The following is a 72089-nucleotide window of genomic DNA, read 5'->3' on the forward strand; positions in this document are numbered from 1 at the left end:
TTAGATATAGTGGGAATTAGTGAAGTTCGGTGGCAGGAGGAACAAGACTTTTGGTCAGGTGAATACAGGGTTATAAACACAGAATCAAATAGGAGTAATGCAGGAGTAGGTTTAATAATGAATAAAAAATAGGAGTGCCGGAAAGCTACTACAAACAGCATAGTGAAAGCATTATTGTAGCCAAGATAGACACAAAGCCCACGCCTACTACGGTAGTACAAGTTTATATGCCAACTAGCTCTGCAGATGACGAAGAAATTGATGAAATGTATGATGAGATAAAAGAAATTATTCAGGTAGTCAAGGGAGACGAAAATGTAATAGTCATGGGTGATTGGATTTCATCAGTAGGAAAAGGGAGAGAAGGAAACATAGTAGGTGAATATGGATTGTGGCTAAGAAATGAAAGAGGAAGCCGCCTGGTAGAGTTTTGCACAGAGCATAACTTAATCATAGCCAACACTTGGTTCAAGAATCATGAAAGAAGGTTGTATACATTAAAGAATCCTGGAGATACTAGAAGGTATCAGATATATAATGGTAAGACAGAGATTTAGGAACCAGGATTTAAATTGTCAGACATCTTCAGGGGCAGATGTGGACTCTGACCACAATCTGTTGGTTATGAACTGTAGATTTAAACCGAAGAAACTGCAAAAAGGTGGGAATTTAAGATGGAACCTGGATAAACTGAAAAAACCAGAGGTTGTACAGAGTTTCAGGGAGAGCATAAGAGAACAACTGACAGGAATGGGAGAAAGCAGTACAGTAGAAGAAGAATGGGTAGCTCTGCGGGATGAAGTAGTGAAGGCAGCAGAGTATCAAGTAGGTAAAAAGACGAGGGCTAGTAGAAATCCTTGGGTAACAGAAGACATATTGAATTTAATTGATGAAAGGAGGAAATATAAAAACGCAGTAAATGAAACAGGCAAAAAGGAATACAAACGTCTCAAAAATGAGATCGACAGGAAGTGCAAAATGACTAAGCAGGGTAGCTAGAGGGCAAATGTAAGGATGTAGAGGCTTAGCTCACTAGGGGTAAGATAGATACTGCCTACAGAAAAATTAAAGATACCTTTTGACAAAAGAGAACCACTTGTATGAATATCAAGAGCTCAAATGGAAACCCAGTTCTAAGCAAAGAAGGGAAAGCAGAAAGGTGGAAGGAGTAAATAGAGGGTCTATACAAGGATGATGTACCTGAGGACAATATTATGGAAATGGAAGAGGATGTAGATGAAGATGAAATGGGAGATACGATACTGCGTGGAGAGTTTTACAGAGCACTGAAAGACCTGAGTCGAAACAAGGCCCCGGGTGTAGACAACATTCTATTAGAACTACTGACGGCCTTGGGAGAGCCAGTCCTGACAAAAGTCTACCATCTAGTGATCAAGGTGCATGAGACAGGCGAAATACCCTCAGACTTCAAGAAGAATATAATAATTCCAATCCCAAAGAAAGCAGGTGTTGACAGATGTGAAAATTACCGAACTGTCTGTTTAATAAGTCACAGCTGCAAAATGCTAACGCGAATTCCTTACAGACGAATGGAAATACTGGTAGAAGCCGACCTCGGGGAAGATCTGTTTGGATTCCATAGAAATGTTGGAATACGTGAGGCAATACTAACCCTACGACTTATCTAATAAAATAGACTAATGAAAGGCAAACCTATGTTTCTAGAATTTGTAGGCTTAGAGGAGGCAATTGACAATGTTGACTGGAATATTCTCTTTCAAATTCTGAAGGTGGAAGGGGTAAAATACAGGGAGCGAAAGCATATTTACAATTTTTACAGAAACCAGATAGCAGTTTATAAGATTCTAGGGGCATGAAAGGGAAGCAGTGGTAGGGAAGGGAGTGAGAAAGGGTTGTAGCCTACCCCCGATGATATTCAATCTGTATATTGAGCAAGCAGCAAAGGAAACAAAAGAAAAGTTCGGAGTAGGTATTAAAATCCATGGAGAAGGAATTAAAACATTGAGGCTTGCCGATGACATTGTAATTCTATCAGAGACAGCAAAGGACTTGGAAGAGCAGTTGAACGGAATTGGCAGTGTCTTGGAAAGAGGATATCAGATGAACATCAACAAAAGCAAAACGAGGATAATGGAATGTGGTCGAATTACGTTTGGTGGGCTGAGGGAATTAGATTAGGAAATGAGACACTTAAATTAGCAAAGGAGTTCTGCAATTTGGGGAGCAAAATAGTTGATGATGGTCGAAGTAGAGAAGACATAAAATGTAGACTCGCAATGGCAAGGTAATGTTTCTGAAGAAGAGAAATTTGTTAACATCGAGTATAGATTTAAGTGTCAGGAAGTCGTTTCTGAAAGTATTTGTATGGAGTGTAGCCATGTATGGAAGTGAAATATGGACGATAAATAGTTGGACAAGAAGAGAATAGAAGCTTTCGAAATGTGGTGCTACAATATACGGCACAAAATTCAAACTTTCATTTAGGACAACATGGATTCCTAAGGATTTACGTGTTACGAGTACTGGAGGAACAAGTAGGAATGACCGTCTCTCCTATTTCCGAACATTAAATGTTATTTTTTTTTTTTTTTTACTTCCGAAGAGCAGAGTACATTGAGAGAACTATTTCTGGATCGAAAGGTAAGCCAGTTCGGTTCGAACCGACTTGTGAGAAGCAAGAGAAAAGACAGTTGGAGATGCAGTAGTGAGAAATGTCGTTAGAGTGTATTGTGGGATCGGAGAAGTACCAGGATGGAAAACTATTGTGTCCATTTCATAACTTTAAGCCTCTTATCTTTAGATATTATTTTTAAACAACGAATTGTGCCCAGAGGAAAGCTGGTACCTCACAGTATCTCTGGACAAATAGCTTTACACCTAAATATAATTTGAGGCTTTTATGTAACTTCAGAAACTCCTCCGTCATGGGGCGCCAGACTCAAATGCTTTAACATTGTCATTGTCCATGTCAACAGAAGGTGCAGTGCAGATGATTTCTCCAGTTCTAATTCCTTGGACGCCGCTTTCAAGAACTACAGAAGTCCTTATGTTTTAACAGCTATAAAATAAACGATTGCGTACAAGAATTACAGTAATAGAATGGCAAACATACCGTGAAATGTTCTTTCATCAGCGTGATATCAGTTCATTCATTTTGGGATATTTCTCCCTTCTCAGAGAGCTTCTCTCACAAAGACATCTAACAATGTCATCTGCTTACTCCAGTGACTATCGTTAGATTGGCTCAGTGATGTATCAAGAGCATTAAGATCACTTTTCTTTACGTAAGTGACCTGTTCTTTCACCGCAATCAAAAAACCATGAAAAGAAATGGCTCTGAGCACTGTGGGACTTAACATCTGAGGTCTTCATCCCCTAGAACTTAGAACTACTCAAACCTAACTAATCTAAGGACATCACACACATCCATGGCCGAGGCAGGATTCGAACCTGCGACCGCAGCGGTCGAGTAGTTCCAGACTGTAGCTCCTAGAACCACTTGGCCTCCCCGGCCGGCAAAGACCATGAACTTATGGATAATTGACGCATATATACTCCGCATTAAAATTATTTTGTAGCCCCGTGTTTAGCACGTGGCAGGAACGATTCAGTCGTGCAACGACATTGTTTGTGCTGCATGTCTTTCAATGTAGAGTGGTCGATGCCAAGAGACATAAATCGTCTCAACAATCCTCTTAGAAAGTTACCGCCCTATTTTGGTTCATCCTGAATCTGAGTTGTTAACAAAATGAGAGATCTGAGAGTCCAGTCAATGAAACATGTCAGATAATTGTTTCTTCTGGCGCCGGATGTCCACATGTCTGTAGTTGCTGAGTATTCTCCTTCTGTTATTTGAGCAGTTACCTCTGGCATAACTATATGTCGTAGGCTTTTTGCACTTTCTGGCATGCATCACGACACAGTTGTGGGGTGGGGTACAATGGCATTTGTAATGTCCACTAACGTCTGAACAAGATCCGTAAGACCTTCATCTGTCATAGTTCCATACAACCTTACGTCTTGTTCCCACAGAGCCATGCATTTATCGACACTTATCTCCTGAGCAGGTTTAGGAAGTCGTTTCTCGTTCACACAAGACCCTTGTTTATTAGACACGCATGGATGGCGAGAAATGTGCGAAGAGCCACTTCACCCTTCAGCATGAGACTAAATTTCACTGCACAGCGAACAGCAACCAAATGGAACGTTTTTCCTAATGCCATCCACTGCTGCATTCCAGTATGGCCGCAGCTCGTGGGCCGGGCCTCTGTGCACACAGTGCGGCCCGTTGGACCTCGATGCGGCAGCCCCGGTTGAAACGGCAGTGCGAGGCAAGGCATCCACGACTTCCATGTCAGCGCTCCTTGACGGGCCACTCCTCGATGCCCACCTCTGCTTCAAACTGCACATCCAGAGCTCGCTCTCAGACAGTTGTCACCAACCGATTGACATCATACAAGCCAGCAGCGATGTCACTCCAGCAGTGGCTGCATCAATTCCCAAGGGCAGACACGTCACTCAACTGACTTACCCTCTTATCCTCAGAACACTGATACCTCTCAAATATTAAGTTAGTGTATCTTGTACAAATATCGCCCGTTCCAATGAAAATGATTTGTCAAACTGTTTATTTAAAACGTGTCAAATTGTGTATTGTTTTTTCTTGTATGCACCAATCTTGTAGTTTTGTTGTACTTACGACTTGAATGACTACTTTTGCAGTGTCCAGTGTCGAAATCAAATGTATCGTAGGCAAATGTAAGACATATAGAAAATTTTTCTTCTCTTATGTTTATGAAATGTGTGTATAGCAGAGAGTCCACGAATGTTCACAAGTAGATGTAATGCTTTCTGTGATATTAAAGAACCTTTTCTGCGATTAGCTAGGAGATGTCTTCCTGTTTTGTATCGTCCTTGGTTCTTCACCTTTCGCTATGTAAGCATGTATCTTGTTAGCTCTTAAGAACCATGAATATATTTAAGCCTATTTAAATTAATACCTTTCAGATATATTAATTTTACAAGTATTAATGTTCTTATCAGCTTTGTGTACAGCTATTCGTGAAAGAAATGCAAAACTGCTGACGTGGAGCCATTCTGCCATTGGTGTGATCCAAATACAGATCTGTCATGGTTCCCCAATGAACCTGCAGTCTTTCAGAAACGAAGTCTGATCCTCAAGTAACTACAAAATATAATGCCATTGACCGACCACGATATGCACTTGCCTTATGAAAATTGCATTGGAGACACATCTGTAACTTTACATTCTCTCGAACACCAACCTGGAATAATAAGAAATCACAACAGGAATCAACAAGCACTGCTCTGTTAATTTCAGTTGACATTACTGAGATGACTACCTGCTGGTAAGTGGTATGTGATCACGACTATTTTCATTACGTTCTCTATATTCCTTACACCTTCGCAAGCAGGCAAGGTAACAGTTACAGCTCATGACTTCCACTCGCTCATCCTCCTTCCAGAGAGGCTGCTGCTATTGTTGCTTAAACAGTGGTAACTCCACGGTGGTTACAGTTTAACGTCATACCAGAGACATTTCTGTTTACAACAACAAAAGAGTACAAGAATCGCTAAATCAATCGGTAGCATCTGCCAATAGTGTGATATACAGAAACGTATTTTGCCATGGCAACAGACGAGGGTGCTGAATCACACGAGACCTACATTTCTCACGAGGTTTCGCAGTAAAGACCTTGCAAAATTGTGGACCAGAGACCTACTTCTCCTTCCCGCCCCCTTCCCCAGTGTTATTGTTGTGGTGTAGAGTCTGAAGACTGGTTTGATGCAGCTGCCCAAGCTAGCCTATTCTGTACAAGCCTCTTCAGCGCTTCACAGCTTATGCAACGTACATCAGTTTGAGCCTGCTACGTGTATTAAAGACTTTGTCTCCCTCTACAATTTTAACAGCCCCCCCCCTCCCCAACACCCACATATACACACTTCTCTCCATTACCAAATTGACAATTCTTTGGTGCCTCAGGATATGCCCTATTAAAGGACGTCGTGCCATAAGTTTCTTGTACTCCCAGTTCGACTCAGTATATTCATATCAGTTATTCGATCTGCAGCGCCCCCACTAATTTTTGGCGCTACTGAGTAAAATGGTGATTGTGGTATCGATAGCTACGATGCACGGTGTAGGTGAAATTCTTAAGTTGGCACTACGACAAACACACCCTCTAGCCGGTGCTGTGGAGGTCCACTAGCTCCGCGACAGATTCTTCCCCTTTTGATCAAGAGCAGACGGCCAGGACACTTCGCTTGCTATTGAGACTATGTACTACATGCGACGGGTCTAAGGCTTCCCACCTCAGTGCAAAGCTATGTATTCAGTTAATAATGTGATAGAGTAAAATCATTTCTAAGATAGGTACCGAGAAGTTTTCACTTTTTCCTGCTCCTACTCACTCGGCCAACCTTTCAGTTTGCAAGAGCATAACCACGCGCCGCCTTCCAGGCGAGATACAAAACTTGGCATTTCTTTTTTTGCTCGGCACAACTTTAGCTTTTTTGTGATATGCCTGTGGGGCTTAGTGACTGTCTTTATGTGTTCCCAGCATTCGCTATTAAGACTTTCATTGGTGTAAACCATGGATTCGTCACAGTATCACTCTTCACTGTCCGCTCTTGTAGGTTTTCAGGCTGAGCAAATGACGCAGCTGCTTGCTGCCATAAGTTGACTGGTCACACTACAAACTGCAGCTACTTCGTTGCCTCCGACGCCACCGCCTGTACCGACGCCGTCACCGACGGCGCCGCCATTTCTTGCCTTCAATCCTGACGTTGAAAGCTGGCCAGAATACATCCCACAACTCGAAGCACATTTCGCAGCTTACAACATACCAGGTACAGAGCGGCTTGCCTTTTTCAGCCAACCATAGTGGCCGAGCGGTTCTAGGTGCTATAGGCTGGAACCGTGCGACCGCTACGGTCGCAGGTTCGAATCCTGCCTCGAGCATGGATGTGTGTGATGTCCTTACTTTAGTTAGGTTTGAGTAGTTCTAAGTTCTAGAGAACTGATGACCTCAGAAGTTACGTCCCATAGTGCTCAGAGCCATTTGATCCAGGTTTTCCTTTTTTCATTGCCAATTCGGGTGTTGTGTTGTACCGTGTGCTCGTGAAATTGTTTCCCACCACCTGCCCAGAAACTAAAACTTACAATGAAGTGGTTGATGTTTTGAACTCCAACTTTCGTGATAGTGTAAATGTGGTAGCTGCACGCAACAAATTCTTTCGTCTCAGTTGTCGCTCTACTCAGTCTAATATAGCTTGGTTAGCAGGCCTTAGGCACTAATTTCTGATTGTGACGTTAATTACTCGTGTGGACATTCATATGCGGATGTAATGATTACACACGCTATTGCGCAGAATGTGGCGGATCACCCCATCCGCGAACAAATCCTCAGATTTAAAAAGCCGTCTTTGCAGGAAGTGGTGGACTTGCTAGACAGACAAAATACATTAGAGATGGCTACTTCCGCCTTCGACGTGACCCCGGGTGTGTGACTGTTAGCGCGGCACGGGCATCCACGCCGAGCCCCTCGATCGCAAGTAAACTAATTTCACATCAGGCACCCACTAAGAAACTGAAATTACATCCGAACTCCTTTCGTGCCCACCCACGGGACATTTTCCCATCCCGTCAAGCACTGATATTTTTGTAATAAGGAAGGACATGCGCAAGCTGTATGTAGTAAGATAACCTCTAATTCACAACTTGTATCCCGTCCTCGTGACTCATGTGGGCGTCGCAGCAACCGCCATGATCATGATTCACATCAGCCTATGGATGTTAATGCCATTTATTCAAAGCCTTCTGCTTTAAGTGCTTCGACAGCTCGTCGTGGGAATCAAGTTTTGCCAGACACTTCCTCTAGCATTCAGTGCGATGCGAGTTAACTTTTTGTGACTTCGCTCATTTGTGGATGTGCTGTTCACATGCACTGGTGTGCCAAAAATATATTCAAATGTGTGTGAAATCTTATGGGACTTACCTGATAAGGTCATCAAAATGGTTCAAATGGCTCTGAGCACTATGGGACTTAACATCTATGGTCATCAGTCCCCTAGAACTTAGAACTACTTAAAACTAACTAACCTAAGGACAACACACAACACCCAGCCATCACGAGGCAGAGAAAATCCCTGACCACGCCGGGAATCGAATCTGGGAACCCGGGCACGGGATGCGAGCACGCTACCGCACTACCACAAGATGCGGGTGATAAGGTCATCAGTCCCTAAGCTTACACACTACTTAACCTAAATTAACGTAAGGACAAACACACACACACACACACACACACACACACACACACACACACACACACCCATGCCTGAGGGAGGACACGAACCTCCGCCTTGACCAGGCGCACAGTCCATCAATGCAGTGCCTGAGACCGCTCGGCTAATCCCGCGCGGCTTAGTGTGTCAATTTCTTTACTGAACAAATCGAGGTACGACTTGCTTATTCACTCCCGCTTCATCGTTCACATAACACCCTGACTACACTTGCTGGACAGGGAATCTCAGTGCTTGGCGTGTGTAGTTTGCTAGCCACATATGGTGCCACGACGCGTACAGTATCTTTCCATGTCCTCTGTTCTAGTCATGCTACGAATATTTTTGGCATGGACGCATTTGAAGTTTTGGCCTCGCTATTCAGGTCAATGTACTTTGCATCAACGCTATTGACCATGCAGACAGTGTTGCCACACTAAGCGACGATTTTGGTGATCTCTTTTCTGATGGCTTTGGTTGTGCCACACACTTTGCAACGCATGTTGTAGTTAAAGGCATGCCTATTTTTCGGGGTGCACGCACGGTACTCCATGTACTGCGCAACGCCGTAGCATCTGAACAAACATTTGCGAGACATTGGTGTCATTGAACCTGTTTCTGCTTCGTCATGGGCTTCCCTATAGTGTGTGTGAAGAAACCAAACCGTCGTCTCCGTATTTGTGTTGACTTTAAGTCTACAGTAAAACCCCGACAGTGGTAGCTACATTTCCCTCACGGCACCCAGAAGACATTTTTGATAATCTTGGTGCGGGAAAATTCTTTTCAAAGATTGACTTGCGGGAGGCATACTTTCAGATTCCACTCGACGAACAGTCGCAGTGCTATTTTGTGATCAACACCCACCTTGGATTGTTCAAGTTTCGCCGCCTTCCGTTCGGTTGTGCTTCGGCTCGTGCTATTTTTAAGTCTTATTTGCAGCAGTTGTGTGCATCTGTCTCTGGTTGCTCAAATTATCTGGACGATATAGTGGTATAAGGTCGCACCCCGGACGAACATTTGCAGAATTTGCGTGTCTTGTTGTAGTTTTGCAAGCAGGACCAAAGTGTAACAGAGGCAAGTGCAATTTTTTTCAAACTGCGATTCAGTATTTGGGACATACGTTTAACGAACAGTGTATCCAACCCTCGCCCTCATATCTTAGTGCAATTAGAGTTTTGGAGGCACCGTGGAACCTGAAAGAACTTCAGTCTGTGTTGGGCAAAATTTCATAATGTATTCGGTTTATAACAAATGCAGCGCAGATTGCAGCGCTTTTGCATTGCCTTCGGCGTAAGAACGTCCCTTTTGTTTGGTGTTCAGAATGTGAGGCTGCTTTTCACAAGCTCAAATCTACTTTGTTGAGTGATCTATGGGCTACATGGTTGCAAGCAGTGATTTTCAAAGCAAGAACGCTCTGTCCCAACATAAATTACAATTATTTAGTCAAAGGTGTCTGTCTGGTAGCTACTATTTGATAAGAGAGGTGTTGCCACTCCATGAGTCGCCATGAGGCTACAAGCAGCCACCAAGGGATTTGGCCTCCACTAACTGTGGGCCCCTGCTTTTGGTTTTAAGATCAGTGCTGTGGCTTAGCATCTTGCAGCCGGCAGGCCACCATCAGGCCAACTACCAGGTGCAAACAGCCCTCCGTCATAGAAGGCAGTCGCTTGAGGCCATGGCCACCTGTTGCATTGGTTCCTTAACACTCGCTGTCTTCAGCACACGTTATGGAGGACGTTGCACCACAGAATGTTCTAGTTTGATTTTCAGTAAAATGTATGACTAATAGTGAAGTATTTATGAGCAGCCATATATAATCCCGACAACAGTCCACCACCTCAACTCAGACCACCACATGTACATCTGCATCTACATAGATACACTGCAAATCGCATTTAAGTTCCTGGCAGAGGGTTCATCGAACCACCTTCACAATTCTCTATTATTCCAATGTCGTATAGCGCGCGGAAAGAATAAACACCTACATCTTTCCGTACGAGGTCGGTGTGAACAAAACATTTTCGCATTCACAGGAGAAAGTTGGTGATTGGAATTTCGTGAGAAGATTCCGTCGCAACGAAAAACTACTTTCATTTAATGATTACCAGCCCAAATCCTGTATCATTTCTGTGACACTCTTTCCCATATTTCATGATAATACAAAACGTGCTGCCTTTCTTTCAACTTTTTCGATGTACTCTGTCATTCCTATGTGGTAAGGATCCCACACTGTGCAGCAGAATTCTATAATAGTCCGGACAAGGGAGTATCCTCTTGTGGCATAGTGTCCTCCTTAGTTGGTTTATTACATTTTCTAACTGTCCTGCCAATAAAATGCAGCTTTTCTTTAGCCTTCTCCACAACATTTTCTATGAGCCTTTCCAATTTAGGTTGTTAGTAATTGTAATACCTAGGTATTTAGTTGAATATACTGCTTTTAGATTGGACTGATTTATCGTCTAACCGAAGTTTAAAGAATTTTTCGCACCATTCAGATATTTTTTCTACATCGTTTTGCAATTTGTTTTGATCGTCTGATGACTTTTTTAGTCAATAAACGACAGTGTGATCTGCAAACAACCGAAGACGGCTGCTCAGTTTGTCTCCCAAATCGTTTATATAGATAAGGAACAGCATAGGGCCTATAACACTAACTTGGAGATCGCCTGATATCATGTTCATATTACTCGATGACTTTCCGACCGTTACTACGAACTGTAACCTCTCTGACAGGAAATCACAAATCCAGTCACATAACTGAGACGATATTCCATAAGTATGCAAATTCACTACGAGCAGCTCGTGTGGTACAGTGTCAAAAGCCTTCCGTAAATCCAGGAATACGGAATCGATCTGAAATCCCTTGTCAATAGCACTCAGCACTTCGTGTGAATAAAGAGCTAGTTGTGTTTCACAGGAACGATGTTTTCACAACCCTTGTTGACTGTGTGTCAATAGAAAGTTTGCTTCGAGGTAGTTCATAATTTTCGAACGCAATATATGTTCTGCATGTCGACGTTAACGATATGGGTCTGTAATTTAGTGGATTACTCCTACCTTTCTTGAATATTAGTGTGACCTGTGCAACTTACAAATTTTGGGTACAGACTTTTCGTGGAGCGAACGGTTGTATATGATTGTTAAGTATGGAGCTAACACATCAGCATACTCGGAAAGGAATCTAATTGGTATACAGTCTGGACCAGAACACTTGCTTTTATTAAGTGATTTGAGTTGCTTCGCTACTTCGAGTATATTTACTTGTACGTTACTCACGTTGGCACCTGTTCTCAATTATAATTCTGGGATATTTACTTCGTCTTCATTTGTGAAAGCATTTCGGAACGCTGTGTTTAGTAACTCTGCTTTGGTAGCAGTGTCTAAGATAGTAACGCCATTCTTTTCGCGCAGAGAAGGCACTGATTGTTTCTTGCCCCTAACGAACTTCACATACGACCAGAATCTTTTTGGATTTTCTGCAAGGTTTCGAGACAAAGTTTCGTTGTGGAAACTGTTATAGGCCTCTCGCATTCAACTCCGCGTTAAATTTCGAGCTCCTGTAAAGGATCGCCAATGTTGGAGATTTTGCGACTGTTTAAATTTGGCATGTTTGTTTCGTTGTTTCTGCAACAGTGTTCTAACCCGTTTTGTGTACCAAGGATAATCAGCTCCGTAGTTTGTTTATGTGGTATAAATCTCTCAATTGCTGCCGATACTATTTCTTTGAATTTAAGCCACATCTGCACTACAATTATGTTATTAATTTGGAGTGCGTGGAGATTCTCTCTCAGGAAGGTGTCAACAGAAATTTTATCTGCTTTCTTGAATAGGTATTTTTTCGCTCACTTTTCGAGGATTTGGGGATTACATTATTCAATCCCACTACGACAACCCAGTATTCACTAATCCCTATATCGGTTCTGATGCTCGTTATTAACCTAGGATTATTTGTTGCTAAGAGGTAAAGTGTGTTTTCACAACCGTTTACTATTCGCGTGGGCTCATGAACTAACTACTCGAAATAATTTTCAGAGAAGAGGTTTAGAAAAATTTCGGATCATATTTTATGCCTACTTCCGGAATTAAACATGTATTTTTGCCAACATATCGAGGGTAAATTAAAGTCACCACCAACAATTATCGTATGAGTCTAGTACGTGTTTGAAATCAAACTCAAGTTTTCTTTGAACCTTTCAGCAAGTGTATTATCTGAACTGGGAGTTCAGTAAAAGGATCCATTTATTATTTTGTTCCGGTTGCCAACAATGATCTCTGCCCATACTAACCCACAGGAAGTATCTACCTCAATTTCGCGACCAGTTAAACTACTTCTGACAGCAACACCGTTAAGTTCAAAAATGGCTCTGAGCACCATGCGACTTAACATCAGAGGTCATCAGTCACCTAGAACTTACAACTACTTAAACCTAACCAACCTAAAGATATCACACACACCCTTGGCCGAGACAGGATTCGAACCTGCGACCGTAGCAGTCTCACAGTTCCGGATTGAGACGAATAGAACGGCTCGGCCACCGTGGTCGGCACACCGTTACGTTCATCGCAAAAAGTTCGGCTGAGCTTATATCCGAATTTAGCGAGCTTTCAGTGCCTCTAACGATTTGAGAATCAGTGCTTTCTATTAGCGCGTGGAGCTCTGGTACTTTCTCAACACAGCTTCGACAATTTACAACTGTTATACCAATGATTCCTGTATCTACGTTCTTCCTGTGTTCAGCTTGTACCCTTTGTGACTGAAGAACTTCTTGTGTTTTCCCGAGACCCTGTAACCTAAAAAACCGCCCAATCCACGCCACACAGCCCCTGCTATACGTGGGCACCTGTCGTATTCAGGGGAACCAGAAACCCAACAACCCGTTGGCGGAAGTCGAGGAATCTGCAGCCTACACGCTCGCATAACCGTCTGAGCCTCAGATTCAGCCCCAGCATTCGGTTCTTTACCAGAGGTCCACAATCGGTCGTGTCGACTATGCTGCAAATGGTCAGCTCTGCTTTCTTCTTGCAAGCAAGACTGGCAGTCTTTACCATTTCTGTTAGCCGCTCGAAACCAGAGGGAATCTCATCTGATCCAAAGTGAAACAAATCATTGGTACCGACGTGAGCAATCACTTGCAGTTGGCTGCACCCTGTGCTCTTGAGGGTACCGGCCGCGGTGGTCTAGCGGATCTAGGCGCTCAGTCCGGAACCGCGCGACTGCTACGGTCGCAGGTTCGAATCCTGCCTCGGGCATGGATGTGTCTGATTCCCTTAGGTTAGTTAGGTTTCAGTAGTTTTAAGTTCTAGGTGACTCTGATGTTAAGTCGCATAGTGCTCAGAGCCATTTTTGAACCTAACGTTGTAACACATCTGGAATGACTCCACCCGGTATGCACATGGAGGGCATTTTGAATTTCTTACCCTTCTCGTCAGCCAAGTCCCTGAGGGGTCCCATAACGCGCCTAACGTTGGAGCTCCCAACTACCAATAATCCCACCCTCTGCGATTTCCCAGAACTTGCAGGCTTAGTGGTTTCCCCCGAAACAGGACAGGTGACAGCATCTGGCTCAGCGACAGCGTCAGCCTTAGACAGTGCCTGGAACCTGTTTGTCAAACAAACTAGGGAGAGAGACGCCTTCCGTGCCGGCGCTTGGGATGTCCTTAGCCGCTTGCTTCGCCGTGGGGCGACCTCTACATTTTGATGTCAGAAGTGTGTGACACCACTAAATTTCAGTGACAGAGGAACCTTACCAGCCACCCTCCCTGGAGACGATGACTCTCGACTACCTCAGAGTTGCAGTTTCGACGACAGACAGCATCAGTATGGAATGGGTGATTGCATTGACTATTTTTTTTCCCTGCGAGTATCACGTAGAGGCAGTCCACCTTTTACTAGCTTTTCAGTTCAATTTTCATGTGTTACATGTGGAAAGTAAACTCAGACTGTGTTCTGAGGATGTGTAAATACGAACGTTATTTTTCTCTATCAGCAAAGGGTGTCGCTCGTTGTCTGGGAGGGTATAAAGTGTCAACCATGTGTATCTTCTTACGAGGGGAAGATGAGTTTTATTTATAAGTCAGAGTTTTGTAGTAGTTTACGGCGTTTTGAATGGGGAATGTATTTCATTTCGAGTTATAAATGTAGCTCACTACATTTAAGCACGTAATGTAGTAGTCATGAGTAGAGGCTCAAGAGGAGAAGTTACAGTAAGTGTTAAGATAGAATTACCTTAAGTGTCCTTGTCGTTGTGCTGTTTTGTTCTCCTCGTCTGTTGTTTGCATAATTAGTGAGGTACACCCTGTCGGAGAGGTTGCAAATTTCAGTAGCCTGGACCAGATGTGGAGGGATTGCATGTGCCGATGATTTTTGTGTCTTGCAGAGTGCAACTGCCGACAGTAATTTTGCTGTAGATACTTTGGAGGTTGCACAGAAAGCTACCAATAAGGCTGATTGTATTGCAGATGTTGCGGGTACGGAAATGGTATAGACGCATTTAGTATTTCCGAAGGCCGCAGATTCGGCCCCATCTGTGACGGCACTGCGTACTCAGAACGTGGGAGGAGAAGAAAGAGAAATGTGTTTGCAACGTTTATGATCGGACCGACAAGGCTTGTGCCAGTGGATCAGCAGATTGACCAACTTGCTGTGTAATGCGTGATGCAATTTTAGGGTTAGGCTTTCTGATCAAGCATCATGCCAAAACTGATTTTCGATGAAGTTCCTTGGAACTCAGGCGGATAGTGTCAAACTGGGGAAGCTGTCACCAGTGAAATACTGTCGCAAGGTTCGCTTGTCATGAAGGACAAATGCAGGCAAAATCACTGATGCTTAATTTTCATGATAAAGTGCCACAAGGCACTGGGAAGTTCCTTTAGGTGACCGAAGGTATTGCTGACTTATACGATTCTGGTTTTCGCCTCCGGTTAGGGAGTCGTCGTTGAGTACGCAGCTTTCAGTGAATGAGAGCACTTCTACTGTCTATACCCACGTTGAGACGTTTCTGAATTCCGTCCTTGTGTCTGGGGGTACGCATTTCTTGTCTGTAGAATACAGAGAAAAGAAGATAGTATTGGATTATACTAGTCAGACGCCCTCTGCCGTCCTAGTGTTTAATGAGTTTTTTATTTTGTAGCTGGAGTTCTTCCATCGACGCAGACGTGTACGAGAACAATCACTCCGACTCACGAGTCGCAGTACATTTGGTGATATTGCTAATTGCTTCGGCTTATTAGGGCTATAAAGCTGAACAGCTGTGATCACTTAAGTTTCATTTCCTTTGAGGTCGCACACCACTATAGATCACCTTTGAAAGTAGTGTCTTCTAGTGTTTGGGACGTAGACTATATCAGTCATCTCGTGTTATTTATATTAGATCGCGTAGGCACACAAAGGGGCGCATTTGGGCAGTTGTTCAATAATATTAGGCAGGAAATTCATTTGTATCTCTTTATGTCCATTGCACATCGACGTATAAAAATTTGTAATGCATAAAGAATTTTTAATCTACGCTAAACGTATAAGCAGAAACAACATTAATATTTAGTAGTTACTAGTTCCCTTAATCATTCATTTATTTTTATGTTGTAATTTATATGGAAACGAAGAAATAATATCACCGTTAAGAGATCCTAAGGTCTGCTTCAGGGGTTAGTCAGACAGGGTCATATCTTCATTTTCGCGTTCAGTATTTTCTATTGTACACATGCATTTTTGCACCAGTCTGGAGTAGCATCTTGGAAACAATTCAAATACCTTCAAGAAATACTTCCTAAACTTAAATTTCTATACTATGCTAGCAAATCCCTCTTTTTCATTAATACTTTTCTTGCTATAGTCAGTCTCCATTTTAAATCCTCTCTACTTCGGCCATCATCAGATATTTTGTTGGCCAATAGTCCTTTTAGTGTCTCATTTCGTAATCAAATTCCCTTAACACTACCTGATTTAACCCTTCACAATACCAAGGGGGAGGGAAGGGGAGCTGTATGTCTACCTTTTCAGAATACTGTAATCTAGTCATGTACATTATATTTTAAAATTCTGAGAAAACTATATTTCTGATTGCTTCTACCACATTCCGTAACTGTCTGAAATTTTTCAGTAAACCTTAACGCAAAATGTTTGGTCTTTTCAGTGGATGTGAATATTCAGAACATGTGTCATATTCATATTTTCAGGCTTAGGACTCTTCTTACACATAAATATATCTTTAAACAGTATGTTGCGGGTGAAAGACAACGAAAATTAACGAAATCCGTATATCTTTGTGTAGGTCATATATTACGCCCATCTTTTGTAGTACACGTTTAGGAAAATCCGTTGGTACTGCTAGGTTTAATTCGAATACGTTCCATTCCCTTTCATTTAGTTCCACTCAGGGTTATCTTATAATCCCTTTTCATGGCACTATCTATTCCATTCACCTGTTATTCCAAGTTCTTTGCTGTCTCTGAAAGAATTGCAGTGTCACAGGTAAACTTTAAAATGTTTATTGCTTCTCCCTCATAATTAATTCTGTTTACAAATTTATCCTTGTATGCTTATCTGTTTGTATAGTGTAGATGTCGAATAACATCGAATATAGGCTACCCAAATGTCTCTCTCCCATCTTCAAATTGCACAACTAAGAATCCAGCAGATGGAGTAGCAGAATTTATGTGCTTCAACAAGATTTGTTCTTTCATGGGGTGTGGCTCTGAAATACATGTCCAGTCTCATTACTCCTCTCTTCTTTTTACCGGTGGACAGCTAAATTTATATTTCAGTACATATACGGCTAAAATTCAAACTTTAATTTAGGACAACATGGATTCCCAAGGATTCACATAATACAACTTGGGGAGGAACATGTAGTAATGAGCGTCTCTCCTATTTCAGAACATTAAATGTTATTTTTGTAACTTCCAGAAGGGCAGAGTACATTGAGATAACTATTTCTAGATCGAAAGGTAAGTCAGTTCCGTTCGAACCCACTAGCGACAACAAAGAGAAAAGACGATTGGAGATGCAGTAAAGGGAAATGTCGTTAGAGTGTCTTGTGGGATTGGAGAAGTATGAGGAAGGCAACTATTGCATCATTTTCATGACTTTAAACCTCTTATCTTCATATATCATTATTAAATGACGAATGGTCGCCAGAGGAACGTTGCTACCTCGCAGCATCTCTAGACAAATAGCATTTTGATCTAAGTATAAATTGAGGCCTTTATGTGTAAATCCGATTTCAATAGCTTCTCTGTCCTGCGACGCCTGACTCAAATGCTTTAATATTGTCATTGTGCGTGTCTACAGAAGGTGCCGTGTTGGTAATTTCGCCAGTTCTAATTCTTTAGACGCCGCTTTGAAGAGCTACAAAAACACTTATGTGTTAAAAGCTATAAAAGAAAAGACTCCGTATAAGAATTACAGTAATCGAATATCATACATAAGGTAAAAAGTTCTTTCATCAGCGTATTATCAGTTCCTTCATTTCGGGCTATTTCTGCCTTCTCAGAGAGCTTGTAGCACAAAGACATTCTATCACTGTCAGCTGCTTATTCCAGCGAGTATCGTTAGACTGGCTCAGTGATCTATCACGAGAATTAAAAAGACCATTTTTCTTTACGTAGGTGACGCTTTCTTTCGCCACAGTCAAAAGACCATGATATTATAGACAATTGCCGCATATATACTCCGCATTCAATTTATTTCGTAGCCTTGTACGTAGCATATTGCTGGAACAAGTCAATCATGAGTAACCATACAGTGCAACGACAATGTTGGCACCTTGATCCGTAGTGTGCTGCATGTCTTTGAAAGTAGAGTCGTGGATACCAAGAGACATTAATCGTCTAAACACGTCTCTTAGAATATTACCGCCGGTTTATGGCTCATCTGGAAACTGAGTTGTAAATAAAATGCGAGATCTGAGAGTTCGGTCAATCAAAAAGGAGACAGTACATCTCAGATAATTGTTTCTTCTGGTGCAGGATGCCCACATGTCGGTAGTTGCTCAGTATTCACCTACTGTTATATGAGCAATTACCTCAGGCATAAGTATATGTCGTAGGCTTTTAGCACCTTCTGCCATGTACCGTGACACAGTTGTGGGGTGAGACATAATTGCTTTTGCAGTGTCGATAAACATCTGTACAAGATCCATGAGACCTTCACCTCATATAGATCCATAAGACTTCTGTATGATCTTACGTCTCGTGCACACATAGCCACGCATTTATCTACAGTTATCTCCTTGGCGGTTTTAGGAAGTCGTTTCTCGTCCACATAAGACCCACGTTTATTAGACATGCATGGATGGCAAGAAATGTGTGAACTGCCACTTGACCCTTCAGCATGAGAGTAAATTTCACAGCACAGCGAACAGCAAAGAAAATGAACGCTTTTCCTAATGCCGTCCACAACAGGCTTTAACACAGTACAAACTGAACTTTTAAGATTGGCTTCAGGCTGTGTAGTTCTCCACTCACCACTGATTAGTTTTTCTTTTACTTCCCTTTTTATTGAAATGGGCATCTTCTTCTGCAAACCACATTTAGTTTCTGCGCTCATTTTGAGCGTTATGAAAAAAATGAAGAAATCCCACCACTCCACTAAACTCTGTCGGTCTAAGACGCTGCAGTCATGGACTCTGCGGCTGGTCCCGGTGGAGGTTCGAGTCCTCCCTCTGGCATGGGTGTGTGTTTGTCCTTAGGATAATTTAGGTTAACTAGTGTGTAAGCTTAGGATCTGATGACCTTAGTAGTTCAGTATCATAAGATTACACAGATGTGAACTAAACTCTGCTCTACTCTGCTCTATTCACCGTAGCTCTCAACTGCGGTCAGTGCTACCAACAGCCCGTAGGCCGCAGCACACCAGCGCTTGCACACGGCACCAGTGCAGTGACGTCACAGGTTCTCCCAGTGAGGAGCAGTGACGCTGCAGCCCCAGGGCTGCGTCTCCATGCGCGACTCCGTGGCATACAAGTTGTTACGCAACAGCACTTCTCGGCCCTTGGGGTGACGTCAGAGACCCGCTCGGCCCGAGACTGCTGTAGCCCAGTGCGGCCTCCATGCGGCTGCCCCGCCTGAACCGATAGCGCGAGGCAAGCCCCGTACGGCTGTCATGAGTACGCTCCTGGACGGGCCGCGCCTCGATGCCTACCTCTGCTCAAACTCCACAACCAGTGCTCGTCCTCAGCCGGTTGTCACCGTCCGATTGACATCATACAAGCCAACTGCGACGTCACTCCAGCAGTGGGTGCATCAATTCCCTCGGGTGGACACATACCTGAACTGACTTAACCTTGTTGTAAAAGACTTGAATACCTGCTCATGTAACAGCCAGTATCTTAGTCAAATATATCGTAGGAAAATGTAAGACACCAATAAAAGTTTTTTCATGTTTATGCAATATGTCTGTACCAGAAAATCCACAAATGTTAATAAGTACATGTAATACCGACCTATAATAAAGGAACAGAGAAGCCTTCACATTTTTTCTGCTGTCAGCTAGGAGATGCCTTCCTGTTTCGTATCGTCCTTTGTTCTTCAGCTATGTATGCGTCTATCTTGTTAGCTCTTAAGAACCATGAGTACACGAGGGGCGGTTTAAAATATGATGCAAAAATAAAACCTGCTTGCATGTTTGTGGAAAACTTTTTTTTAATTTTTCAACATAGCCTCCTTTTAGACTTATACACTTCGTCCGGCGCTGTTATAATTTGTTGACAACTTCTGAATAATAGAAATTGTCCAAGTCTGCAAAACAGCTATTGGTTGCTGCAATCACCTTCTCGTTTTAATAAAATCTTTGTCCCATCAGCCATTTCCTCAAATTGGGGAATAAATAGTAGTCCGAGGGAGCCAGAACTCGAGAAAATGGGGGTGGGGGATGAGAAACGTGTTGGAATCCTATTTCCATTAGTTTTGCGGCCACAAATGCTGAGGTGTCCGCTGGTGCAGTATCGTGATCGAAAAGGACGGTCCAATAACGATGAATAATATTCACCTGTAATAGTTTTGCCCTTTTACAGATAGTTGATGAGGATTATCCCTTGCGAATCCCAATAGACAGTCTCCATAACCTTTCCAGCCAATGGAATGGGGTTTGCCTTTTTTGGTGCAGACTCTCCCTTGGTAAGCCATTGTTTGGATTGTTGTTTGGTCTCAGGAGTATAGTAATGTATCCTATGTTTAGTGCATAGTAACGAAACGACGCTCGAAGTCCTATGGATTCTTCTGAAAAGCTGCAAACCATCCTTGCAACACTTCGCACAATCCCTTTTTTGGTCAAACGTGAGCAATCACAGAACACATCTAGCGGATACCATTCTCATGTCCAAATGTTCATGTAAAATATTATGTACCCATTCATTCGTGATGTCCACATCACTACCTATCTCACGGACCTGAATTCTTTCTGTCATCATCGTTTTGCCTTTCATAAAGTAAAGTATAATCACCACACAACATTTTTTTGTCCATTTTTTGACAAACACTCGACTTCCTTGATTCATACGAAGGCCTAGCACAAATAAATAGAACAATATGACTGAAACTTGGTGTGCATCCTTTCCAAAGGTGCTACTAAGTAAACATGAACTCGATAGGCGACGGTGTGAGCACCTCTTGGACTTTGCACCGACTTTTCAAACGCACCTCGTATTTAAGTATATTTAAATTAATACCTTTCAGATGTATTAATTTAACAAATTAACCATATCTCTTTGTGATAATGTCTTTATCAGCATTTATATACTGCTATACGTAAAAGAAATGCAAAACTGCTGACGTGGAGCCAGTCCGCCATTGGTGTGATCCAAATACTGATTAACAATTTATCAGATCTTTTATGGTGCACCAAAGAACCTACAGTCTTTCAGTAACGTCGTCCGATACTCAATTAACTATACAGCATAATTCTACTGACCGATCCCATTATGCACTTGCCTTATGACAATTACATTGGAGCCAAATCTGTAACTTTGCGTTTCTCTCGAACACTAACATGGGGAAATAGGAATTAACAACAAGAATCAACAAGCAATGCTTGGTTCATTCAATTGACGTTACTGAGCTGACTACCTGCTGGAAAGTGGTTGGTGATCACGACTATTTTCTTTGAATTTTCTATCTTCCTTCCAACTTCGAAGGCAGGCAAGGTAACAGTTGCAGCTCATAACTTCCATTCACTCATCCACCTACCTGACATGTTGTTGCTATTGTTGGATGGGGACCACTTATACTCTGGTCACTCCCCGTGTGGTTGGAGTTTAACGTCATACCTGAGACATTTCTGTTTACAACAACAAAATATACAGGAAACGCTACTTCAGTTCGTGGCATAGTGTGAAATAAATAGCTTTTCTCATACGAGAATGAGCAGCACCGTTAATTTAGAGCAATATAGAAGCGAAGTTGACATGTCAACATCAGAGGGTGCTGAGTCACACGAGATCTCCCAGTAAAGTACTTGCGAAATTGTAAACTAAAGCGTACATCTCTCTCCCCTCGCTTCTCCAATGTTGCTTTTGTGGTCTTCAGTCTGAAGACTGGTTTGATGCAGCTGCCGAAGCTAGTCTATTATGTGCAAGCCTCTTCAGCACTGCACAGCTAATGCAATTTACACCATTTTGGACCTGCTAACTGTATTCAAGACTTTGTCTCCCTCTACAATTTTAACACTCCCCCCCCCCCCCCCCACCTCTCCTACACCCACATATACACACTTCTCTTGATTACCAAACTGACAATTCCGTGATGCCGCAGTATATGCCCTATGAAACGAAGTTGTGATATAAATTTCTTGTTTTCCCCAGTTCGACTCAGTATCTTCTGATCAGTTATTCGATCTGCAGCCGCGCAGGATTAGCCGAGCGCTGTAAGGTGCTGCAGTCATGGACTGTGCTGCTGGTCCCGGCAGATTTCCACATTGTGCTCCAGGAAAGGGGCAGGCACCGCCAAAACGACGACGCGGCAGAAAGGCGTTGGTAGGCCAGTTACTACACATCCAATCAACAGACGTCTTATGGTCTACATGGTTACAAGCTTTGGCTTGCAAAGCAAGAACGCTCTGACCCAACATAAATTACTATTACTATCAGTCAAAGGTGTATCAGTCTGGTAGCTACTACTTAAGAGGAGAGGTGTTGCCGCTCCATGAGGAGACATGAGGCTACAAGCAGACACCATGGGATTTGTCCTCCACTAACTGACGACCCCTGCTGCTGGCTTCAAGATCAGTGATGTGAGTTTAGCATCTTCTAGCCTGTGGTCCAACTGCCAGGTGCAACCAGCCTTCAGCCATAGAAAGCAGTCCTTTGAGGCCATGTCCAACTATTGCATCAGTTCGTTAACACTCGCTGTCTCCAGTACACACTATGGAGGAAGTAGCACCGCAGAATGTTCGAGGTTGTTCTTCAGTAAAATGTACGACTAAGTGAAATTTTTTTATGAGCAGCCATCTATCAACGTTCCGACAACAATCCAGCACCTCAACTCAGACCATCGCGTGTAGAGATCATCCATCCTGTACCTCCACATTTTGATGTCAGAAGTGTGTGTTACGTCTAAATTTCAGTGACAGGAAAAAAATTGTTCAAATGTGTCTGAAATCGTATGGGACTTAACTAAATGCCTAAATGGCTCTGAGCACTATGCGACTTAACTGCTAAGGTCATCAGTCCCTAAGCTTACACCCTACTTAACCTAAATTATCCAAAGGATAAACAGACACACCCATGCCCGAGGGAGGACTCGAACCTCCGCCAGGACCAGCCGAACATTCCATGACTGCACCGCCCTAGACTGCTCGGCTAATCCCGCACGGCAGTGACAGGGGCATCTTACCAGCCAACCTCCCTGCAGACGATGACTCTCGACTACCTCAGGGTTCCAGTTTCGTCGACACGCAGCATCAGTGTGCAGTGGGTGAGTGCACTGACTGTTCTGTTTTTTTCCGCTGCGAGTTATCACGTCGACTCAGTGCACGTATAAGCAACTTTTCAGTTCTGTTTTCATGTCTGACATGTGTGAAGTAAACTTAGACTGTGTTCTGAGGATGCGCAAATATGAGTGTTATTTTTGTCTATCATAAATGAGTGTGGCTCATTGTCTGGAAATTAAATTGTTAACCATGCGTAAGTGTTTAGGAGGGGAAGATGAGTCCTGTCGAGAAGTCAGAATTTTGTAAAGTAATAGTCATGAGTAGCCTTTCAAGTGGAGAAGTTAAGTTACAGTAAGTGTTAGGATAGAATCAGATTAAATGTGCTTGTCGTCATAGTGTTTTGTTCTTCTCGTTTGTTGTTTGCATAACTAGTGAGGTAATCGTATAAGTTAGCATCACCTTCGGTCACCTAAAGCAAATTTCCAGTGCCTTGTGGCACTATATCATGCATATTAAGCCTTAGTGATTTTGCCCACATTTGTCCTTCATGTCAAACGAAGCTTGTGAGTGTATTTCACTGGAGACAGCTGCGCCCAGCTCGAATATTATCCCCCTCAGTTCCACCGCGCGTCAGTTTCGGCATGATGCTTGATGACAAAGTCTAGCCCTCGGATTGCACAGCAGCCTTCGTCTGCATCACGCATTACACTGCAAATGTTGTCACTTTTGTCGATCTCCTGATCCAGTGACACAAGCCTTGTCGGCCCGATCATTAACCTTACAAACACATGTCCTCTTCTCCTCCTCCCAACACGGAACACCGCGTACTCAACGGCGATTCTCTACTGATACCTTATCTGAATTCCGGCTTTGTGGCTGGGAATCGCGTTTCTTGTCTGTAGAAAATAGTGTTTAATGAGATTATTATTTTGTGGCTGGAGTTCTTCCATCGGCGCAGACATGAACGAGTACCATCACCCCGACGAACGGGACGCAGTAAATTCGGTGATATTGGTAATTGCTTCGGCTTATTAGGGCTATAAAGCTGGACGGCTGTGATCACGTATGTTTCATTGCACTGAGGTTGCAGATCACTGTAGATCATCTTCGAAACAAGTGTCTTCTAGTGTTTTGGACGTAGATGATATCAGTTATCTCGTGTTATTTATATTAGATCGCATAGCCACATAAATGGGCATATTTGGGCAGTTGATCAATAATATTAGGCAGGAAATTCATTTGTATCTCTTTATGTCCATAGCACATCGACATATAAACATTTGTAATGTATAAAGATTTTTAATCTACAATAAATATATAAGCAGAAACAACATTAATATTTAGTAGTTACTAGTTCCCTTAATCATTCATTTATTTTTATTTTGCAATTTATATGTTAAAGAACAAAAAGGAGGAAGTAATATCACCGTTAAGAGATCGTAATATCTGCTTCAGGGGTTAGTCAGACAGGGCCAAATCTTCATTTTTGCGTTCAGTATTTTCCATTGGGCACATTCATTTTTACTCCCGCATGGAGTAACATCTTGTAAATCATACAATTAATACTTTCAAGAAATACTTCCTAACACTTAAATTTATATTCGATGTTAGATAACCTCTCTTTTTAATTAATACTTTACTTGCAATAGTCAATCTTCATTTTATATTCTCTCTACTTCGGTCATTCTCATTTATTTTGCTGCCCAATAATCTTTTTAGTGTCTCATTTCGAAATCAGATTCCCTTAACTCTATCTGACCTAACCCTCGCGGTACCAAGAGAGACGCAAGGGGTATTTTCTGCCTACATTTTCATAACACTGCAAACTAGTCGTGTACATCATATATAAATATTTTGAAAAAAATATATTTGTGATTTTTAATGGTTTCTTCTTCCAGATTCGGTAATTGTTTTAAATTTTTCAGTAAAATGTAACGCAAAAATCAGTGGTATAGAATTTTCAGAACATGTGTTATATTCATATATTTGGTTTAGGACCCTTCTTACACGTAAATATATCTTTAAAAAGTATGTAGTGCGTAAAAGACAACGAAAATTGACGAAATACGTACATCTTTGTGTTGGTCATGTTCTACGCCCCCTTTTTGTAGTAAACGTTATGGAAAATCCGTTGGTACTGCTAGGTTTCTTTCGAATACGTTCCAGAATATCAAACTTTCATTTAGGACAACATGAATTCCCACGGATTCACGTGTTACCAGGTGTGGAGGAACATGTAGGAATGAGCGTCTCCTCTATTTCAGAAAATTAAATGTTTTTTGTAGCTTCCAGAAGAGGAGAGTAAATTGAGATAACTATATCTAGATCGATAGGTAAGATAGTTCCGTTCGAACCCACTAGCGAGAACAAAGAGAAAAGACGGTTGGGGATGCAGTAAAGGATAATGTCGTTAGAGTGTATTGTGGGATTGGAGAAGTATGAGGAAGGAAAACTATTGTATCCTTTTCATGACTTTACGCCTCTTATCGTCGGCTATCATTTTTAAATAACCAATGGTGGCCAGAGGAAAGTTGCTACCTCACAGTATCTCTGCACAAATAGCTTTTCAGCTAACTATAAATTGAGGTGTTTATGTAAAAGTCCGATTTCAGAAGCTTCTCTGTCCTGGGGCGCCTGACTCAAATGCTTTAACATTGTCATTGTCCATGTCAACAGAAGGTGCAGTGCAGGTTATTTCTCCAGTTCTAATTCCTTTGAAGAGCTACAAAATCCCTTATGTTTCAAAAGCTATAAAATAAACGATTGCTTAAAAGTTTACAGTAATCGCTTAGCATACATACTGTTATTTCATCAGCGTGATATCAGTTCAGTCATTTTGGGCTATTTCTCCCATCTCAGAGAGCTTCTCGCACAAAGACATTCCAACATTGTCAGCTGCTTATTCAAGTGATTATCGTTAGACTGACTCAGTTATCTATCTAGAGCATTAAGAAGATTACTTTTCTTTAGGTAAGTGATACATTCCTTCGCCGCAGTCGAAAGACCATGAAGTTATGGAGAATTATATACTCCTCGTTAAATTTATTTCGTAGCCCTGTATTTAGCATATGGCTGGAACAATTCAATCGTGAATATATTGCACAGTGCAACGACAATGTTGGTACGTTGATCAGTCGTTTGCTGTATAGTTCAAAGGGCGCACAGCGCTGTGGGACTTAACTTCTGAGGTCATCAGCCCCATAGAGCCTAACTGACCTAAGGACATCACACACATCAATGTCCGAGGCAGGATTCAAACCTGCGACCGTAGCAGTCGCGCAGTTCCAGAGTGAAGCGCGTGTGCTGTACATCTTTCAAAGTAGAGTGGTGGAAATCAAGGGACATAAATAGTCTAAGCAATTCTCTTAGAATATTACCGACCGTTTCTGGTTCATCTGGAAACTGGGATGTAAACAAAATGAGAGAACTGTGAGTCCAGTCAATGAAACAGGAGACAGTATATGTCAGCTAATGGTTTCTTCTCGCGCTGGACATCCACATGTCTGTAGTTGCTGAGTATTCACCTTCTGTTGTGTGAGCAACTACCTCAGGCATAATTATATGTCGAAGGCTTTTAACACTTTATGCCACATGCCGTGACACTGCTGTGGGGTGAGATATAATGGGCTTTGCAGTTTCAACTAACGTCTGAACAAGATCCATAAGACTTCTGTATGACCTTACGTCTCGTGCACATATAGCCACACATTTATCGACATTTATCTCCTGAGCAGGTTTTGGAAGTCGTTTCTCGTCCACATAAGACCCACGTTTATTAGACATGCATGGATGGCAAGAAATGTGTGACCTGCCACTTGACCCTTCAGCATGAGAGTAAATTTCACAGCACAGCGAACAGCAAAGAAAATGAACGCTTTTCCTAATGCCATTCACAACAGGCTTTAACACGGTCCAAACTGAACATTTAAGAGTCGCTTCAGGCTTTGTCGTTCTCTAGTAACCACTGATTAGTTTTTCTTTCACTTCCCATTTTGTTGACATGTGCACCTTCTTCTGCAAACCACGTTTAGTTTCCCGTTCTCATTGTGTGTGTTACGAAAAAAATGACGAAATCCCACCACTCCATTGAACACTGCTCTACTGACCGTTCGTGGCCAGTAGCTCGCATCTGTGGTCAGTGCTACCAACAGCCTGTTGACAGCAGCACACCAGTTCTTCCACACGGCACTGGTTCCGTGACGTCACGGGCTCGCTCAGTGCGGAGCAGTGAGCCCACGGCCTGTAACACCATAGCTCTAATACTCCAGTGATTTATTTTGGTTTTTGATTCATTTAATGTTACATCACGGAGCTTCTGTAAATGTGTTTGTTTGAATCGACAACATAAAATTGTATACTCATTTCTTTGTAAGAACTTCTGTAATGTTGTTGCTTTAATTTGTCATGTGAAAGCGGTGCTGATCGACAATAAAAGCTGGTTAAAAGCTGTGAGCTATCTGAGGAAGTTAACGTTGCATTACTGAGCCACTGTTTCACCACGTATCCAGTCTAGCTTACCAAATTTCCAACCAGACTAACATTAATTATAATCTTTTAATAGTCATACGAAAACCGGTGATACATATATAAAAAAGAGAATTTAAATAAAAAGAAATAAATCAGTTTATATTTGGAAATTTATCTTAACATTGATCATTGAAATTTCAGCATATTAAACTTGAGTCACAACTAAGCTGGTGCCTTATTTAGGATTGTGAAAATGTGAGTTTGTAATCTTACGGAACACATCAAATAGGGAGCCAAGATTGAGAGACTGCAAACAACGCTACATTCATAAAATAACACACGAAGAACATTGAAACATATGCAAGAGGAAATTAACCACAACCAACCGATTCAATTTTCACCCAAAGAAGTAACGTTTGTAGCGCAATCCTGTCCGTCATGTAATTACCACACACTGGTATACTAAATTCATACTAACTCTCTGTAAAATCTTCCCGAAAAGAATAGCTGAGAGCTACTTTGATCATTACGCCACATGCTTCACGTGGTCAACTTGGTTTACACAAAGAGTGTAACTCCACAATAATTTTGATAATTAAAATAAATTAGATCGAAAAGCAGTTTACAAAAGAAAAACCTCGAACTGGTTACTATCGTCTTACTATTAACCTGATGGGTCAAACAATTGTATAAGCACGTGGTACTGGTCTCACGAAGTACACCCCACGTGGATTGAACATAAAGAAAAGTTGCTATATTGAAAAATATTGTTACGGCGAGACGTTATAATCTCACACACATTCGCATTTAAGACTGATGATCTTAGTTAGAGTTACTGATCAACACGTGGTTCCATTTTACTCGCAAAATAGTGACAAAGCAACTACTGTAAAATAATCTCAAGTTCGCACTCGAAATACACTGCGTTGCAACTTAAGATAACATTAGATATTTTAGAGCTAAACCTGAAATAAAGGTGATAAATTTTCAGTTAGACTGAACTTAAGAAATCCATTGTCCTACGGACTTAGCAGATACGCGCTTAGCCGGAGATCTTACCACTTCAGACGCTCGCCGCGGACAGACTGACATGCGCTCCTACCGAGCGTGCTTCCCGATACAAAACGGAAGTGACCAGAGGGGCAGCTTCCTGTACCAACATGACAAGGGACGGACAGAACCATACTAAGGATAGAAACCTCTTTGCTTTTAGAAAGCATAGCTACCTGTTCCGACGTTGGTCCTATTCTTCTCTAGCAGACAGGCTTGTCTGCTACCCTCAAGCATGCAACTAGAAATACATTTGCTCATTCATCCTCTCACACAGAAGGGAAGGGGGATGACAGTATCTTATCATATGCAGTACATAAAAGAAAGCGGATGTAGGTTCCGTATGAGACTGTGTGACATGAATTGCACATAAACTGTGTTTTAAAGTGTAGTAGTGTGACAGATCGTTCTTGTTTATGTGTAAAAGTAACACGTTCCACTACTCAGTCTCCTCGCAGATAGTCAGAAACGCCACAGTAAATTTAGAAGAGGAATTTATGCCGTAAATGACAACAGATTTAAGAAATTAACATGAAAGGAATCTAACAGAGACCTTTCACTTCGATGTTATGATGTGATTCTATGCAATGTAGTGTATCTGTCATTTAAATTCTTTGTCCCATTTGGAGGGAACAAAACTTACTATATATAATTGTAATTTCTCTGTGAATAATTTTTTTGTAGAAATGTCAATATGTGCAAATGCTCTGTTTTATTTAATGTATTTCTTTGCTGTTATGTAAACTGCTGATCCTCACTTAGGGTTCTTTGTTATTCTGTATGTAAAAGTTGTTGTGGTTCCCCTCTGGGACGGAACTGTGTAGCGTGCGCAAATTGTGGTTGGCCTAGGTAGAAAAGGTGGAACTGAGAGTCAGTCGGGGGCGAGCCACCAGTCGTGGACGAGCTACCAAACTGTGCACTGCCATGTAAATGTTGCATATTGTGCTGGTCACGAAAGAGGTTTTTTTCTGCTACTTTCCAGTGCCTCGGATGGATGGATAAATAGCTGGAACTATTCTGGAATTTGCATCTACCATCGCCACCAAGAAATAACTGAGTCCAGCAATCCTACCTGTAATTCCACCTACCGACATGCAATCGCCACCACATTGCCCAATCACTGTAATGGAGCACTATAGCAATGTACAGAGAAGGATCAGCTTAATGGATGTGTTAGTGTGCTCAAATATAAGGTAATTTATAACTGAGTTTATGTACCAACCTTGATTTTTCTTCTTATCATAACACCTCTCAGGTTCCTCTCCGATTGAACTAAAGTGATTTCCGAGTGTCCCTACTGAAAGAACATTAAAGACCACTGTTTTTGCTAATTAATGCCTCTTGAACATAATAAAAAAGTTAATAAAAGTAATTTTCCCAATAAAACTGCTTATTAATGTGTTGTTGCCAACTTCAAATTAAAAGTTCTTAATACTGAGGCTTATAAAGTTTTGCTTCGTAAATGATCTCATTACTGCCTGTTGTAAATCACAGAAGGTGAGTCAGTATCTTACATATATGTTAATTTTGTCTCTCAATGTAGTAAGAGTGGAAATTGCAGTATGAAACGTTATATACTCATGTTTGCTAAGTGTTTGTCTCTCTTGTGTATTAGAAGTGCATATTAATAATATAACAGGATCCATAGTTTGTCTGTTGTGTTAATGCTACATAACAAGTAATGGGAAAACCACTAATTATGAAAAACATTATTTCTTTATTCAAATGATAGTGAGAAGCAACCTGTTAGTGGATTCCAATTAACTTTCATTTTAAATAGTAAAGTATTTAACTGAAAGAGACGTAACCTATATCCAATTAATGATTCTGCAGTGAATAGTAATAATAACGTCATAAAGACCATTCAGTTTGTGTAAGCCCTGAAAGTAATAGAGTGTTTCGGTATCTGTTATAATCTTGCATATACTTTGTGCTGCTCTAACTGTTAGTTTCAATCTTACCGTAAACACATGTGTCAGAGTTCACTGCACTCGCGTGTGAAAAAGTATAGGTTGTGTTTATCCATTAAAGTTACTAATAACTATATTCTTGAACAAGAATGTTAATCATTTTCTTGCTAGTTAGGCTGGCGACCGTTTTCTTTATCCGTTAAACAGTGCAGATAGGCAAAAATTTAGTTTGTTACTGCTCAAATGTTTACGTAATTCTGACTTTCATTTCCGATAAGCTACCTCCGTTAGGTACAACGCGGTCAACATAACAAAATTCCTCTCAGAGGGTAACACTGCTCTCTTGCTTTATACCATAATCGCTTTAACAAGGTAGTTTTAATTCACGACCTGCTTCCAACTTTAAGTTTATGGTATAGCAGTAGCGGACAGTAGTGTTATACCCTTTTCAATAGTCAAACGACTGTGCCGAGGGGCGGTTAGAGGACCTGCTAGACAGCTGCGTTATGAGGGTTGTATGAGAATCAGGCGCAATGCAATTCAAGTCGTTCGGATACATTTAGTACGACTGTACATCAAAATCTACATGGATACTCTGCCAATCACATTTAAGAGCCTGGTAGAGTGTTCATCGAACCACCTTCACAATTCTCTATTATTTCAATCTCGTATAGTGCGCGGAAAGAATGAACACCTATATCTTTCCGTACGAGCTCTGATTTCCCTTATTTTACTGAGGTGATCTCTTCTCCATATGTAGGTCGGTGTCAACAAAGTATTTTCGCATTCGAAGGAGACAGTTGGTGATTGGAATTTCGTGAAGAGTTTTCGTCGCAACGAGAAACGCCTTTCTTTTAATGATCTTCAAGCCCAATTCCTGTACCATTTCTGTGACACTCTCTCCCATATTTCGTGATAATACAAAACGTGCTGCCTTTATTTGAACTTTATCGACGTACTCCGTCAGTCCTATCTGGTAATTATCCCACATTGCGCAGCAGTATTCTAAAAGAGGACGAAAAGCGTGCCGGCGGTGTGACCGAGCGGTTCCAGGCGGTTCAGTCTGGAACCGAGCGGCCGCTACGGTCGCAGGTTCGAAACGTGCTTCGGGCATGGATGTGTTTGATGTCCTTAGGTTAGTTAGGTTTAAGTAGTCTTCCCCACAAGTTTCTATGTGTTCTTTCCAATTTAAGTTGTTCGTAATTGTAATACCTAGGTATTAGTTGAATTTATGGTTTTTAGATTAGACTGATTTATCGAGTAACCGAAGTTTAAAGGGTTCATTTTAGCACTCATGTGGATGACCTCACACTATTCGTTATTTAGGGTCAACTTCCACTTTTTGCACCATTCAGATATTTTTACTAAATCGTTTTGCAGTTTGTTTTTATTTTCTGTTGACTTTATTAGTCGATAAACGACAGCGTCATCTGCAAACAACAGAAGACGACTGCTCAGATTGTCTCCAATATCGTTTATGTAGATACGAAACAGCAAAGGGCCTATAACACTGCTTTGAGGAACGTCTGAAATCACTTTTGTATTATTCGATGACTTTCCTTTCATTACTACGAACTGGGATGTCTCTGACAGGAAATAGCGAATCAAGTCACATAACTGAGACAACATTCCATAAGCACGCAATTTCACTACGAGCAGCTTGTGTGGTACAGTGTCAAAACCTTCCGGAAATCCAGGAATACGAAATTGATCTGAAATCCCTTGTCAATAGCACTCAGCACTTCGTGTGAATAAAGAGCTAGTTGTGTTTCACAGGAACGAAGTTTTCTAAACCCATGTTGACTGTGTATCAATATACCGTTCCCTTCGAGGTAATTCATAATGTTCGAACACAATATATGTTCTAAAATCCTTCTGCATATCGACGTTAACGATATGGGCATGTAATTAAGTGGATTACTCCTAGTACCTTTGCTTGAATATTGGTGTGACCTGTGCAGCAGTCTAAGGCGCTGCAGTCCTGGACTTTGCGGCTGCTCCCGGCGGAGGATCGACTCCTCCCTCGGGCATGGGTGTGTGTGTTTGTCCTTAGGATAATTTAGGTTAAGTAGTGTGTAAGCTTAGATTTCACACACATCTTCTGACCTGTGCAACTTTCCAGTCCTTGGGTACGGATCTTTCGTCGAGCGAACGGTTGTATATGATTGTTAAGTATGGAGCTAATGCATGAGCATACTCGGAAAGGAACCTAATTGGTATTCAGTGTGGACCAGGAGGCTTGCTTTTATTAAGTGATTTGAGTTGCTCCACTACTTTGAGGATATTTACTTCTACGTTACTCATGTTGGCAGCTGTTCTCGATTCGAATTCTGGGATATTTACTTAGTCTTCTTTTGTGAAGGCATTTCGGAAGGCTGTGTTTAGTAACTCTGCGTTGGCAGCACTGTCTTCGATAGTATCTCCATTGTTATCGCGCAGAGAAGGCATTGATAATTTCTTGTCGCTAACGTACTTCACGTACGACCAGAATCTTTTTGGATTTTCAGCCAGGTTTCGAGACAAAGTTTCGTTGTGGAAACTGTTATAGGCGTCTCGCAATGAACTCTGCGCTAAATTTTGAGCTCCTGTAAAGGATCGCCAACATTGGGGATTTTGGGTCTATTTAAATTTGCCATGTTTGTTTCGTTGTTCGTGCAACAGTGTTCTAACCCGTTTTGTGTACCAAGGAAGCTGAGCTCCGTTGTTTGTTTGTTTATTTGCTATAAATCTTTCAATTCCTACCGATATTATTTCTTTGAGTTTAAGCTACATCTGGTTTACACTTATTAATTTGGAATGAGTGGAGATTGTTTCTCAGGAAGGCGTCAAGAGAATTTTTATCTGCTTTTTTGAATAGGTATATTTATCGCTCATTTTTCGAGGATTTGGGGATTACAATATTCAATCTCGCTACGACAACCCAGTGTTCACAATTCCTATATCGCTTTTAATACTCGTTATTAACTCAGGATTATTTGTTGCTAAGAGGTCAGGTGTGTTTTCACAATCGTTTATTGTTCGCGTGGGCTCATGAACTAACCGCTCGAAATAATTTTCAGAGAATGCGCTTAGCAAAATTTTGGATGATGTTATATGCATACTTCCGGAATTAAACATGTATTTTCGCCAATGTATCGAGGGTAAATTAAAGTCAACACCAACTCTTATCGTATGAGTCGGGTACGTGTTTGAAATCAAACTCAAGTTTTCTTTGAGCCTTTCATCGACTGTATCATATGAATAGGGAGGTTAGTAAAAGGATCCAATTATTATTTTATTCCGGTTGCCAACAATGACCTCTGCCCATACTAACTCAAAGGAAGTATCTACTTCAATATCGCGACAAGTTAAACTACTTCTGACAGCAACAAACACGCCACCCCAACGGTGTTTAGCCTCTCTTTTCGGAACACCGTTACGTTAAAAAAAGGCTATGAGCAATATGGGACTTAACGTCAGAGGTTATCAGTCCCCTAGAACTTAGAACTACTTAAACCTAACCAACTGAAGGACATCACACATATCCATGCCCGAGGCAGGTTTCGAACATGCAACAGTAGCAGTCTCGCAGTTCCAGGCTGAAATGACTGGAACCGCTCGGCCACACCGTTAGGTTCTTCGCAAAAATTTCGGCTGAGCTTATATCCGACTTTAGCCAGCTTTCAGTGCCTATAACGATTTGAGAATCAGTGCTTTCTATTAGCGCTTGGAGCTCTGGTACTTTTCCAACACAGATACGATAATTTACAACTATTGTACCATTGGTTCCTGTATCTACGTTCCTCCTGTGTTCAGATTTCACCCTTTGTGACTGAAGACTTTCTTGTGTTTTTCCGAGACCCTCTAACCTAAACAACCTCCCAACCACGCCACAGAGCCCCTGCTACCCGTGTAGCCGCCTCCTGCGTATAGGTGACACCTGACCTATTCAGTGGAACCCGAAACCCAGCCACCCGCTGGCGCAAGTCGAAGAATCTCCAGCCTACACGCTCTCAGAACCGTCTGGGCCTCTGATTCAGACACACCACTCGGCTCTGTACCACAGGTCCACAATCGGTCCTGTAGACTATGCTGCAAATGGTCAGCTCTGCTTTCATCTTGGGAGCAAGACTGGCAGCATTATCGAAAGTGACACACATCATTGGTACCGACGTGAGCAACCACCTGCAATTAGCGGCACCCTGTGCTCTTCGTGGCATCCTGGAAGACCTTTTCCACATCTGGAATGACTCACCCGGTATGCACACGGAGTGTACATTGGATTTCTTACCCTCCTTGTCAGCAACGCCCTAAGGGGCCCCATAATAAACCTAACGTTGGAGCCCCCAAGTACCAATAATCCCACCCACTGCGATTGGACGGATCTTGCAGGCTGAATGGTTTCCTCTGAAACAGGACAGGCGACAGCATCCGGCTCAGCGACAGTGTCGGCCACAGACAGCAACTGGAACCTGTTTGTGAGACAAACCGGGGAGGCCTTACATGCAACTGCTTGGGATGTCTTTTGCCGCCTGCTTCGCCCTGTGGCGACCTCTACATTTTGATGTCAGATGTGTGTGTTACCACTAAATTTCAGTTACAGAGCAACCTTACCAGCCACTCTCCCTGGAGACGATGACTCTCGACTACCTCAGAGTTGCAGTTTCGATGACAGACGGCATCAGTACGGAATGGGCGATTGCAATGGCTGTTCTTTCTTTCCCCTGCGAGTATCACGTAGAATCAGTCCACTTTTTTCCAGCTTTTCAGTTCTGTTTTCATGTGTTACATGTGGCAAGTAAACTCAGACTATGTTCTGAGGATGAGGAAATATGAACGTTATTTTTCCCTATCATCAATGAGTGTGGCTCATTGTGTGGAAGGGTGTAAGTTGTAAACCACGTGTAGCTTCTTAGGAGGGGAAGATGAGTTTTGTTTAGAAGTCGGAGTTTTGTGGTAGTTTACGCCTTTTTCAATTCGAGCAATGAATGTAGCTTACTACGTTTAAGTACGAAAAGTAGTAGCCATGAGTAGACGCTCAAGCGAAGAAGTTCAGTTACAGTAAGTGTTAGGATAGAGTTAGAATACGTATCATTGTCGTCATACTGTTTTGTTCTCCTCGTTGGTTGGTTGTATAATTAGTGGGGGATACTCTGGCGAAAAGGATGCGAATTTCTGCAGTCTTGACCAGATGTGCAGGGAAGTGTATATGTCGATGATTTTTGTGTCTTGCAGAGTGCAACTGCTAACAGTAATTTTGTTGTAGTCACTTAGGAGGTTCAAAAATGGTTCAAATGGCTCTAAGCATTATTGGACTTAACATCTGAGGTGATCAGTCCCCAAGAACTTAGAACTACTTAAACCTAACTTACCTAAGGACATCACACACATCCATGCTCGAGGCAGGATTCAAACTGTGATCATAGTGGTTGCGCGGTTCCACACTGTAGCGCCTAGAACCGCTCGGCCACCTCCGACGGCTTCTCTAGAGGAATATAGAAACTTCTTTTGCCATGTCAACAGCCGAGGGTGCTGAATCACAGGGTATCTATCTTTCTCATGAGTTCTCCCAGTAAAGAACTTGCAAAATTGTGAACCTGAAGCCTAGTTCTTTCTTCTGCCCCCTTCCCGATGTTGTTGTTGTGGTCTTCAGTCTGAAGACTGGACTGATGTAGGTGCCCAAGCTAGTTTATTCTGTGCAAGCCTCTTCAGCGCTGCACGGCTAATACAAGTACATTAGTTTGAACCTGCTAATTACAGATTTAACACCTCCACCCTCGCCAACACCCACATATACACACTTATCTCCACTACCAAATTGAAAATTCCATGATTCTTCTGAATAGGCTCTATGAAATGAAGTTGTGCCGCAAGTTTCTTGTTTTCCCGGATCGAGTCAGTATCTTCTAATCAGTTATTCGATCTGCAGCGCTACCACTATTTAACGGCGCTACTGTGTAAATTTTGATGTTGCCATGACTGTTTCAAAAGACCTTGCTAGTGGGCAAGCTCAGAGCCGAGCAAACACCATTGCAGCAGATGCAGCAATGCCACTGGCAGATTCCCACCTTGTGCTCCAGGAAAGGGGCTGCCACCGCCATAACGACGGCACAGCAGAAAGGCGTTGGTGAGCCAGTTACTACATATCCAGTCAATACTCTTCTTATGGCCTACATGGTTGCAAGCTGTGATTGGCAAAGCAAGATCGCTCTGTTCCAACATTGTCATTGTCCATGTCTACAGAAGGTGCAGTGTAGGTAATTCCAGAGTTCTAATTCCTTGGACGCCGCTTTGAAGAGCTACAAAAACCATTATGTTCTAAAATCTATAAAAGAAACGATTGCGTATAAGAATTACAGTAATCGAATAGCATACATAACGTAAAAAGCACTTTCATCAACGTATTATCAGTTCCTTCGTTTTGAGCTATTTCTCCCTTCTCAGAGAGCTTCTTGCACAAAGATATTCTAACATTGTCAGCTGCTTATTCCAGAGAGTATCGTTTGAATGGCTCAGTGATGTAACAAAAGCATTAAGAAGACCACTTTTCTCTACGTAAGTGACACCTTCTTTGGCCACAGTCAAATGACCATGAGCTTCTGGACAATTGAAGAATATATACCCCCCATTAAATTTATTTCGTAGCCCTGTATTTAACATATGGCTGGAACAATTCAATCGTGAATAATCATACAGTGCAACAATGTTGGACCCTGATCAGTCGTATGCTGCATGTCTCTGAAAGAAGAGTGGTGGATGCCAAGAGACATAAATCGTCTAAGCAATTCTCTTATAATGTTACCGCCGATTTTTGGTTCATCTGGAACCTGAGTTTTAAATAAGATGCAATGTCTGAGAGTCCAGTCAATGAAGCAGGAGACAGTACATGGCACATAATTGTTTCTTCTCGCGCTGGATGTCCACATGTCGGTAGTTGCTGAGTATTCACCTTCTGTTATATGAGCAATTACCCCAGGCATAAATATATGGCCCGCATCTCGTGGTCGTGCGATAGCGTTCTCGCTTCCCACGCCCGGGTTCCTGGGTTCGATTCCCGGAGGGGTCAGGGATTTTCTCTGCCTCTTGATGGCTGGGTGTTGTGTGATGTCCTTAGGTTAGTTAGGTTTAAGTAGTTGTAAGTCCTAGGGAACTGATGACCTAAGATGGTAAGTCCCATAGTGCTCAGAGCCATTTGAACCATAAATATATGTCATAGGCTTATAACACTTTCTGCCATGTACCATGACACAGTTGTGGGGTGAGACATAATGGCCTTTGCAGTGTCAATTAACGTCTGAACAAGATCCATAAGACGTTCACCTCTTATAGTTCCGTAAGACCTTACGTCAATTGCACGCATAGAAAGGCATTTATCGACAGTTATCTCTTGAGCGGGTTTAGGAATTCGTTTTCTCTTCCACATAAGACCATTGTTTATTAGAGACCCATGGATGGCGAGAAATGTACGAAGTGCCACTTGATCCTTCAGCATGAGAGGAAAATTCACCGCACAGTGAACAGCAAACAAAATGAACGCTTTTCCTAACACCATCCACGATAGGCCTTAACACGGTCCAAACTGAACCTTTAAAATTCTCTTCAGGCTGTGTGGTTCTCTACTCACCACTGATTAGTTTTCCTTTTACTTCCCTTTTCCTTGACATGTGCTCCTTCTTCTGTGAACCACGTTTAGTTTCTGCGTTCATTTCGTGTGTTACGAGAAAAATGAAGAAATCCCACCACTCCACCTAACTCTCACGGTCTAAGGCACTGCAGTCATGGACTGTGGGGATGGTCCTGGCAGAGGTTCACGTCCTCCCTCGTCTATGGGTGTGTGTGTTTGTCCTTAGGATAATTTAGGTTAAGTAGTGTGTAAGCTTAGGGACTAATGACCTTAGGAGTTAAGTCCCACAAGAGTTCACAAACATTTGAACATACGAACCAAACTCTGCTCCACTAACCGCTCGTAGCCCGTAGCTCACAACTGCGGTCAGTGCTACCAACAGCCCGTAGGCCGCAGTAGGCCAGCGCTTGCGCAAGGCACTCGTGCAGTGACGTCACAGGCTCGCTCCGTTCGGGGCAGTGGGGCCGCGGCCCGTGGGTTCGGTCTGCATGCGCGACTCTGCGGAGCCAGTGGCATACAGGTTGTTTCACAACAGCACTACTCGGCCCTTGGGGTGACGTGAGGGACTCGCTCGGACGAGACTGCTGTAGTCCAGTGCGGCCGGTGAACAGGCAGCGCGAGTCGAGACTCGCACGGCTTTCATGGCTACAGTCTTGGACGGGCCGCGCCTCGATGATCACCTCTGCTGCGACGTGCACAACCAGAGCTCGTACTAAGTCGGTCGTCACCGACCGATTGACATCATACAAGCCAACTGCGACGTCACTCCAGCAGTCGTTGCATCATTTCCCACAGGCAGACAAATCACTGAACTGATTTACCCTCTTATCCACCGAACATTGATACCTGTCAAACTTAAAGTTAGTGTATCTTCTACAAATATCTCCCATGCCAATGTAAATGATTTGTCAAACTGTTTATTTAAACCATGTCAAATAGTGCATTGTTTTTCTTGTATACACCAATCTTATAATTTTCTGGCACACGACTTGTAACAGCCAGTATCGTAGTAAAATATATCGTAGGCAAATTAAGACACCAAGAAAATATTTCTTTTTTATGCTTATGAAATATGTGTGTACCATAGAGTTCACAAATGTTAGTAACTACATGAAATATTTTATATGATGATAAAGAACAGAGAGGCCTTCATATTTTGTCTGCGATCAGCGAGGAGATGCCTTCCTGTTTCGTATCGTCCTTTGTTCTTCAGCTTTCGCTATGTAATCATCTATCTTGTTACCTCTTAAGAATTATGAATATATTTAAGTATATTTAAAATAATACCTTTCAGTTTTGTGTTCAGCTATTCGTGAAAGAATGCAAAACTACTGACATGGAGCTCTTCTCCCATTGTTGTGATCCAAATACGGACTAGCAGTTTATCAGATCATTTATGGTTCACAAACCAAACTGCAGTCTACCAGAAATGAAGTCCGATACTCAATTAACTATACAGCATAAAACGATTGACCAATCGTGTTATTCACTTGCCTTATGAAAATTACTTTGGAACAACATCTGTAACTTGGGTTTTCTCTCGAAGACCAACAAGAAGTAATCGGAAATCACAATACTAATCAACAAGCACTGTTCCGTTAATTATAATTGACATTACTGAGCTGACTACCTGCTATTAAGTGGTAGGTAAACACGACTATTTCCTTTACAATCTCTATTTTCAGATGGTTCAAATGGTTCTGAGCACAATGGGACTTAACTTCTGAGGTCATCAGTCCCCTAGAACTTAGAACTACTTAAACCTAACTAAGCTAAGGACATCACACACATCCATGCCAGATGCAGGATTCGAACCTGTGTCCATAGTGGTAGCGCGGTTCCAGACTGTAGCGCCTAGAACCGCTCAGGCACCCCGGACGGCTTCTCTAGAGGAATATAGAAACGTCTTTTGTCATGTCAACAGCCAAGGGTGCTGCATCACACGAGATCTACCTTACACGTGAGTTTTCCCTCAAAAGAACTCGAGAATTTGTGAACCTGAAGCCTACCTTTCGATTTTGCCCCATTTCCCAATATTCTACAGACTCAAGACTGGATTCATGCAACTGCCCAAGCTAGTGTATTCTGTGCAAGCCTCTTCAGCGCTGCACAGCTAATACAAGTACATCAGTCTGAACCTACCAATTGTATTCAAGACTTTACCTCCCTCTACAGTTTTAACACCTCCCCAACACCCACATATACACACTTCTCTCCATTACCAAATTGACAATTCCTTGATTCCTCAGGATACGCCCTATGAAACGAAGTTGCGCCATAAGTCTCTTGTTTTCCCCGGTTCGACTCAGTATCGTCCATTCAGTTATTCTATCTGCAGCGCCACCACTATTTTTCGGCGCTTCTGAGTAAAATGTTGATGTTTCCATGGCTGTTGCAAAAGATCTTGGCAGAGGGCCAGCTCAGAGCCAACCAAACACCATTACGTCAGATGCCGCAATGCCACTGGCAGATTCCCACATTGTGCCCCAGGAAAATAGCTGGCACTGCCATAACGACGACACTGCAGAAAGGCGTTGGTGGGCCAGTTACTACACATCCAATCAATACACTTCTTATGGTCTACATGGTTGATAGCTGTGATTTGCAAAGTAAGAACGCTCTGTTCCAACATAAATTACCATTATTTTCAGTCAAAGGTGTCGTAGTCTGGTACCTAATATTTACGAGGAGATGTGTATGCCACTCCTCGAGGCGACACGATGCTACAAGCAGCCACCACGAGATTTGGCCTCCAATAACTGTGGGTTCCAGCTGCTGGTTTTAAGATCAGTGCTGTGAGCTTAGTATCCTCCAGCCTGTGGGCCAACTACCAGATGCAACCAGCCTTCATCCATAGAAGCCAGTCGTTTGAGACCATGGCCACCTGTTGCGTCAGTTCCTTAACACTCACTACGTTCAGCACACGCTATGGAGGACGTTGCACCACAGAATGTTCTAGTTTGTTCTTCAGTCAAATGTATGAAGAGTAGTGAAGTTTTTATGAGCAGCCGTGGATCATCATCCCGACAACAATCCACACCTCAACTCAGACCCCCACATGTAGAGGTCATCCATCTTGTCTGACAGCTTCGTGGAGAATGTGGAAAATAGGTTTGACCTGTTGCTTCAGTTAAAAGCTAGAGAGCCTCAAGTAATTGCAGGTGTAGACAGGGCACAACAAACTTTCAGCAGCAAATTGAAAAGTAAGAATGTAGGAAAATCAGTAAAGAGAAAGTAAGTGTTATTTTTAGGTAGTTCCCGTGGAATAGGTGTTGGCCAACTTTTGCATGATGAACTAGAATCAGAATACCAAGTCACCAATTTTTTTAAACCTAGTTTTGATCTGGAGCAGGTGTTAGAGGATTTATGATTACTTTGCAAAGATTTCACTAAGGCAGACACCATGGTTATAGTGGGTGGGCCATGTAATATTATTGAGAGAGATCCTGGGTACAGCATGGAGCGTGACCTTGCAAAGATTTCATCAGCATCGAAGCATAATAGTATTGACTTTGTATCTGTTCTTGATCGCCATGACCGACCTCATTTGAACTCTTGAGTCAAGACAGTTAATTTGGAGTTGGAACGACTGCTTATGTCGTGTGCAGGGTCACACATTGGTGTGGGTCCTGTTGATTCTCTCAATAGGTAGGATTATACTAGGCATGGCCTTCACCTCATCAGGAAAGGGAAGGGTACACTGACTGGGAAAATAGCAGGAAAGTTAAAGGGGGAAGGCACTATCATGAGTGATAAAATACTAGTGGTTACAGGGTTCAGAAAAGACCATTTTGTAGGGTAGGGAGGACAAAAACAAACAAAATTTTAAGAGAGGTTAGGACTGAGACAAACCTTCCGTTTGAGAAAGGAACTCAGTCAATGTGAAATGTCAGCTATCTTTATTGCATCAAAATATTCGAGGACTGAGAAATAAAATTAATGAATTAATTATCTGTGTAGGTGAATTAGGGTCCTCAAAGCCAGCTGACATAATCTGCCGGTCTGAACACCATGTGATCACTAGTATATAACTTTTTAGTCTTACAGGGTTTAGGTTAGCATCTCACTTTTGTAGAGCCGAAATGGAGAAAGGAGGAGTTGCCGAATTCATCAAGAACTGTCCTAAATTTAAGAACATAGGCATTCATAAATTTTGCTTAGAACAGCATATGGAAGCATGTGTAACAGAAGTAGAATTTTACAAAAAATCTTTCACAATATAAAGTGAATATCGAACACCTGCAAGTAACTTTAATCTGTTCATAAACCACCTTGAAGTTGTACTGGCCCATTTAACAACCAAAAACAAAGAAATAGTGGTTGCTGGTGATTCCAATGTTGACTCTCCCAATAAGAAATTAATTGAGTTAGTAACACTATCATTCAACTTAATTCCCACTGTAAAGTTTCCCCCTGCGGTAGCCAATTGCTCACAAACAGCTGTTGATAATACCTTTATAGAAAAGTCCTATGAACAAAATTATATTACAAATAGTCAATGGCCTCTCAGACCATGACATGCAGTTCCTTCTGTTAAATGTTAATACTGAACAGGATACAAAATTTGTTAAAGCTGAGCTCAAGAGGGTAATCAATAAGCCAAAAATTGATTATTTTATGACAATCCTCAGAGACATTCACTGGACTGATGTTAACACTGCTCATGGCATGAATGAAAAATATAACACGTTTGCTAATAAAATGCTCACTTTATTCGAACACTGTTTTTCCCCAAAACTAACCAAGGTTAGAGTAAAGTCTACAAAGAAGCCATGTATTGCTCAAGGAATAGAGGTATCTTGTAAAACAAAAAGAAAACTGTATCTGTCAATCCTAAACAGTTCTGATGTTGATGCTCTAGCACATTACAAGAAATATTGCAAAATATTAAAGACTATAATACGAACATCAAAGCAAATACACTCCTGGAAATGGAAAAAAGAACACATTGACACCGGTGTGTCAGACCCACCATACTTGCTCCGGACACTGCGAGAGGGCTGTACAAGCAATGATCACACGCACGGCACAGAGGACACACCAGGAACCGCGGTGTTGGCCGTCGAATGGCGCTAGCTGCGCAGCATTTGTGCACCGCCGCCGTCAGTGTCAGCCAGTTTGCCGTGGCATACGGAGCTCCATCGCAGTCTTTAACACTGGTAGCATGCCGCGACAGCGTGGACGTGAACCGTATGTGCAGTTGACGGACTTTGAGCGAGGGCGTATAGTGGGAATGCGGGAGGCCGGGTGGACGTACCGCCGAATTGCTCAACACGTGGGGCGTGAGGTCTCCACAGTACATCGATGTTGTCGCCAGTGGTCGGCGGAAGGTGCACGTGCCCGTCGACCTGGGACCGGACCGCAGCGACGCACGGGTGCACGCCAAGACCGTAGGATCCTACGCAGTGCCGTAGGGGACCGCACCGCCACTTCCCAGCAAATTAGGGACACTGTTGCTCCTGGGGTATCGGCGAGGACCATTCGCAACCGTCTCCATGAAGCTGGGCTACGGTCCCGCACACCGTTAGGCCGTCTTCCGCTCACGCCCCAACATCGTGCAGCCCGCCTCCAGTGGTGTCGCGACAGGCGTGAATGGAGGGACGAATGGAGACGTGTCGTCTTCAGCGATGAGAGTCGCTTCTCCCTTGGTGCCAATGATGGTCGTGTGCGTGTTTGGCGCCGTGCAGGTGAGCGCCACAATTAGGACTGCATACGACCGAGGCACACAGGGCCAACACCCGGCATCATGGTGTGGGGAGCGATCTCCTACACTGGCCGTACACCTCTGGTGATCGTCGAGGGGACACTGAATAGTGCACGGTACATCCAAACCGTCATCGAACCCATCGTTCTACCATTCCTAGACCGGCAAGGGAACTTGCTGTTCCAACAGTACAATGCACGTCCGCATGTATCCCGTGCCACCCAACGTGCTCTAGAAGGTGTAAGTCAACTACTCTGGCCAGCAAGATCTCCGGATCTGTCCATCATTGAGCATGTTTGGGACTGGATGAAGCGTCGTCTCACGCGGTCTGCACGTCCAGCACGAACGCTGGTCCAACTGAGGCGCCAGGTGGAAATGGCATGGCAAGCCGTTCCACAGGACTACATCCAGCATCTCTACGATCGTCTCCATGGGAGAATAGCAGCCTGCGTTGCTGCGAAAGTTGGATATACACTGTACTAGTGCCGACATTGTGCATGCTCTGTTGCCAGTGTCTATGTGCCTGTGGTTCTGTTAGTGTGATCATGTGATGTATCTGACCCCAGGAATGTGTCAATAAAGTTTCGCCTTCCTGGGACAATGAATTCACGGTGTTCTTATTTCAATTTCCAGGAGTGTATATTACAAGGAAAAGATTGTCATATCAGATAACAAACTAAAGGCAATGTGGGATATAGTGAAGAAGGAGACCGATAGAACGAGACACGAAGAGGGACAAATAGCATTAAGAGTAATTGATACATTGGTGACAGATGTGTATAGCGTTTCAGAACTTTTCAACAAACATTTTATAACTGTTACTGAAAAGAAGGGTTTGTCTGGTTCTATAGAGAGGTGCTGCCTTGGAATACCTCAGACCAGACATTTCAAGTAATTTCCATAATGTGAATTTGATCCTCACTACCCCAGCAGAAATAATGTTCATTATAAAATACTTAAAATCAAAGACATCTAGTGGGTATGATGAAATATCAACAAAGTAAACTAGAGTATGTGATTTTGAGTTAAGTGACATATTAAGCTATCTGTGTAACCAGTCGTTTATCAGTGGAATATTTCCTGAATCGTTAAAATATGCTGAAGTTAAGCAACTGTTTAAGAAGGGAGATATTGAAACAGCATCAAATTTCTGTCCAATTTCACTTTTGCCAGCATTCCCAAAAAATTTAGAAAAGTAATGTACAATAGGCTTTATAACCACCATATCTCAAATAACATACTGTCAAAGTCGCAGTTCGGATTTCTAAAATATTCTGATGTTGAGACTGTTATCTACACTTACAGTGAACATGTGTTTCATTCATTAGACAAAAAACTGCAGGCAACTGGCATGTTTTGTGATCTGTCAAAGGATTTTGTCTGTGTAAATTACAATATCCCCTTAAGTAATGGGAAATGCTGCAAAATGGTTCAAATCTTATATCTCTGGCAGGAAACAAAGGGTGTTATTAGGAAAGAGACATGAATTAAGCTATAAGCCATCACCCAACTGGGAACTAATTACATGTGGAGTCCCACAAGGTTCCATTTTAGGCTCCTTACTTTTTCTTCTGTATATCAATGACCTTCCATCAGTAACATTATCATTTCATGCATTTCAGAACTTGTAAGGGGTGTCCCACAAGTATATGCCTAACATACAATGACAAGCATATAGAAGAAGTGGACAGTGTTAAATTCTTGGGATTACAGCTTGATAATAAATTAACTGGGAAGAGCACACCACATAACTGCTGAAGCGTCTTAACAAATCTTAATTTGCCGTGCTGATTGTGTCCGACACAGGGGATATAAACATGAAAAAACTGGCATACTATGCTTACTTTCATTCCATAATGTCATATGGGATTAATTTTTGGGGTGATTCATCAAGCCAAGCTAAAGTTTTCCTGGCATAAAAACATGCAGTAAACGTTATATGTTGCGTGAACTCAAGAACATCCGGCAGAAGCCAGTTTAGGGAACTAGGGATACTAACTACTGCTTCTCAATATATTTATTCCTTATTGAAATCTGTCATTAAAAATATATCACTTTTTCATGGAATCAATACTAGAAGTAAGAATAATCTTCACAAGGATTTAAAGTCATTTACTCTTGTACAAAAAGGTGTGCATTATTCAGGAACACACATTTTCAATAACATGCCAGCACCCATAAAAAGCTTACCAAAAATGGCTCTGAGTACTATGCGACTTAACTTCTGAGGTCATCAGTCGCCTAGAACTTAGAACTAATTAAACCTAACTAACCTAAGGGCATCACACACATCCATGCCCGAGACAGGATTCGAACCTGTGACCGTAGCAGTTGCTCGGTTGCAGACTGTAGCGCCTAGAACCGCACGGCCACTCCAGCCGGATAAAAAGCTTAACCAGTGAAATTCAGTTTAAGAGAAGCCTACAGGATTTATTTGTGGCCAACTGCTTCAACTGCATTGATCAATTTCTCAGTAGGACCAATTGAATTCTTCTGCACCATTTCGGTGCAGTAATGTGTTCATTGTAAATAAGAGAGTGTGTGTGTGTGTGTGTAAGTACAATCGAACTTCTGCACCATTTCAGTGCAGTAATGTGTTCATTGTAAATAAGTATTGTAGTAGTTCTATTACATGTTTATTTCCTCATAAAAAATCTTTTTTTTAAATTTTAAATTCAGTGCATTAGTGTTTGTAAAACCATTCATTCATATAGAGTTCATTAAAAAATGAGAATAATTCCACTTGGGACCTGTGAAAGGTACTTTAACTTATTTGTTTCAGTTGTAAATATCTGTCGTGTATTATTGTTTTTGGGACATGTCCCACATCCTGGAGGACCACCTCACTATAGATCAGTTGGAATGAAAGTAAATCCAATCTAATCTAATCTAATCTTGGCCCTCTACATTTTGATGTAAGAAGTGTGTGTCACTTCATATTTCACTGACAGAGGAATCATACCAGCCACCTCTCATGGACACGATGACTCTCGACTACCGCAGGGTTGCAGTTTTGTCAATACACAGCATCAATATGCAGTGGATGAGTGAACTGATTGTTCTTTTTCCCCCTGCGAGTGTCACATCAAGTCAGTACACCTTTAACCAGGTTTCAGTTCTGTTTTGATGTGTGACATGTGGCAAGTAGACTCAGACTGTGTTCTGAGGATGTGTAAATGTGAACGTTATTTATACGTATCATCAATGGGTGTGGCTCATTGTCTGGAAGTGTATAAGGTGTTAACCATGTGTTGCTTCTAAGGAGGGGAAGATGAGTTTTGTCGAAAAGTGGGAGTTTTATGGTAGTTAACGCCTTTTTAATGAGCAATATATTTCAATTTGAGCAATAAATGTGGCTCACTATTTATAGCACGTAAAGTAATAGTAATGAGTATCCCATCAAGCGGAGGACTGAAGTTACAGTAAGTGTTAGGATAGAATTAGATTAAGTGTGCTTGTCGCCGTACTACTTTGTTCTCCTCGTTTGTTGTTTGTATAATTAGTGGGGGATACCCTGCCGGAGAGGTTGCGAATTTCTGCAGCCTGGACCAGATGTGGAGGGATGTACATGTGCCGGTGATTTTTGTGTCTTGCAGAGTCATTTTGTTGTAGATACTTAGGAGGTGACACAGAAAGCTATCAATAAGGTTGATTGTATTGCAGATGTTTTGGGTACTGAAATGGTAAGACGCATTTAGTATTTCCGAAGAACGCAGATTCGGCACCATCTGTGACGGCACTGCCTCCTCAGAAGGTAGGAGGGGAAGAAAGTGGAAATGAGTTTGTAAGGTTTATGATTGGACCGACAAGGATTGTGCCAGTGGGTTAGGAGACTGCCAAAAATGACAACACTTGCAGTGTAATGAGTGATGCAGGCGAAGCTTGCTGTGCAATCCCAGATCTAGATTTTCTCATCAAGCATCATACCAAAACTGATTTGTGATGACGCGTGGTGGAACTCAGGGGGATAATGCTCAAGCTGAGAAAGCTGTCACCAAGGTTTATCATGATAGGAGAAATGCTGGCAAATGATTAATTTGCATGATACAGTGCCACAAGGCATTGGAAAGTTTCTTTAGGTGCCTTAAGGTGTTGCTAACTTATACTATTCTGGACTTCGCCTCCCGGTAGGGAGTCGTTGTTGAGTACGCAGCGTTCAGTGATTGAGAGCACTTCTTTGTCTATACTCTCGTTGAGACACCTAAATCCCGTTCTTGTGACTGGGTGTTCTCGTTTCTTCTCTGTGGAACACAAAGAGGAGAAGATAGTAATAGATGATACTAGTCAGAGGACCGCCTTCTTCCGACCTCGTCTTTGAACGAGTTTTCTGTTTCGTGGCTGGAGTTCTTCCATCGTCGCAGACATCTACGAGAACCATCACTCCGACGCACGAGACGCAGTACATTTGGTGATATTGATTGCTTCGGCTTATTAGGGCTATAAAGCTGAACAGCTGTGACCACTTAAGTTTCATTTCAGCTAAGGATCCACACAATTGTAGACCATCTTTGAAAGTAGTGTATTCTAGTATTTGGGACGTAGGTGAAAACAGTTATCTCGCGTTATTTATATTAGATCGCGTACCCATAAAAAGGGGCACATTTTTTTGATCAATAACATTAGTCAGGAAATTCATTTGTGTCAATTTATGTCCATTGCACATCGACATATAAACATGTGTAATAAATGAAGGGGTTTCAATCAACAATTAAGGTATAAGCAGATACATTAACATTAAGTAGTTACTATTCATTTATTTTTACGAGGTGATTTATATGTTAAAGAGCAAGAACGATGAAGTAATATCACCGTTAAGCCATCCTAAGATCTGCTTCAGGGGGTAGTCAGACAGGGCAAAATGTTTACTTTCGCGTTCAGTATTTTCCATTGCGCACATTCATTTTTACATCCACCTGGAGTAGAATCTAGGAAACCACACAAATACTTTCAGGAAATACTTCCTAACACTTAAATTGATATTCGATGTTAGCAAATCCCACTTTTTCATTAATATTTTTTTGGTATAGGCAGTCTTCATTTTATATCCTCTCTACCTCGGCCATAATCAGTTATTTTGCTGCCCAACAGTCCTCTTACTGTCTCATTTCGTAATCAGATTCCCTTAACAAAACCTGATTTAACCCTCGCATTACCAAGGGGAGGGGTACTTTATGCCTACGTTTCCAGAACACTGTTATCTAGTCATCTACATTAGATTTTAAAATTTTGAAAAAATATATTTCTGATTTTTAATGATATCTCCTACAAGATTCCGTAATTGTTTAAAAATTTTCCGTAAAACTTAATGCAAAAATTTAGGTCTTCTCAGTGGATAATGTATCTTTAAAAAGTATGTTGTGCGTAAATGACAACGAAAATTAACGAAACACGTATATTTTTGTGTTGGTCATATATTACCACCCCCTTTTGTACTACACGTTATGGAAAATCCGTTGGTACTGCTAGGTTTAATTCGAATACGTTACATTACCTTTCATTTAGTTCTATTGAGGTTTATCTGAAAATCCCTTTCCAGGGCACTATCTATTCCACTCAACCGTTATTCCAAGTTCTTTGCTGTCTCTGACAGAATTACAGTGTCACAGGTAAACTTCAAAATGTTAATTGCTTCTCCCTTATATTTAATTCTGTTTAAAAAATTATCCTTGTATGCATTAATGTTTTGCGTTGTAGCTGCTACCCGACTGTCTTGCTCCCATCTTCAAATTACACAAATAGGTATCCAGCGGATGGGGCAGCAGAATTTATGTGCTTCAACAAGATTAGCTTTTGATGGGGCGAGGCTCTGAAATACATGTCCAGCCTCATTATACATTTCTTCTTTTTACCTGAGGACAGCAAAATTCATATTGCTGTGCATATGTGGCAAAAATTCAAACTTTCATTTATTATGACATGGATTCCCAAGGATTCACATGTTACCAGATGTGGGGCAACATGTAGGAATGTGCGTCTCTCTTATTTCAGAACATTACAAGTTATTTTTGTAACATCCAGAAGAGCAGAGTGCATTGAGATAACTATTTCTAGATCGAAAGGTAAGCCAGTTCCGTTCCAACCCACTAGCGAGAACAAAGAGAAAAGGTGGTTGTATATGCAGTAAATGTCGAGGGACATGAAAGGGAAGCATTTGTTGGGAAGGGAGTAAGATAGGGTTGTAGCCTCTCCCCGATGTTATTCAATCTGTATATTGAGCAAGCAGTAAAGGAAACAAAAGAAATGTTTCGAGTAGGTATTAATATTCAGGGAGAAGAAATAAAAACTTTGAGGTTCGGCGATTACATTGTAATTCTATCAGAGACAGCAAAGGACTTGTGGAAGAGCAGTTGAACGGAATTGACAGTGTCTTGAAAGGAGGGTATAAGATGAACATCAACGAATGCAAAACGAGGATAATGGAATGTAGTTAAATTAAGTCGGGTGATGCTGAGGGAATTAGATTAGGAAATAAGACACTTAAAGTAGTAAAAGAGTTTTGCTATTTGGGGAGCAAAATAACTGATGGTGGTCGAAGTAGAGAGGGTATAAAATGTAGACTGGCAATGGCAAGGGAAGCGTTTCTGAAGAAGAGAAATTTGTTAACATCGAGTATAGATTTAAGTGTCAGGAAGTCATTTCTGAAAGTATTTGTATGGAGAGTAGCCATGTATGGAAGTGAAACATGGACAAGAAGAGAATATAAGTGGTCCTACAGAAGAATGCTGAAGATTAGACGGGTAGATCACATAACTAACGAGGAGGTATTGAATACGATTGGGGTGAAGAGAAGTTTGTGGCACAACTTGACGAGAAGAAGGGATCGGTTGGTAGGACATGTTCTGAGGCATCAAGGGATCACCAATTTAGTATTGGAGGGCAGCGTGGCGGGTAAAAATGGTAGAGGGAAACCAAGAGATAAATACACTAAGCAGATTCAGAAGGATGTAGGTTGCAGTAGGTACTGGGAGATGAAGAGGCTTGCACAGGATAGAGTGGTATGGAGAGCTGCATTAAACCAGTCTCAGGACTGAAGACCACAACAACAACAACAACAACAATATGCAGTAAAGTAGGCTCATTCAAGTATTGCGCCCGGCGGGCGCGCCCGCGCCCCCTAGGCGCAAGGCAGTGTAGATCATTGTGTCGCTTGTGTCGCCATAGGAGCGAGAGAGAGCTGCGGAGCGAGTGAGACCGCACAGCGCTGCTCTGCACTGGACTGTCCCGGGGTCAGCTTTTTGTATCCCTTGTCAGAGTTTAAAAATCGGATGCTTAGTCTCCTGTTTTGTGCGTAATAATTTTAACTGACCAAGTTTGAAAATTTATTAAAAATAGAATTAACTTTATAAAGCTCTCTAAGTCCTACAGTCAACATTGTTAAAGAAGACAATTACCACTTTATAAGTTTTTCTTTTTCGAAGAAACGATTTTTTCTAGGTTTGGTACAATATTCCGTAAGACAGCTAACCTTAAATAGTTAGTCACATTTTTATCGCCAAGTAATGAAGGGTTCTTAGATTTAGCAAGCTTTAACAGAGAGAAAAAGCGCTCATAAATATATGTGGAACCAAACATTGACAGAACTTTGGCCGCGTGCTTGTGCAAAAGAGGATCTTTCTCTAGTGGAAGACAACTGTAAAAGTCATCGAGAGATTTACGCATAAGAAAGCGGTCCTTCAGCCGGATATCACACTGCAGGTCAATCAGCTCTAGTTGAAGCACTTGTAAGACGCCCTCTGCCCGAAGGGAAAACAGGCGAACAAATATATCTAAGGCCGGCTGAAACTCACTTATCTCCAAAAGTCTGTTTTCAAACTGTTCTTGTAATGCGAAAATGATCTGAACATGATCTGAAAAATCCACATCTTCTTTAACGCTGTCTAGTGCAGAAATGTGACAACAACTCTTCTCGTGCAACTGTTTTTCTCACAAAATAAGATTTTTTGAAATGCTTGAATCGTCTGCACTAAATCAACAACAGAGTGATTTTCGCCTTGGAGTGAAATGTTCAAAGTATTTAAATGACCACTGACAACACTCAAAAAAGCCAAATTTGCCACCCACATAGGTTCACAAAGTAATTCTTCTGGACGTCCTTTCATTTCCAAAAAGGTATTTATTTCGCCTCTCAAGGAGAAAAACCGACGAGGCACCTTTCCTCTGCTCATCCATTTAACTTCGGCGTGGTAGGGGATGTCGGGTTACTCTGCTTCGATAGCAGCCAGAAATTCTTTAAATTGGCGATGTGTGAGTCCATGCGATCGAAGATAATTAACCGTTCAAAGAACTGTCTCCATAACATTTTTATGTTGACAATATTCCCACAAATTGACTCCTGGTGTATCACACAATGGACTGCCGCGAATAAGGAACAGCCAACTTCAGCCATTTTTGACCTGACAAAACTCAGAAATCCAGTGCGTATCCCTCGTAGCGCAGGGGCTCCGTCCGTTGTTACACTGGTCAGGCGTTCCCATTTTAAACCCATTGACTCTAACACGTTTTCCGCGGGTAGAAAAATATCCAACCCCGTGCTTGTGTCTTTTAGTGGTATAGGGTTGAGAAATTCTTATGTGACACGTAGAGTCTCGTCGACACCTCGAACGACTATGACGAGCTGAGATATGTCCGCAACGTCCGCGGACTCGTCAAGAGCGATAGAAAATGATATGAAGTTCGCCGCTCTCTCCATTAATTGCTATTCCATATCTGAGGCCATATCTTCGACTCGGTGAGCAACAGTTTGAGGCGAAAGAGCTAGTTTTTCAAATTTTTCCGTTAGGTCACCTGGACAAATACAATCCGAGTCGACCAGGCAATCCTTGATGAGATTCTCAGCCGCAAAGGGTTTCCCTGCTTTCGCAACTCTCGGCGAGCGTTTGTAACTTGTAACTTTTGCCACCTGTTTCCTGCTCCTACAACGACAAAAAAACATACAACTAATTTTGTACAATCCTGTATTTTAAAACACTTTTATCATTTTAACAACTGTTTAATTCATCGAAACTCAAATAAAAAAACTAACAATGAAAGATTGGTTTTAGGTGCGTGTTCCCCCAGTTCTTCTGAAAAGCGGCCTTAGACGCTAACCAGGACAGCGAAATGTGCTCGCGAAATAAATTTTTATCTATTGGAATATCCGCATTTTAATTAATTTAAAATATAGATCAAACTACAACATAATTTTCCCATCCATAAAACACAGATATACAAAAACAAAGAATGACTCTTAATGACACTTTGCTTCCCGATAGAGCATTTGTGACGGCTTTTAAGAAAGTGGCAAAAAAATAACGCACCTGAAACTTTTTCTTATGTCTGTGCTACGTGATTTAATGCAACCCAAACATAAAAATTAACCGAAAAGAAATGTTGCTTGTTGCGAACAATTTGATATTCGATAAATGACACATTGCTGAGTGACAGATTATAAAATATTATTTTATTTATCATCTTTATAAATTATAAAGAGTCATATGATAGGAAACACTTAATTCACTGTAATGCTGCTTGAAATTTTCTTTCAGTTTTTCAAACCTTGACTGGCGTTCCTCTCACGACAAATTTCGAACTGATGGTTGTGACCGATATTAAAGTGCCGTTGAATTAAGTACTATTTTAAATACGTAAGGTTCCCGATGTCATACTAAACATTTGGCATGATTTTCGACAGCAGTACAAAGGAAATTAATTTCCCACTCGGGTTTAAATAGCGCGGACTCGCCGCTCCTCTTTCTTTTTGTCTGCTTCCTGTTGACTTCTCATCTCGATCCATTGTAGCCTTACGTCTGTTGCTTAACGGCTTTGTGTGGCTTTTGGCCGCTGCCGGCACGTAAAGGGGCATGGCGAGGCGCGGAGGGCGGTCCGCACGGCCAGCTAAGCGACACGGCTCGGCCACTGCGGCCACACCCGAATTCTCACAGGGCGCTGCTGCGGGCAGTCGCGGGCGCTGGCGCCCCGGGGGCACAGTTTGGACGAGACTGCATTAAAGGAAAATGTCGTTAAAGTGTATTGTGGGATTGGAGAAGTATGAGGTAGGAAAACTATTGTATTCTTTACATGACTTAACGCTTCTTATCTTCAGATATCATTTTTAAATGACGAATGGTGGCCAGAGGAAAGTTTCTACCTCACAGTATATCTGGACAAATAGCTTTTCATCTGAGTATAATTTAAGGCATTTATGTTAAAGTCCGAGTTCAGAAGCTTCGCTGTCCTGAGCTGCCTCACTCAAATGCTTTAACATTGTCATTTTCCATTCCAACAGAAGGAGCGGTGTAGGTGATTCTCCAGTTTTAATTTCTTGGACTCCGCTTTGAAGAGCTACAAAAACCCTTAAGTTTTAGAAGCTATAAAAAAACTATTGCGTATAAGAATTACAGTAACAGTGTGGCATACGTACCGTAAAAAGTTCATTCATCAGCGTGATATCAGTTCCTTCAATTTGTGCTATTTCTCCCTTTTCAGAGAGCTTTTCGCACAAAGACTTTCTAACATTATCAGTTGCTTATTCCTGCGAGTATCGGTAAACTGGCTCAGTGATCTATCAAGAGCATTAAGAAGACCACTTTTCTTTACGTAAGTGACGCGTTCTTTCGCCTCAGTCAAAAGTTCATGAACTTATGGACAATTGACTCATATATACTCGGCAACAAAATTATTTCGTAGCCCTGTATTTAGCATATGGAAGGAACAATTGAATTATGATTAATCGCGCAGTGCAACGACAATGTTGGTATCTTGATCAGTTGTGTGCTGCATATTTTTCAAAGTAGAGTCAAGTGGCTCAAGTGGCTCTGAGCGCTATGAGACTTAACATCTGTGGTCATCAGTCCCCTAGAACTTAGAACTACTTAAACCTAACTAACCTAAGGACATCACACGCATCCATGCCCGAAGCAGGATTCGAACCTGCGACCGTAGCAGTTGCGTGGTTCCGGACTGAGTTCCTAGAACCGCGAGACCACCGCAGCCAGCGAAAGTAGAGTCGTTTATACCAACAGACATCAATCGTCTAAACAATTCACTTAGAATGTTACCACCCGGTTTTGGTTCATATGGAAACTGAGCTGTAAAGAAAATGAGAGATCTGAGAGTCCAGTTAATGAAACAGGAGACAGTAGATATAAGATAATTGTTTCTTCTCGCACTGGATGTCCACATGTCTGTTGTTGTTGAGTATTCACCTTCTGCTATATGAGCAATTACTTCAGTCACAATTATATGCCACTGGCTTTTATCACTTTCTGCCATGTTCCACGGCACAGTTGTGGGTTGAGACATAATGGGCTTTGCAGTGACAATTAAGGTCTGAATAAAATCCATAATTCCTTCACACTTATAGCTCCATACGACCTTACGTCTCGTGCCCACGTGTTGTTGTTGTGGTCTTCAGTCCTGAGACTGGTTTGATGCAGCTCTCCATGCTACTCTATCCTGTGCAAACTTCTTCATCTCCCAGTACCTACTGCAACCTACATCCTTATGAATCTGTTTAGTGTATTCATCTCTTGCTCTCCTTCTACGATTTTTAACCTCCACGCTGCCCTTCAATACTAAATTGGTGATCCCTCGATGTTTCAAAACATGTCCTACCAACCGATCCCTTCTTCTAGTCAAGTTGTGCCACAAGCTCCTCTTCTCCGCAATTCTACTCAATACCTCCTCATTACTTATGTGATCAACCCAGCTAATCTTCAGCATTCTTCTGTAGCACCACATTTCGGAAGCTTCTATTCTCTTCTTGTCTAAGCTATTTATCGTCCATGTTTCACTTCCATACATGGCTACACTCCTTACAAATACTTTCAGAAACGACTTCCTGACACTTAAATCAATACTCGATGTTAACAAATTTCTCTTCTTAAGAAATGGTTACTCTGCCATTTCCAGTCTACATTTTATACCCTCTCTACTTCGACCATCATCAGTTATTTTGCTCCCCAAATAGCAAAACTCTTTTACTACTTTAAGTGTGTCTCTTCCTAATATAATTCCCTCAGCATCACCCGACTTAATTCGACTACATGCCATTATCCTCGTTTTGTTTTTGTTGATGTTCATCTTATATCCTCCTTTCAAGACACTGTCCGTTCCGTTCCACAGCTCTTCCAAGTCCTTTGCTGTCTCTGACAGAATTACAATGTCATCGGCGAACCTCAAAGTTTTTATTTCTTCTCCATGGATTTTAATACCTGCTCCGAATTTTTCTTTTGTTTCCTTTACTGCTTGCTCAATATACAGATTGAATAACATCAGGGAGAGGCTACAACCCTGTCTCACGCCCTTCCCAACCACTGCTTCCCTTTCATACCCGTCGACTCTTGTAACTGCCATCTGGTTTCTGTATAAATTGTAAATAGCCTATCGTTCTCTGTATTTTACCCCTGCCACCTTCAGAACTTGAAAGAGAGTATTCGAATCAACATTGTCAAAAGCTTTTTCGAAGTCTACAAATGCTAGAAACGTAGGTTTGCCTTTCCTTAATCTTTCTTCTAAGGTAAGTCGTAGGGTCAGTATTGCCTCACGTGTTCCAACGTTTCTACGGAACCCAAACTGATATTCCCCGAGGTCGGCTTCTATCAGTTTTTCCATTCGTCTGTTAAGAATTCGTGTTAGTATTTTGCAGCTGTGGCTTATTAAACTGATAGTTCGGTAATTTTCACATCTGTCAACACCTGCTTTCTTTGGGATTGGAGTTATTATATTCTGCTTGAAGTCTGAGGGTATGTCGCCTGTTTCATACATCTTGCTCACCAGGTAGTACAGTTTCGTCAGGACTGGCTCTGCCAAGGTTGACAGTAGTTCTAATGGAATGTTGTCTACTCCGGGATCCTTGTTTCGACTCAGGTCTTTCAGTGCTCTGTCAAACTCTTCAGCCAGTATCGTATCTCCCATTTCATCTTCATCTACATCCTCTTCCATTTCCATAATATTGACCTCAAGTACATCGCCCTTGTATAGACCCTCTATATACTCCTTCCACCTTTCTGCTTTCCCTTCTTTGCTTAGAACTGGGTTTCCATCTGAGCTCTTGATATTCATACAAGTGGTCCTCTTTCCTCCAAAGGTCTCTTTAATTTTCCTGTAGGCAGTATCTAACTTACCCCTAGTGAGATAAGCCTCTACATCCTTACAATTGTCTTCTAGCCATCCCTGCTTATCCATTTTGCACTTCCTGTCGATCTCATTTTTGAGACGTCTGTATTCCTTTTTGCCTGCTTCATTTACTGCATTACTATATTTTCTCCTTTCATCAATTAAATTCAATATTTCTTTTGTTAACCAAGGGTTTCTACTAGCCCACGTCTTTTTACTTTTTTGATCCTCTGCTGCCTTCACTATTTCATCCCTCAAAGCTACCCATTCTTCTTCCCCCATTCCTGTCCATTGTTCCCTTGTGCTCTACCTGTAACTCTGTACAATCTCTGGTTTTTTCAGTTTATCCAGCTCCCATCTCCTTAAATTCACCCCTTTTGGCAGTTTCCTCAGTTTTAATCTACAGTTCATATCCAATAGATCGTGGTCAGAGTCCACATCTGTCCCTGGAAATGTCTTACAATTTAAAACCTGGTTCCTAAATCTCTGTCTTATCATTATATAATCTATCTGATACCTTTTAGTATCTCCAGGGTTCTTCCATGTACACAACCTTCTTTTATGATTATTAAACCAAGTATTAGCTATAATTAATTAAGTTATGCTCTGCGAAAAATTCTACCAGGCGGATTCCTCTTTCATTTTTTACCCCCCATCCATATTCACCTACTATGTTTCCTTCGCTCCCTTTCCCTACTGACGAATTCCACTCACCCATGACTATTAAATTTTCACCTCCCTTCAATACCTGAATAATTTCTTTTATCTCATCATACATTTCATCAATTTCTTCGTCATCTGCGGAGATTGTTGGCTTATAAACTTGTACTACTGCAGTAGGTGTGGGCTTCGTATCTATCTTGGCCACAATAATGCGTTCACTATGCTGTTTGTAGTAGGTTACACGTTCACCTATTTTTTTATTCATTATTAAACCCACTCCGGCATTACCCCTACTTGATTTTGTATTTATAACCCTGTATTCACCTGACCAAATGTCTTGTTCCTCCTGCCACCGAACTTCACTAATTCCCACTATATCGAACTTAAACCTATCCATTTCCCTTTTTAAATTTTCTAACCTACCTTCCCGATTAAGGGATCTGACATTCCACGCTCCGATCAGTAGAACGCCAGTTTTCTTTCTCCTGATAACGACGTCCTCCTGAGTAGTCCCCGCCCGAAGATCCGAATGGGGGACTATTTTACCTCCGGAATATTTTACCCAAGAGAACGCCATCATCATTTATTCATACAGCAAAGCTGTATGTCCTTGGGAAAAATTACGTCTGTAGTTTCCCCTTGCTTTCAGCCGTTCGCAGTACCAGAACAGCAAGGCCATTTTGGTTAATAATACAAGGCCAGATCAGTCAATCATCCAGACTGTTGCCCGTGGAACTACTGAAAAGGCTGCTGCCCCTCTTCAGGAACCGCACGTTTGTCTGGCCTCTCAACAGATACCCCTCCGTTGTGGTTGCACCTACGGTACAGCTATCTGTATCGTTTCTCGTCCACATAAAATCCCGTGTTTATTAGACACGCATGGATGACGAGAAATGCTTGAAGTGCCACTTGACCCTTACGACAATGAAGAACAGAGAAGCCATCACATTTTTTCTGCGATCAGCTAGGAGGTGCCTTCCTGTTTTGCATCTTCCTTTGTTTTTCAGCTTTTGGTATGTATGCATCTATCATGTTAGCTCTTAAGAACTATGAATATACGACGGGCGTTTAAAAAGCCCGTGCAAAAATAAAAACTGCTTACATGTTTGGGGTAAACATTTTTAATTTTCAACATAGACTCCTTTTAGACTTAAACACTTCATTCAAAGCTGTTCTAATATGTTGATCCCTTCCGAATAACAGGAATTGTCCAAGACTGAAAAAAAGCTAACAGTTGCTGCAATCACCTTCTCGTTTGAATAAAACCTTTTTCCCGCCAGCCACTTCTTCAAATTGGGGAACAAATAGTAGTCCCAGGGAGCCAAGTCTTTAGAATAGGAGGAGGGGGACGGGGACGTGTAACGAGTTAAAATCCTATTTCGATTAATTTTGCGACCACAACTGCTGAGGTGTGTGCTGGTGCAGTGTCAGGATGGAAAAGGACGGCCGTAAAATCCCAGACAGTAGTAGCTACATTTCCCTTACTGCGTCCTAAAGACATTTTTGATAAGCTTGGTGAGGGAAAATTTTTCCAATTGGCTTGCGGGACGCATAATTTCAGATTCCGCTCGACGAACAGTTGCAGAGCTATTTTGTGATCAACACCCACCTTGGATTGCTCAAGACTCGCCGGCTTCCGTTCGGTTGTGCTTCAGGTAATGCTATTTTTCAGTCTTATTTGCAGCAGTTGTGGGCTACTGTCCCTGGTTGCTCAATTTATCTGGACGATATAGTGGTATCAGGTTTAACCTCTGACGTACATTTACGGAATTTGCGTGCCTTATTTATTGTACTTTTGCAGGCAGGACTAAAGTGTAACTGGGCAAGTGCAAACGTTTTGAAACTGAGATTCAGCAATAGGACATATAATTAACGAACAGGCTACTCGTATCCACTCCTCGCCCTCACATCTCAGTGCAATTAAAGACTTGTCAGCACCTAGGAAGTTGAAAGAGCTTCAGTCTATGTTGGGCAAAATTTCAAGTTATATTCGATTTATACCAAATGTAGCGCATATTGCAGCGCCTTTGCATCGCCTTCGGCGTAAGAAAGTTTCTTTTGTTTGGTCTTCGGAATGTAACGCTGCTTTCCATAAGTTCAAATCTGCTTTGTTGAGTGATCGCTGTTTGATTCTTTTCGAATCCTCCAAACCAGTTGTTTTGGCTGTCGATGCATCTTCTCACCGCATCGGAGCGGTTGTCTCACACCGCATTAAGTGTGTCGATCGCCCGATAGCTTATGCGTCTAAGTTGCTCAATTCTGCCCAGCAAAACTATTCTCAAATCGAGAAAGAAGCTTTAGCTATTGTATATGGTGTGAGAAAGTTTCATAATTTTTTGTAAGGATGCAAGCTCTATTTGGTCACCGACCATAAGCTTTTGATGTCGTTGTACCACCCGTCTAAGCCAGTTCCAGCCCATACGGGACAAAAGTTGCAATGTTGGTCTTTGTTTTTCTCTAACTAGAATTACGAAATTTTGTTTTGGCCCACAGCCCAGCATGGCAATGATGATGCTTTGTCTCGTCTGCCTATCGGTCCTTACAAAGTGCTTGATTCTTCCGAATTGTCATGCAAGTTTATTGATCCACTAGATACGGAATTAGCTCATTTTTTTTCCATTGGATTTTCGTCACATTGCTTCCGCGACAGCCGCCGACTATTCTTTGGAGATCCCTTTCCAGTATATTCGTACTCAATGGCCTCCATCTGCTAAGCAGATTCGTGATCCACTTGTTCGACGTTACTTTGCGCAACGCCACAACTTGTCTGCACACCATGGTGTTATCTTGTTACAAACTGACAATGATTCGACTTGTGTGGTTGTACCTCGTTCATTGCACTCGGAAATTTTCCGCTTGCTGCAAGCTGGTCATTGGGGTATACTGCAGATGCTCTTGCGTGGAGCATCAATCTGCTCGTCGCCAGTGCATCTTTGCGTGGCCGAATCCTACTGCGCCAAGGCAGCGCGTTCATATTGATTTTGCGGATCCCTTCTGGAACACCCGCTGGTTGATAGTCATTGATGCGTACAGCAATTTTCCATTGGTTGTACGTATGTCTTCTACTACACCTGCCAGTAGAATTTGGGCTTCGACGTCTATTTTCTGCATTGAGGGCATTCCTGAAGTTACTGTCTCCGACAATGGCCTCCAATTTGTGTCCTCAGAGTTTCAAGCGCCCTGTGATGCTAATGACATTCGCCATCTGACCTCAGCTCTGTTCCACCCCAGTTAAACGGCGAGGCTGAAAACTTTGTGCATACGTTTAAGTCGCAGATGAGCAAGTTGCGCACCACACACTCTCACAAGCACGCGCTCTGGACTTTCCATGCTTCATATTCCTTGCACCCGCTCGGCAACCGTTCACCAGTGGAATTGCTACATGGCCGCGCCCGTCGGTCGCTCCTGCAGCTATTGCACCCGCCCCCGTGCCCTCCCGCTGCTCCGCCACTTTCTGTCTTGGCGCCGCATGATTTAGTGTTCAATAGCGTATTCTCTGGCAGGCAGCACTGGGAGCAGGGACGCATTCTTCACCAGCTTGGCCGCGCCTTCTTTGTCATTTCTGGTCACTCCAGCAGTGACAAGCGACACCGGAACCAGACCCGTTTGTGCCGTCGTCGGATTTCTGCCGTTCGTTGTTTTCCGGCAGAATTGGAGTCTTAACAGATTCCGCCGCTTCAGCCCACGACTCCAGCGGGCACGCCTGCTATCGTCGCCATCCAATCACCTGCATAGGGTGGATGTCTCTCGCCGCCACCACATCCCCACCTCCGGCCGCCGCCGCCGCGTTCCTCCGCGGTGCCGGAACCGATGGACGCTGAAGCTGTCGTAACGCCGCTGCTGCCGTTGCCCATAGAGGTCGTTGCTCTGTCTCCTCATCCTCATCCGAGCATACCCAGTGCCGGTGAGCGGCCTGAGCAGGTTTTCCTCGGTGTGTTTTCGTCGCCCCCTCGCGTGCAATGCGGGGTCGTGGGTGGACAGCACGCTCCGTTAATTCCGCTGTCTGCTGCGCCCCCCGGGTCCTTCCACCCGTCGTCGGAAGTCCTACTCAACGACGGTGTGCCGTTTCAGAGGGGGGAAGGGGGAGGGATGTGGTATCGACAGCTACGATGCCACGGCGTAGGTGAAAGTTCTTAAGTTGGTACTACAACAGACACCGAAGTCAGCCCTCCTCCCCCCCCCCCCCCCCCCCCCTCTACGTGGTGCTGTGGAGGTCTACGAGCTCCGTGACAGATTCTTCACGTTTTGATCAAGAGCAGATGGCCGGGAGACTTTGCTTCCTATTGAGACTTTGTACTACTTGTGATGGGTCTAAGCCTTCGCATCTTAGTGCAAATTTATGTATTAAGTTTATATTGTTGTATAGTAAAACCATTTCTAAGAAAAGTACCGAGAGATTTTCACCTTTTCCTACTCCTACTCACTTCTTTCATTCGGCCAATCTTTCACTTTACAGGAGCACACCCATGTGCTGCATTCCAGGCGGAATACAAAAGTGATATTGCCATGGCTGTTCCAAAAGACTTTGTTAGTGGGCCAGCTCGGAGCCGACCAAACACCAATACGTAAGATGCATCAATGCCACTGGCAGATTCCCACATTGTGCTCCAGGAAAGGGGCTGGTGTGGCCATAACGATGACACAGCAGATACGCGTTTTTTAGGCCAGTTACTACACATCCAATCAACAGACCTCTTTTGGTCTACATAGCTGCGAGCTGCGATTTGCAAACCAAGAACGCTCTGTCCCAACATAAATTAAAATTAGTTTCAGTCAAAGGTGTCGCAGTCTGGTAGCTAGTATTTATGAGGAGAGGTATATGCCGCTCCTCGAGGCGATATGATGCTATAAGCAGACACCACGAGATTTGGCCTCCACTAACTGTGAGCCCTTGCTTCTGGTTTTAAGATCAGTACTGTGGCTTACCATCTTCCAGCCAGTGGGCCACCTTCAGGCCAACTACTAGGTGCAACCAGCCTTCCGCCATAGAAGGCAGTCGCCTGAGACCATGGCCACGTGTTGCGTCATTTCCTTAACACTCGCTGTCTTCAGTACACGTTACGGAGGACGTTGCACCACAGAATGTTCTAGTCTGATCTTCAGTAAAATGTATGACTAATAGTGTAGTTTCTATGAGCAGCCATCGATCATCATCCCGACATCAGTCCACCACCTCAACTCAAACCTGCACATGTACATCTACATCTACATGGATACTCTGCAAATCACATTTAAGTGCCTGGCAGAAGGTTCATCGAACCACCTACACAATTCGCTATTATTCCAATGCGAATAGCGCGCGGAAAATATATCTTTCCGTAGGAGCTCTGATTTCCCTTATTTTATCGTGGTGATCGTTCTTCCCTGTTTAGCCCGGTGTCACCAAAATAATTTCGTATTCAGAGGAGAAAGTTGGTGATAGGAAATTCGTGAGAAGATTCCGTCGCAACGATAATCATCTTTCTTTTCATTATTTCAAGTGCAAATCGTGTATCATTTCTGTGACAACCTCTCCCGTATTTCATGATAATACAAAACGTGCTGCCTTTATTTGAACACTTCCGATGAACTCAATCAGTCCTCTCTGGTAAGGATCCCACACTGTGCAGCAGTATTCTAAAAGAGGACGGACAAGCGCAGTATCCTCTTGTAGCGTAGAGTCCTCCTTAGTTGGTAGGTTACATTTTCCAAGTGTCCTCCCAAAAATATGCATCCTTTATTTAGCCTTCCCCACAACAGCTTCTATGTGCTCTTTCCAATTTAAGTTGTTCGTAATTGTAATACCTAAGTATTTATTTCATATACGGCTTTTATATTGGACTGATTTATCGTGTAAGCGAAGTTTAAAGTGTCCTCTTTTAGCACTCATGTGGATGACCTAACACTTTTCGTTATTTAGGGCCAACTGCCACTTTTCGCACCATTCAGATATTTTTTCTAAATCGTTTTGGATTTTGTTTTGATATTCTGTTGACTTTATTAGTCGATAAACGACAGTGGCATCTGCAAACAACCAAAGACGGCTGCTCAGATTGACTCCCAAATCATTTACATAGATAAGGAACAGCAAATGGCCTATAACACTACTTTGGGGAACGCCTGAAATCACTTCTGTATTGCTTGATGAGTTTTCTTTTATTACTACCAACTGTGACCTCTCTGACAGGAAAAAATGGTTCAAATGGCTCTGAGCACTATGGGACTCAACTGCTGTGGTCATTAGTCCCCTAGAACTTAGAACTACTTAAACCTAACTAACCTAAGGACATCACACACATCCATGCCCGAGGCCGGATTCGAACCTGCGACGGTAGCAGGCGCACGGTTCCGGACAGCGCGCCTAGAACCGCGAGACCACCACGGCCGGCCCTCTGACAGGAAATCGCAAATCCAGTCACATAACTGAGACGATATTCCATAAACACGCACTTTCACTACGAGCAGCTTGTGTGGTATAGTGTCAAAAGCTTCCAGGAATACGGAATCGATCTGAAATCCCTTGTCAATAACACTCAGCACTTCGTGTGAATAAAGAGCTAGTTGTGTTTCAGATTAACGATGTTTTTTAAACCCGTGTTGACCGTTTGTTAATAGACGGTTTCCTTCGAGGTAATTCATAATGTTCGAACACAATATATGTTCTAAAATCCTGCTGCATATCGACGTTATCGATATGAGCCTGTAATTTAGTGGATTACTCCCACTACCTTTCTTGAATACTGGTGTGACCTGTGCTACTTTCGAGTCTTTGGGTACGGATCTTTCGTCGAGCGAACGGTTGTATATGATTGTTAAGTATGGAGCTAATGCATCAGCACACTCGGAGAGGGACCTAATTGGTATACAGTCTGGACCACAAGTCTTGCTTTTATTGAGTGATTTGAGTTGCTTCACTATTTCGAGGATACTTACTTCTAAGTTACTCATGTTGGCAGCTGTTCTCGATTCGAATTCTGGGATACTTACTTAGCTTTCTTTTGTGAAGATATTTCAGAAGGCTGTGTTTAGTAACTCTGTTTTGGCAGCACTGTCCTCGATAGTATCTCCATTGTTATCGCGCAGGAAAGGCATTGTTTGGTTCTTGCCACTAACGTACTTCACAAACGACCAGAATCTTTTTTGATTTTCTGCCAGGTTTCGAGACAAAGTTTCGTTGTGGAAACTGTTATAGGCGTCTCGCATTGAACTCCGCGCTAAATTTCGAACCCCAGTGAAGAATCGCCAATCTTGGGGATTTTGCGTCTGTTTAAATTTGGCATTTTTGTTTCGTAGTTCAAAAAACGTTCAAATGTGTGTGAAATCTTATGTGACTTAATTGCTAAGGTCATCAGTCCCTAAGCTTACACACTACTTAACCGAAATTATCCTAAGGACAAATACACACACACACACAGAGGACTCGAACCTCCGCCGGGACCAGCCGCACAATCCATGACTGCAACACCCGAGACCGCTCGGCTAATCCAGAGCGGCGGTTTCGTTGTACCTGCAACAGTGTTCTGAACCGTTTATAGTACCAAGGAGGATCAGCTCCGTTGTTTGTTTGTTTATTTGGTATAAGTTTCGCAATTGCTGCCGATACTATTTCTTTGAATCTAAGCAACATCTATCTACACTTACATTATTAATTTGGAATGAGTGGTGATTGTCTCTCAGGAAGGTGTCAATTGAATTTTCATCTGCTGTTTTTGGATAGGTATATCTTTCTCTTTTTTTCGAGGATTTGGGAATTACAATATTCAGTCTCGCTACGACAACCCTGTGTTCACTAATCCGTATATCGATTTTGATGCTCGTTATTAACTCTGGATTATTTGTTGCTAAGAGGTCAAATGTGTTTTCACAAGTGTTTACCATTCGCGTGGGCTCATGAACTAACTGCTCCCAATAATTTACAGAGAATGCGTTCAGCAAAATTTCCGATGATATTTTATGCACACTTCCGGAATTGAACATGTATTTTCGCCAACATATCGACGGTAGATTAAGGTCACCACCAACTATTATCGTATGAGTCGGATACGTGTTTGAAATCAAAATCAAGTTTCCTTTGAACCTGTAAGCAACTGTATCATATGAACTGGGAGGTAAGTAAAAGGTTCCAATTATTATTTTATTCTGGTTGCCAACAATGACTTCTGCACATACTAACTCACAGGAAGTATCTACTTCAATTTCGCGACATGTTAAACTACTTCTGACAGCAGCAAACACACCACCGCCAACGGTGTTTAGCCTATCTTTTCGGAACACCGTTAGGTTCAAAACTGGCTCTTAACACTATGGGACGTAGTATCAGATGTTATCAGTCACCTAGAACTACTTAAATCCTAACCAACCTGAGGACATCACATACATCCATGCCCCAAGTAGGATTCGAACCTGTGACCGTAGCACTCTCGCAGTTCCAGACTGAAACGCCTAGAACAGCTCGGCCACCGCGGCTGGCACACCGTTAGGTTCTTTGCAAAAATTTCGGCTGAGCTTATATCCGATTTTAGCCAGCTTTCAGTGCCTATAACGATTTGAGAATCAGTGCTTTCTATTAGCACTTGGAGCTCTGGTACTTTCCCAACACAAGTACGACAAATTCCAACTGTTATACCAATGGTTCCTGTATCTACGTTCTTCCTGTGTTCAGCTTGCACCCTTTGTGACTGAAGAAATTCTTGTGTTTTCCCGAGACCCTCTAACCTAAAAAACCGCCCAATCCACGCCACAAAGCCCCTGCTACCCGGGTAGCCGCCTCCTACGTATAGTGGACACCTGACCTATTCAGCGGACCCCGAAACCCAGCCACCCGTTGGCGCAAGTTGAGGAATCTGCAGCCTACACTGTCGCAGAACCGTCTGAACCTCAGATTGACCCACCACTCGGCTCTGAACCAGATGTCTGCAATCGGTCGTGTCGTCTATGCTACAAATGGTCAGCTCTGCTTTGATCTTGCAAGCTAACCTGGCAGCCTTTACCACTTCTGTTAGCCGCTAGAAACCAGAGAGAATCTCTTGTGATCGAAAGTGAGACACATCATTGGTACCGACATGAGCAACCACCTGCAGCTGGCTGCACCCTGTGCTCTTCGTGGCATTCGGTATGCACACGGAATGCACATTGGTTTTCTTACCCGCCTTGTCAGCAAGGTCCTAAGGAGCCCCATAACGCGCGTAACGAGCGAGCTCCCATCTACCAATAATGCCACCCACTGCTATTGCCCGGATTTTGCAGGCTGAGTGGTTTCCTCTGAAACAGGACAGGCGACAGCATCTGGCTCAGCGACAGCGTCAGCCACAGACAGTGACTGGAATCTTTGTCAGACAAACTGGGGAGGCTTTACGTGAGGCCGCTTGGGAAGTCTTTTTCCGCCTGCTTCGCCCTGGGACGACCTCTACATTTTTATGTCAGAAGTGTGTGTCACCACTAAATTTCAGTGACAGAGGAACCTTACCAGTCACCCTACGTGGAGGTGATGACTCTCGAGTACCTCAGGGTTGCAGTTTCGTCGACAGACAGCACCAGTATGGAGTGGGTCATTGCGTTTACTGTTCTTTTTTTCCGCTACGAGTATCACGTCGAGTCAGTCCACCTTTTACCAGCTATTCAGTTCTGTTTTCATGTGTGACATGTGGCAAGTAACCTCAGACTGGGTTCTTAGGATGTCTAAATATGAACGTTATTTTTGCCTACCATCAATGAGTGTGGCTCATTGTCTGAAAGTGTGAAAGGTGTTAACCATGCGTAGGTTCTTAGTTGGGGAAGATGAGTTTTGTCGAGAAGTCGGAGTTTTGTGGTAGTTTCCTCCGTTTTCAGTGGGCAATGTATTTAATTTTGAACAATAAATGTAGCTCGCTGCATTTAAGCGCGTAAAGTTGCAGTCATGAGTAGCCGCTCACGTGGAGAAGTTAAGTTGCAGTAAGTGTCAGAATAGAATTAGATTAAGTGTCCTTGTCGTTGTCCTCGTTTGTTGTTTGCATAATTAGTGACTTATACCCTGGTAGAGGTTGGGAAATTTTGCAGCCTGGACCAGATGTTGAGGAAATTGCACCTGCCGATGATTTTAGTGTCTTGCAGAGTGCAACTGCCGACCGTGTTTTTGCTGTAAGTACTTAGGAGGTTGCACAGAGAGCTATCAATAAGGCTGATTGTATTGCAGATGTTTTGGGTACTGAAATTGTTGGGTTTGTTTGAGGGGGAGGAGACCAAACTGCGAGGTTATCGGTGTCATTGGATTAGGGAAGGACGGGGAAGGAAGTCGGCCGTGTTCTTTCAAAGGAACCATCCCGGCATTTGCCTGGAGAGATTTAGAGAAATGACGGAAGACCTAAATCACGATGGCCGGATGCGGGATTAAACCGTCGTCCTCCCGAAAGCGAATCCAGTGTGCTTACCACTGCTCCACCTCGCTCTGTACTGAAATGGTGCAGACACATATGGTATTTTCGAAGGACGCAGATTCGGCACCGTCTGTGACAGCACTGCCTCCTCAGAAGGTGGGAGCAGAAGAAAGAGGAAACGTGTTTGCAACGCTTACGATCGGGCCGAAAAGGCTTTTGGCACTGGACCAGGAGATTGACGAAAGTGACAACACTTGCAGTGTAATGCGTGATGCAGGTGAAGGCTGCTGTACAATCCCAGGGCTAGACTTTCTCATCAAGCATAATGCCGAAACTGGCTTTCGGTGACTCGCGGTGGAAGTCAGAGACATAATGTCCAAGCTGGGGGAAGCTGTCACCAGTAAAATACTGGTTCGTTTATCATGATAGGACAAATGAGGGCAAAATCACTAAGGCTTAATTTACATGATATAGTGCCACAAGGCACTGGGAAGTTGCTTAAGGACGCCGAAGGTGTTGATAACTTATAGTACTCTGGACTTCGCCTCCGGTTAGAGAGTCGTAGTTGAGTACGCAGCATCAGTGATTGAGATCACTTCTTCTGTCAATACTGACGGCGAAGCAGCTAAATTCCGTCCTTTTCATTGGAAATTCGCGTTATTTATCTGTAGGACACAGAGAGGAGAAGATAGTATTGCATTATACTAGTCAAAGAACCACCTTCTGCCGTCCTAGTGTTTGAATGAGTTTATTATTTTGTGGCTGGAGTTCTTCCATCCTCGTAGACGTGCACGAGAACCATCACTCTGACGCAAAGGACGCAGTACATACGGTGATATTGCTAATTGCTTCGGCTTATTAGGGCTATAAAGCTAGACAGGTGCGATCATGTAAATTTCATTTCCACTGACGTTGCACACCACTGTAGATCATCTTTGAAAGTAGTGTCTTCTAGTGTTTGGGATGTAGATGATGTCAGTCATCTCGCGTTATTTATATTAGATCGCGTAGCCATAAAAAGGGGCAGATTTGTGCAGTTGATCAATAATATTAATCAGGAAATTCATTTGTATCTCTTTATGTCTATTGACATATAAACATCTGTAATATATAAAGGGGTTTTCATCTACAATAAACGTATAAGCAGAAATAACTTTTATTATTTAGTAGCTACTTGTTCCCTTAATTATTCGTTTATTTTTATGTTGGGATTTATATGTTAAAGAGCAAGAACGATGAAATAATATCACCGCTAAGCGATCCTAAGATCTGGTTCAGGGGGCAGTCAGACAGGGCAAAATCTTTATTTTCGCGTTCAGTATTTTCCATTGCGCACATTCATTTTTACACCCTCCTGGAGTAGCATCTACGAAACCACACAAATACCTTTAGGAAATACTTCCTAATAATTAAATTTATATTCGATGTTAACAAATCCCCCTTTATCACTAATACTTTTCTTGCTATAGCCAGTCTTCATTTTATATCCTCTCTATTTCGGCCATCATCAGTTATTTTGATGCCCAGTTGTCCTTTTAGTGTCACATTGCGTAATCTGATTCCCTTAGCAATACCTGATGTAATCCTCGCATTACCAAGGATGAGGTCTACGTATCCAGAACACTGTAATCTAGTCATGTATATTATATTTTAACATTTTGGAAAAAAATGTAATTGTGATTTTTAATGATATCTTCTACCAGATTCCGTAATTGTTTTAAATTTTTCAGTAAAACTTAACGCAAAAATTTTGGGTCTTCTCAGTGGATGTGAATTTTCAGAATCGGTGTCTTATTCATATTTTCAGGTTTAGGACACATCTTACACGTAAATGTATCTTTAAAAGGTATCTTGTGCGTAAAAGACAACGAAAATTAACGAAACCCATATATCTTTGTGTTGGTTATATATTACGCCTCCCTTTGGTAGTACACGTTATGGAAAATCCGTTGGTACTGCTAGGTTTAATTCCATTACCTTTCATTTAGATCCATTGAGGGTTATCTCATATTCTGTTTCCATGGCACTATCTATACCACTCAACTGATATTCCAAGTTCTTTGCTGTCTCAGACAGAATTGCAGTGTCACCGGTACCTTTCAAAATGTTTATTGCTCCTCCCTGATATTAAATTCTGTTTACAAATTTATTCTTGTATGCTTTACTGTTTGTTCGGTGTAGATGTTGAATAACGTCGAGTGTAGGCTACCCGAATGTCTAACTCCCATCCTCAAATTGCACAACGAGAAATCCAGTGGCGGGAGTAGCAGAATGCATGTGCTTTAACTAGATATGTTCTTTGATGTGATGCGGCTGTGAAATACATGTCCAGCTTCATTATTCCTCTCTCCTTTTTACCTGAGGACAGTCAAATTCATATTTCAGTGCATATATCGAAAAAATTCAAACTTTCATTTAGGACAACATGGATTCCCAAGGATTCACGTGTTACTAGTTGTGGAGGAACATGTAGGAATGAGCGTCTCTCCTATTTCAGGACATTAAACGTTATTTTTGTAACTTCCATAAGAGTAGAGTCCATTGAGATAACTATTTCTGGATCGAAAGGTAAGCCAGTTCCGTTTGAACCCACAAGCGAGATCAAAAAGAAAAGAAGGTTGGAGATGCAGTAATGGGAAATGTCGTTAGTGTTTTGTGGGATTGGAGAAGTATGAGGAAGTAAAACTATTGTATCCTTTTCATGACTTTACACCTCTTATCTTCAGATACCATTTTTAAATGACGAATGGTCGCTAGAGGAAAGTTGCTACCTCATAGCATCTCTGGACAAATAGCTTTTCAGCTAACTATAAATTGAGATGTTTATGTAAATGTCCGATTTCGGAAGCTTCTCTGTCCTGGGGCGCCTGACTCAAATGCTTTAACATTCTCATTATCCATGTCAACAGAAGGTGCAGTGTAGGTGATTTCCCCAGTTTGAATTCCTTAGACGCCGCTTTGAAGACGTACAAAAACCCTTATCTTTTAAAAGCTATAAAATAAACGATTGCCCAAAAGAATTACAGTAATTGAATAGCATATATAACGTAAAAAGCTCTTTCATCAGCGTATTATCAGTTCCTTCATTTTGGGCTAATTCTCTCTTCTCAGAGAGCCTCTCACACAAAGACATTCTATCATTGTCAGGTGCTTATTCCAGCGAGTATCGTTAGACTGGCTCATTGATCCATAAAGAATATATACTCGGCCTCAAAATTATTTCGTAGCCCTGTATTTAGCATATGGCACGAACAATTCAATCGTGAATAATCGCTCAGTGCAACGCCAATGTTGGTATTTGGATCAGTTGTTCAAATGGTTCAAATGGCTCTGAGCACTATGGGGCTCAACTGCTGTGGTCATTAATCCCCTACAATTTAGAACTATTTAAACCTAACTAACCTAAGGACATTACACACAGCCATTCCCAAGGCAGGATTCGAACCTGTGGCCGTAGCAGTCGCACGATTCCGGACTGCGTGCCTAGAACCGCGAGACCACCGCGGATCAGTTGTGTGCTGAATGTTTTTCGAAGTAGAGTGGTGGATACCAAGGGTGATAAATCGTCTAAACCTTCCTCTTATACTGTTACAGAGCGTTTTTGATTCATCTGGAAACTGAGTTTTAAAGAAAATGCGAGATCTGAGAGTCCAGTCAACGAAACAGGAGACAGTATATGTCAGATATTTGTTTCTTCTCTCACTGGATGTCCACGTGTATGTAGTTGCTGAGTATTCACCTTCTGTTATATGACCAATTACCTCAGGCATAATTATATTTCGTAGGCTTTTAGCTCTTTCTGCCATGTACCACGACACAGTTGTTGGTTCAGAGTTAATGGCCTATGCAGTGACAATTGAAGTCTGAACAAGATCCATAAAACCTGCACCTCTTATAGTTCCATACGACCTTGCGTCTCGTGCACACATTGCCACACATTTATCGACAGTTATCTCATGAGCAGGTGTAGGAATTCGTTTCTTGTCCACATAAGACCCTTGTTTATTAGGCGCTCATGGATGGCGAGAAATGGGTGAAATGGCACTTGACCCTTCAGCAATAGAGTAAATTTCACAGCACAGCGAACAGCAAACAAAATGAACGCTTTTCTCAACGC

This window comes from Schistocerca gregaria, chromosome X, assembly GCF_023897955.1.
Source record: "Schistocerca gregaria isolate iqSchGreg1 chromosome X, iqSchGreg1.2, whole genome shotgun sequence".
In the NCBI taxonomy this organism is placed as follows: Eukaryota; Metazoa; Arthropoda; class Insecta; order Orthoptera; family Acrididae; genus Schistocerca; species Schistocerca gregaria.